General features: G+C 36.7%; 1 protein-coding gene across 1 annotated transcript; it reads right to left on the reverse strand.

Annotated features, from left to right (window-relative positions):
• Nucleotides 1-47,676: 47,676 nt before the first annotated feature.
• Nucleotides 47,677-48,135, reverse strand: LOC122810118 (myotrophin-like). The gene has a single exon (XM_044081594.1). It carries the CDS (start codon nucleotides 48,118-48,120, stop codon nucleotides 47,677-47,679), a length of 444 nt encoding a protein of 147 aa, XP_043937529.1. The 5' UTR covers nucleotides 48,121-48,135.
• Between the last annotated feature and the right edge of the window lie 23,954 nt (nucleotides 48,136-72,089).

Below are 72,089 nucleotides of genomic sequence, written 5' to 3' on the forward strand. Positions count from 1 at the left end.
GGGTTGCTTGCTTCTCCCAGGGTGAAGGTTAATGAGCATGTTCTGTGGTACAGATTTAGTGTTGTACTTATTGTACTGAGTTTATTACATCAGTAAACCTGATAGCAGAGATGATGTCTTATTAGGAGAGAGTTGTAAATGGCTAAAAGATAAGCAAGTGTTGCAGTTTCCTCATGACCCTGAATTGGATAAAGACTGTACTGTGAAGATATGAATAAATTCACCATTTCAGAGCTCCCACCTTTACACCTGATGTTACAGCTCAGTTGTTATAACAGCTCTTGATGTTGTTGTGTTGTGTCTTTCGGCTTTTCCCAGTTAGGGGTTGCCACAGCGGAACTCCGGTCCACTAATGATTGGTAGTTGATTTTTACGTGCCGTGTTACCAGCCCTGACGCACAGGTCACTTAGCAGACTGAATTTTTCAATGAAGGTACGCCCATTCACGCATGTCTCCACGCAGAAGACGCTCTAGCTGAGAATCGAACTGGACAGTGTCTTACTGTGAGGCGACAACGCTACTGCAGCACCACCACCGTAGCTCTTGATAATATCTTAAAACTGTTATGTGAAAAAATTCAGTCTGCTAAGTGACCTGCATGATACAGGTAACTGTTCTACAATAACTATATATTTCCATAGATAATGCAGTAATGGCTCAATAATCTGTGCTTAGCAAATCCAACCAGTTAACCGACATAGCCTGGCTTGACTGTGGCGTTTGCATCTTAAGCAGTGTAGTCAAAATCTCAGCGACAGCAGTCTGTAAGTGGAAAAGGTTAATGTTTTGGGGGATGTGGATTTGCTTGCTAGTCTTTGTTAACTTTTGGAAGTAAAACAGGCAGTAATATTTATGAACTAATCCTCACAGATCAAAGATCTTCAAAGAACATGAGTTTGGAATTATTGAAAAGTAAAGGTTCATGAGCAGTGAGAGAAAAAAATGATAGTGTTTTGACTTTTTTTTTAAGTTGACATGTTTTAAGAGATGAGAGTGACAATTTTATGTCTTTGCTTAATATGTTGGTAGAATACTATGAAAAAGTCTGGACAGACAAGAAATATGAAGGTGGGAACAAGAAAAGGCATTAAAACATACAATGATATATTCTGCAATAAATATTATTTTTTCTTTTCGTTTTATAAACACTAAATGAAACAAGTGGAAAAATGCTCAGTATATGATAAAATTCCTGTCTAAATGTGCTGCTTTTTTTATTAAAACAAATAATTGCATATACATTTCTTTTTGTACACATTTGAGAAATTGCAGCAGGTGAAACTGACTATAATATGGTATCCTCATGGCCTATAGAATCATAGGTTTGGTTAAGGAGAAAAATAAAATGCTTTAAAACATTTTACATATTAATTAAATATAGTTACAAAGTTGAGGTCTATAAGATGCAGGAAACACAGTTTGAGAGTAATATATTACTGATGTATATTATTCCTTTAGAGTAATAGTAGTAGTCTGGCTTAGAAAGAAATATGTAGGTTAAGAGAGAGAGGTCAAGCATCACTAACCTCTAAAGATCAATGCAGAAAGTAATGTGAAAAGAAGGCACATAATAGATTAAACAGACCTTGCTGATGTGTACCTTTTTTCCTTAGAGATGACATCAAACTGTGTAGTTCGCTGCTGAGATAGCAACTTCCTCTGTCATCCCCTCACTTTGAGAAATGAAAAAATGTCAGCTTTTTGAAATGTAGAATAAGCAGCACCATTTAATTAGTATGAATGCTGAACACAAAGAGATTTCTGAGGGTAAAGGAACACTTAAATTGCTATACTTTATTTCCCATACAGCTGTTAAAAGTCTGTGCACACAATAACAAGCACTCCCTTCAAGCTGATGTCAGGAAAAGTGCACATTTTCCTGTGCATTGCCAATGAGCTGTAAAAGGAATCTACTATCACTGGACAAGAACCGGAGCTTATGAAAACCTGACTTTCAGAGCTAAAATATGTCCAGAGCAAGTACCTGAAACAGATGTCTAACTTCAGATAATGAAACGTGTCAGCTTTTTAAAGGGAATACATAAAATTGCTTATATTTCTGCATTCTCACAAACCTTAAGTACAGCAATTTTGAGCAGCCCACTTGTCTCTGCAGAAACCACAAAATCTGAGTCTAAAGATGACTTTCTCCATTATGACAGCAGAATATGGAATAAAAAGAATCATGTAAATGAATTTCGGAAAAGTAGTAATAGATGTTGCTGAATAAAACTGGCTACTAGAATGCAAACAGAAAGAAGGCTAATTAATGTTTATGAAAATATGGAAATCAGGAAGGGCCTTGTAGCAATGTGATTGTCAAGAAGCAGTCTATAGTGAAGAATAATATCTAAGAAAAAGTATGTGATATTATAGCAATAACCCACGCTTGGGTGTGGGTAATGCTGGATTTACCCACGGTTGGTGTGGTTTGGTCACAAGGGCGAAGCCCGAGTACGCCAAACAAAGACAACCGTGGGTAAATCCAGCATTACTCACACCCAGAAGTGGGTTATTGCTATTATACAATGACATTATTTAAGAAAAAAAATAATTACTTTTCTTAAATAATGGCATTGTATAATGCCTCCTTGCTGCCCTTCTGCAGCTGTCTGGTATTCTGCAGCAGTTCTGATGTACTACGCATGCGTATGCTTACGCAGTACATCAGAGCTGTGGGCAAAAGCAATGGAGAAAGCGAGATCTCCGTTGCTTTTTACAAACTGTCTCACTGTGTTAAAGGAGTTTAAAATAGAGAGACAGCTTTAAAAAAAGCAATGGAGAATCTCCGTTGCTTTTTTTAAAGCTGTCTCGCTATGTTAAAACCATTTAACATACCGAGACAGTTTTGAAAAAAGCAACGGAGAAAGCAAGATCTCCGTTGGTTTTACAAAGTGTCTCACTATGTTAAAGGAGTTTAACATAGCGAGTCATCTTTAAAAAAAGCAACGGAGATAGGAAGATCTCAGTTACTTATTTTAAGCTGTCTCGAAACGAGTTTAACATAGCGATACAGGTTGTAAAAAGCAACGGAGATCTTGCGTTCTCTGTTGCTGTAAAAAAAAAAAGAGTTATACTAATGGAAAAGTCTGGGTGACCGGACCTTTTTCCATTACTATAACTCTGATTTACAATGTGCACGCTGACCAATCAGCATGCACATTTTGGAATATTAATGGTAGGTCATTGTATAATAAATCTTTAAAATCCTTCTAGCTTTCTGTGCATTCCACATGGAAGCTTCTACTGTAAGACATACTGTTTTACTTATTGCTATTTACAGTGCTACTAAGCACAGTCTCTCCGTGCAGAGTTAACTGTGCTTGCTAAAAGTTGCTTTATCTGTACAAGCTACTGCATTTTACTTCTAATAACTACATTACAGTTTAAGCAGAATTGTCTTCTGCTCTGCTTATAGGGCTCAGTTAACTGTGTGTGTTAAAAGTTGCTTTATCTGTACAAGCTATTGCATTTACTCCTAGTGCCTCATAAGTTTTTTTTAAGAATGGTTGTTTTCTGTTCTACTTACAGGGCTTAACCATGTTTGCTAATATTTGCTACTTCTGTACAACCTACTGCATTTACTTTTAGTGCTTTGCTTTCATGACTTAGTCAACTGGGAATACTGTTATTGCTACACTGGTTATTTCTTGCCTGTATTATACCTCACTTAAATCTCTGTTTTTCTAGGGTTTTGCTAGGTCTGGTCTCTCATGTGTCTTTTCTTAGTTTCCTGGTTAACCTTTTTTATGTGTTCCCCTTATGTCTTGCAGCTTCTCCCGATGGGTTAAACACTCTGTGGTCATCCCCTGCCCAACTGACTCTCCCAGAAAAATACCTTGTGAAAGAGTATAAATCTGCTTAAGTTACCTGCCTGAAGCAGCTCTAAAAACAAACTAAAAAGCACAGCTTTCTAAACTGTAGGTGTTCCTTCTATTGCAATTTGCAATTTATCCATACTCTGAATCTGTTTTTAAAACTATCTGCTTTTAAAAAAAGTAAACTGCTCCTTATTTAAAGTATTATTACAGGGCAGATGAGCATATACAAGGGTTAGTTTTTCTGGTTATAGTAACTTTGGCCACCAGCCAGCAACACAATACCAGATGTCTACCACATTCCTTGCTGTTTTAATTAACAGTACCAATAGCTTTTAGTTTAATGTTGTTTTAACTCTCAATAGTTTCAGTATATGTAGGTTTAATGATGCCAGCCACACTCTAGAGTGCTTAACCCCTAGTACATCATCTGGTCCCTTTGCCTCCTGTTTGTAAACTTATATCTGCAACATTTTCATCTCTGGCTTGCTCTCAATCCCTCTTCAGCTCTGATTTTCACAGCTGCTTCCTTTCTATTTGTTTCAGTGCTGTTTCACACTGCTGATCTGACCCTGTCAGTACTGGTTCCAACCAGCTAGGCCACTGTAATATCCATCTCCAGTCTCTATTCCAACCCCTCCCCCAGTTTCTTTCACTTTCTTTTCCCTCCAACCCCTCCCCCAGTCTCTTTAACTTTGCCTTCCTTCCTGTGGCACCGTGTTTTACCTCTCTGAACCACTCTAATCCTTTCCCTATACCACTGCTAGAATATCCCTTACCTTTTGCATACTTTCGTCTGAAATTACCTTATATTCCACTGATTGTTTTTTACTTCTGACTTTGATTCTTCCTTTCCTTGGCTCTGACAAAGTCTGGAAACGTTACCATAAAAATAAAACCACTATCACCCTAAACGAATATAAAACACTATGAAATAAAGTAAAAAAACTTATTACCTTAGACCGCAAAGCCTATTTTTCCAGTCTCCAAACCAACCACACCAACAATCCCAAACTATTTTGATAAAGAATCTCATCTCTCCTCAACCCGGGAAAAAAAGAAAACCCTTGCCCAACCTAGATGCCTCTGACATGGACATGGCCACGCAATTTAACTCTTTCTTCATAGAGTCTATAGGCAAACTACTATCATCCTTCACCAACACCTCTACAACCCCTCCTCAGCCTGCTCCCATCCCTTCCTCCCCTAGCATCCCTTGTCCCCAACCTCCACCTTTCTCTATCAATCCCATGTCTATATCTACCATAAAAAAACTTCTCCTAAAATTAAGACCTGGTTCCAATGCCCCTGATGAAATTCCCTCCTACTTCCTAAAAGTAGCCACAGAAGCCATTGCTCTCCCTATCAGCATACTAATTAATCGGTCTACCTCAGAAAGCCAGGTCCCCAGCTCTGGAAGAAGGCCTTTATTATTCCTCTCCATAAAAGTGGCAATAATAATGATATGCCAAAATTTCGCCCTATCGCCATCCTATCCCGTTTCTAAGCTACTTGAAAAGTGTGTACAACAACTTTTACCCTACCTCATCAATAATCAGCTTCTTACCCCCACACAACATGGCTTTAGACCAGGTCATAGTACCTCCACTGCCCTCCTCTCCTTCCTAGAAACAATCAACAAAGCCCGCGATTCTGGCCACTTTGTATCCACTCTTTTCCTCGTCCTCTCTAAGGCATTTGACACTATTTTCCACAACCTCCTTCTTACCAAACTCTCTAAACTTGACCTACCCCTTCCTCTACCCAGTGGTTCTCAAGCTATCTCACAAACAGACAACAAGCAGTTAAATGGAAAAAAGCTGCCTCGCCCTTCCTTAATACATCCACAGACACCCCCAAGGTTCCATTCTAGGCCCCCTGCTATTCAACATATTCATAAATGAGTTCTTCCATGCCATTCCTAACTCCAGTCTCATCCAATATGCCGATGATTCTACTATAATCTGTTCCTCCCCTTCCATCACAACTCTAAACAGGCTAACACAAGCCGCCTTCTCTTCCACTGAACAGTGGATGCTAGACAGCCATCTAGCCCTTAATGCAACCTAAACAAAACTTATGTTATTCAATAAATCCAAAACCTCTTCCCCAGACAAACAACCCTTCATAATTACCAGCAATAATAATACCTCCTATAACTAGTCACTGACACAAAATTACTAGGAATTATCTTTGACAATCAACTAAAATTTGATAAGCATCTACAAGCAAATATAAAAAAAAAACATAAAAATTAGGTATGCTTTAACGGCACAGTCGCTTTATCTCTGTCACCACCAGGGTTACATTAGCTAATACATACCTCATTCCAACCCTTTTATATGGTGCATCTATCCTAACCAGCCTAAAATCTTCCCTCAAAACAAAACTCTCATCTTGTTATAACAAAATATCCAAATTTTTGGCAGGTCATAGAGCTACTTCTCACTATTGTAATTCCCTTCACCAACTAAGTTGGCTAGAATTACCAAACTTCCTCACATATACCCAGCTCATCCAAACACACAAATTCATTCATGACCCGTGGGACATATTCGACCAATGACAAAATAATTACCTCATTGTAAAAAAAAATACTACTTACTGAAGTAACCTGATGTCATTTTCCTAATGAAAATCTTTTTTTTATTTCTGTATTATGTAACATCTATTTGAATTGTGCAATATGGGTTTGTACTATACAAAATATGTATTTAACATTTAATTGAAATGTATATTATGGATTTGTGCTCTTACTGTGCTATGTATTTGTATTTCTCTGGAGCTTTTCTCTCCAGGACTCCATTGAAAATGGGCTCCTTATAGCCCAATGGACTATCCTGGAAAACAAACTGCAAATACATAAATATTAAGGGCAGCCATTATACTATATGCATTCATAATAAAGAATAACCAAAAGCAGAAAATATATTTTCACATTGGTACTGAGTGATTGAGCAGATGCAATTTGCTCCAGTTCCTTACACAAGAGCAGAATACTACCTAAGACAAAGGCAGGTATTCATAGTCAACTACACAAACAAGCTTAGGCTATCCAAGCTGTTCAGACGGTTGCAGCTGAACTGCAATTTTAGAGGGCATTTACAGTAATACGAAATGCCTCAAATGTGCTTATGCAAATGTGCAAATAATGAGATGGAAATGAGGAATGATATACATCTTCATCAACTAATGAAGTATGTTGTATACCATTTGTGATTCACAGTCATATTTCCCCACTTTTCCACATTAGTCACATATGTGCTATATAAAAAAAGCCTCGCCAAATCTATTAGAGTTGCAATCAGTGAAAATGCTTTCACTTGCCATTAGCTTTACTATTTCCAGGTCTGAGATGCTTGTCTTGGCTGGGCCAAAACCACTTGCTCTCAGCAGTGCTCGCCAACCAAAAGGTGAAAATATAAGCAAAGGAGAACTCATTATAACTTTGACTATCAGGAAATCATTGATAAGTTCAGAGTGGATAGGAACATTATAAGGGTCTTAGTGGGTATGTTTGACCACCATAGCAGCACTGGAAGAATGCATGGACTTCATATCCCTGTGGATACCAAGGTATGTATAGCCCTCACTATACTTGCTATTGAGACTTTCCAGAGACAGACTAGGGAAATACTGGGGATCTGAAAGGCTTCTGCCTCGAGGATACTGCAGCAGTTTCTAGATGTAGTCTTGGCATGTGTGGATCAGTATATCTATTTCCCGGTGTCACCTCTGTACGAAACCAGCACCATATTTACCTTTTTATGGACTGGCACATTTCCCTTGAGGTAATTGGTGTGATAGATGGCACCTATGTTGCAATTAAGGCCCTTTCTGGTCCACAGGGGAGGAGTACCACAATAGGAAGGGCTACCATTCCATCAATTGCCAGGAAGTATGTGATGCATGGAAGTACATCACCAGCTTCTCTGCCCAGCATCCTGGCAGTGGACATGATTCCAATATCTGACACACTAGCTCACTCTACCACTTCTTCCTACATGGTAGGATGCCCAGTGGTTATCTTGGTAATTGGAAAAATATTGATTTATGTATTGTATTTAAGTAGTTATTCATGTTAAAATGTATTGCTGAATACTAAACTTTTTTGTTTTGTTTTGTCTCCCCCCTCTTTTTTTCAGGTGATGCTAGGTATCCACTGGGAGCCATGGCTCATGACACCAATGAGAAATTCAAATGGAGCTGCACAGGACACACATAACACATTCTTGTCCCAGGCCCATATTGTCATCGAGAGGAACTTTGGCCTCCTGAAGAGCTGTTTCATGTGCCTGGATGAGTTTAGGGATACTTTTCAGCATTACCCACCTACTTCATATTTCATTCTGCATAACATGGTCATGTCCTGGTCTGGTGGTGAAATTGTCCATGCTTTCACAGCAGCATCCAGTTCCAATCCTACCAATAGAGACTAGCCAGCAAGAGTAGGAAGGGAACCCATGTGGTAGGTTCATACATGGCATACAGCTGCACCGGTAAACAGGCGGCATCTAGTCCACAACTATTAACTATGACATTCAGCTCAATGTTTCTTTTATTATGAAAAACACATAGATCATAATTTATGCATGCAGTGATATCTGTGGTGTATGGTGTGTGGTGCATAGTTTGTTGTCACTGTTCATCTGATATTCTCATTTTAAAATATCTTTTATTATCTTTTAGAAAGTCACTCATATTATTGTTAAAGTCACACCTAAGTGTTCAAGGCATCATATAAAATATAAATCACATTTTGTCTGCTTTGATGAATACGTTTTGCTGTACTGTTTTCGTAAGTATGCAAGTACTGAAATTGTCAACAGTGAAATACTCCACAACTTAATGAATTGCAAATTCAATTGAAAGGTATTATACTGTTTATGCCATCTCTTCTTAGATAATTTTGTGGTATTACTGCGGTGGTGGTGCTGCGGTAGCGTTGTCGCCTCGCAGTAAGACGTTTTCCTGTTTGATTCTCAGCTAGAGCGTCTTCTGTGTGGAGACATGCGTGAATGGGCGTGCCTTTATTGAAGGTTGTGCATCAAAGCCAGCAACTCAGCATGTAAAAATCTACTGCCAATCATTAGAGGACCGGAGTTCCACTGTGGCGACCCCTAACTGGGAAAAGCCGAAAGACACAACAACACATCAAATTCATTTTATGCTGTAGTAGGAAAACCAGATGCAAGTAAAATGTATAAAAATATATAAACGTAAAAACAGCTTATAAAACCAACAGAGAACTTTTATTGGTAAAAATAAAAACAATACAAGTAAGTGCTTTCGTAGACAAATCTACTTCATCAGACCACATTCCACTTCATTCATAGAACAGTCATTTTAGATAAAAACAATACAAGTAAGCGCTTTCGTAGACAAATTTACTTCATCAGACCATATTCCACTTCATTCATAGAACAGTCATTTTAGATTAACCTCCAATTTCAACTACCAATACAAATTCAAAGACAAATCACATGATCACATATCATTATCTAATATATAAGGTCTTCTTCTCTTTAATATCAGTCTTAAAGAGACCTTGTCATTCAATCCACCTTCTTTATCAGCCTGTAAATTCAAAATCCAAAACAGCTCCCTGTCCTCTGTTTTATTAATGTCACCCATTCTTTCACCGTCTAATATTTTCTCTACTACGTGGAACTTGAACTTATGTTCATCTGATGTTTCCATTGCATGTTTAGCTACAGAATTAATTAAATCACACTGTTTTATATCCCTAGCATATTCCCTCATCCTTTCCATTAATATACGGTTTGTTTTTTCTATATAAAATTTTGCACATACAGAACATTGTGTTAAATATACCAAGTTCCTAGATCTACAGGTTGCTTCCACCACAAATGTATATTCCCTGCCCATTCTAGGATGTCTAAAAATATTAACAGTATTAATTAAATCACAAAAATTACAACCTCTATAAGGGAAGTTGCCTATCATAGCACCTAAATGCTAATTTTTCTTATTATAACATAACATCCTCTTTAGTAAGCTTCTATTCCTAAAACTAAAATATGGACATGAGCCTATAATACCATTAATGTGGTAGTCTGATGTTAAAATATGACAATTTCTTTTGATGACCTCACAAACTTCAGGTATATTATTTGAGTATGATAGGCAAATATTAGGTGCCTTCCTTATATACCTATTTTCATCTACCGTTTTGTGCTTGATGAATAGTATGGCGCTAAACCTTCCCTTAAACACTCAGCATCTCTTATTTGCCTTTCTATCTCATTATATTTGTAACCCCTCTGTAATAATTCCTTTCTTATAACCCCAACTGCTCTTTGAAACATATTTTTTGTATTATTCATCCTGGAGATCCTCATAGCCTGCAGTTTAATTATTTTCTTATATACATGTGGTGGGTGTAAACTATTACGATGTAAAATGTGGCTCTTATGACATTATTTCTTATACCTAGTTGTTATAATATCATGTCAATCATTCTTCTCCAATCTTATATCCAGATAATCAATATTAGTGTCTAAGAACTTGACAATGAACTTCAAAAAAGTATTCCATGTAGATACTTTATAAACCTATACAAATGGTCTACTTCACCTGACCAAAGAATAAAAACGTCATCAACAAATCTCTGATAAAATTTTATATTTGAAAGAAATTCATTGTTGGCTAATTCATATAGGGATTCCCACTGTGCTGAAACAGCATTAGCATAACTCTTTGCACAGAGGGGTCCCCATAGCCACACCCATTTTTTTGACGATAGTATTTCTTATTAAACATAAAGACATTATTCTCTAGTATAATCTCTACAAATAGACACAATAGGTCAATTCTCAGTGGACTATAATTACTATGTTTCATCAGAAAACCCTTAAGATACTCTAACCTTATGTTGTTTGATATTACAGTAAATAGCAAACAAATGTCCAGGGTTGCAAATAGACATTCTTGGCTGAGGTCAATTAAAAGACAATCACTATACAACTCTAATAGGAACTGTTTGGTGTCATTCAAAACAATCTCATATTGATTCAACATGGATCTTAAATGTTTCTCAGCATACATAGACAAAACCTAGGTATTACAGGAAACTCTGCTAAACAGAATCTATAAATTTCCTTTGTTTTATAATTACTGAGTAAACAATCATTTAAAACATTGTGAATATATTTAATCACATAATTAATCTCCTGTATTATTTTATGCTGTCATATGTAATACTTTCTGACCTCAGACAAAGATAAAATGGTGCAGAACACAATTTAAATCTGAAACACACCCAATGAACAATTACTGAAAACATTTATGCGTTACTACTATTATGTTGTAGGTAACTGCCTCCTGTAGGAATGGTAACCCGCCTATATTTTAAGGTGGGTTTAATAGGAACAACATCATTGAGCCCTGGATTCCTATGTGCCATAAACTCTAGGATCTTCCTTGACTCTGTTTCCCATCCACTTGTCAAAGTTTCTCTTGAAGAGGGTTAGTGAGGAGCTCTGCCTAATGTAGATTGGAATCTTGTTCCAGAGCATGGGAAGTCTCTGGGACAGGAATCTATCCCTCCAGCACATCCTATTTATTGTTGTGGTGAGGTTTAGATCCCTGGAGCGTGTGGCTTGAGGGGATATGGTTTTCTTTAGGTGGAGCATGTCCATCAATTCTAGGTTGGACATGGCCTTGTATGTCAGGCAGAGATCACCTCTGAGTAGGCGGTATGCAACAGAGTACAGCTGGAGTTTCTTCAGTCGAGCTGCATAGGGCATCTGCTTGAAGCCAGTGATCCTCTTGGTGATGTACTTCTGTGGTCTTTCCAGTTGTTGCAGGTGTCTTGTAAGGCACATCCCAAATGAGGCATTGTACTCTATGATGGGTCTGTCTGATGAGTGATGCATAGAGGGGCCCAATGACCTCTTTTGATCTGGATGCAAACTCTTTTGTGATTAGGTGGGCCACATAGAAGGATTTTCTAACCACTTTGGCAATGTGATTATCAAAGGAGAGGTTACTATCTACTTGAGTCCCCAGATCCCTTATTACATCTTCCATATTTAGGGGGCTACCACCTATGTGGTAGTTTGTGGGTACTTTGTTTTTTTCCCAAGGGGATGACTATGTACTTTTTGACATTTAGCTTGAGGCCATGGTTTTGACACCAGGTATTTGTCTCAGTGAGACCCTTTTGGAGGATGTCTGTGTCAGCCGGAGAGTCAATTATAGCCCCTAGTTTACAGTTGTCTGTGAACTTGGTCAGCCATAGTCCTCCTGTGCTTGTCTGTACCTCTGAGAAGTATATGCCGAACAGGAGGGGTCCTAAGACTGAACCCTGGGGAATGTCACTTATAACCGGTTTAGAGTCAGACCTAGCTCCTGCAACTCTTACCATGTGGGTCCTGTCCATGAGCCAGTTGGCAACCCATCTCGTGACATAGGGGTTTATGTTCAGGCTGGTGAGCTTGTCTATAATACCTGTGTGGGGAATGGTGTCGAAGGCCTTTGCAAGTTCTAGGTAGGCTGTGTGGACCACCATTCCCTTGTCTATAACCTTGGTAACTGTCTCAAAGAAGTCCACCAGGTTTAGGAGGCATGATCTGCCCTTAACAAAGCTGAACTGGGTAGGGTCCAGTGTTAGGAGTTTCCAATGTCTCTGTTAATGAGATCCATGATGATGCACTCCATAGCTTTGCAGACCAAGCTAGTCAGGCTTATAGGGCGATAGTTCCTGGGGTCCGTTGTGACTCCACCTTTATGGAGTGGAATAACTGTTGCTGTGTGCCACTCAGTGGGCATGTAGCCTGTGGAGAGGCTGAGTTTAAACAGTGTGTTTAGGTGAGGGGTTAGTTCATCTTTGAGCTCGTGTAGGACACAGCCTGGGACACCGTCCGGTCCCATTGATGCTGTGTTTTTGGCTTTGGATAAGTCTGTTTTAACCTGAGTGTCTGTGATTTCAGGGGCACTACATTCTTCTGGTATAGTTATAGGCCCTTTTGGGGGTGAGAGGTGGGTGAAATTTGCACTGAACCTGATTGCCAAGATGTTGGCTATATCGGTCGGTTCAGTGTATTTTTTGCCATTCTGCCCTAACTCCAAGCAATCTGAGAATTGCCACTTAGATTCTTGACATAGCTAAATAATGCCTTGTTGTTATCTTTGGAGTCCATGGCAATTTTTCTTTCAAAGCTAGCCTTGGATGATTTTATAAGGGAATGTAGTTTCTTGCTGATACTGATCAGGGATGTCTTCCCTTCTTGGGATTTTACTCTTTTCTGTACTAGTTTCCTCCTTCTATTGTATAGCTTGTTTATGGCAGGGGTCCACCAGACTGGTTTCCTTTTCTTGGAGGAGTGAGCCTTGGTTTTATTTGGGATAGCACGAATCATGCATTCTTGTAGGTGCCCATAGAGTGCATTAGTAAAGGATTTTGCATCTTGGACAGCGTTATCCTTTAGCATGGGGGCTTTAAAATTTCCCACCTCGGCCTTAAGTAACGTGAAGTTTGCTTTTGAAAAGTTTTTCACAGTGGTTTCTTTGACTGGGGGTGGTGACGGAATGTGGATATCCAGAGTGATTAGTTTATGGTCAGATCTAACCAGTGAGGGGTTGACCTCCGGTGTGGAACACCGGTCGCCCATTTGGTGATGACCAGGTTATGTATGCTGTCACCTCAGGTGGGGTGTTGACCAGTTGATCCAGGGCATTTGAGTTTATAAATTCTAGGAAATGTTGGGCAAGGGAGTTTGTACTTGAGTAGTTCTTCCAGTTAATGTTTGAGTAATTGAAATCACCCAATATCAGGGTGTTTGGTAGGACCTTTATGTTTCTCAGTGTTTCTAGGAATGCGGAGTGTGGGTCCTGGGACATGGTGGGTGATCTGTAGCAAGCTATAATTTGAATAGCAGTTTTGCCCATTGTTAGTTGCACATGGATGATCTCTGAAGCATCATGCTGTGCCACTAACCTGGAGGTGTGGGTATCCTTGGTGAATATGGATACTCCCCACCTTTTGTATATCGGTCCGAGTTTTGTGGCTGAAAAGTATGGTATGAATTGTAGCCTGGTAGCACTGGGGTGCTCTCTGGAGCCTTAAACCAGGTTTCTGTTACTGCACATATATCAATTTTCTCCATAGTGAGGAGTGCCTTGAGTGCGTGCATTTTGAGGCTTAGGCTTCTGACATTGAGTAGCATTACCCTCAGTTTTTTGTTACTTGTGCTATTTACAGTGGTGGGGTTGTCTTTTGAGCCTTGCCTAAAAAAGGCACTATGGGGGTGGCAAGAGCCTTGGCCAATATTCGAAAGCCTAAGGGTGACAGGTGCAAGCCATCTCTAGCAAAGCAGCGTGGCTTGTCGAGCATGTCATCCCAGGCTGACAGACACTGGATCCCCTCTGAATGACACCAGAAGCTTAGCCAATTTTTGAAATTAATAATTTTTTTCTCTATACCGTGGTATCATTCTTGGTGAGGGCAGGATGCTACTCAGGGTCAGGGTCATACCGGCCTGGGCTACATGATCAGAGAGCTCCTCTATGTCTGTTTGCATGTATACCAGGGATGTACGGCTCAGGTCATTCACACCAACATGGACAATGATGGAGTCATATTTGTACTTGTTCTGGTGTGACCTGAGTGCTTGTGTTATGTGGCGGATCCTGGCACCCGACAGGCAACTAAAAGTAACCTTCTCCTTGTTCAGCCTAGTGAGTGGGATGTCAGTGTGCCTGACTATAGAGTCACCTATTACTAGTGTGTTGGGTATGTTATTTTGTCTTAAGGGCTGTGATGGTATAACACACTGGTTTTGTGAGCATGGCTTGTGTTGGGGGTGGAGGTTGCTTGAATGTCTGGTTTGGAGGTCTATGTTGCTTCTGCAGATTTTTATTTAGAGGCTTTGAGTATGTTTTCAAGTATTTATGTGTGTTTTTTGCCGGTGCTGGTTTCATAGTGTTATGTGAGACTAGTGGTGTGATGCAAATAATTCCCTTCTTCTCTTGACTGCCTGGTCCAGTCTTGGGTTGAGAGAGCTTAGCCTCCAGTTTGGCTGTATAATTGCATCTCCCGCATGTATTAGTGTTTGGCGGAAGGAGGAGAGGGTTGTCTGTGTACATGAGGCAATTGTAACATATCCTCAAAATGCCCAGATTCACCAGTTGAACCAAAGAGTACACCTGAAACTGCCCTTTGGACATGCCTGGATAGGTACAGTGAACTGTTTTACTGATTGGCTGGTAAGGTCGCATAGAGAGCCTTGTCCTTCTCTACAGTATGGGTGAGGGGGGGTCTAGTGCTAAGGTTTATTAGTGCTTGCTATGAGTTATGAGCAAGTGCCAGTATGAAAAGTGAATGGTTTGAGTGCTTAAGCTGAAAGTTTGTCTAGTTCCAAGGGAAAAATTGAAGAGTAGACTTTGTGGACCCCGGAATAGTTATACCCTAGCTAACCTGTAACACAGCCCTGCATTCAGCATTAACTTGAAAACTGGACTATACTAGCTTAGAAAGGTGGGAAAACAAGTTTTTTTTTTTGTTTTTTTCAGAGCATATTAATTTTACAGGGATGAAATTCATACATTTACAAACTTGGTTTCTCCCACAACCACCCATTCTACTTAAACACACATCTGTGTCTTTGAAGCTGATTCACAGTAGCTTAAGATCAAGTGAGTCATACAGATCTTTTTTAATTTCTCTAAATCTTTTGGGTTTCTAATACGATGATGGGAATGGACCCTATTCCTAAGTAAAAGTATGACTAAAGTTCATTAAATTAGTATTGTTTCAATCTTTGATGTTAGCCAAATGTGCTCTTCGCAGCATCCGCAATGTGCCCAGTAATGACTCCTTCTGCAATTCATACAGGGTTACATGGATTGGTGACATATCTAAACATGATTGTAGATTCTTTTTTATAAGCTCTGTTGCTACTACTACTATTGGAACTGTCTGGTTATCTTTCTTCCACATTGTTCTCATTTCTTCCTGCATTTCCTGATATTTTATGGCTTTGTGTCTCTCTCTATGCAACACACTGTAGTCAGTGAGTGTGGCAATTTCAATAATTAGTGCTACTTTTGTCTTCTCTTCATGGACCACTATATCCAGTTTTCTAGCATCTATCATTTGAACTGTTGGTAATGGGTGATCCCATGTGATATAAACCATCATTTTCTATGATATTTTGTGGTTCATGTTTCCAGTCACTTCAATACCATAATGTTTGCACAATCCCCAGTGCAACAGTCTTGCCACATTATTATGCCTTTCAGTATACAGTCCTTCTGCCATTAGTATGTCACAGCTAGCAACAAGGTGTGCAACTGTTTCTAATTCGGTTTTACAAAACCTACATTTGTCTGTTTCTCCCACATGTTCAATGGACTTTGTAAACCAGCATGTACATATCCCACTATAATGGGCTGTGTTTCATCTCTTGGTTTGAATTCACCTCTCCCTAACCATTCCTGCATTCATTCCTTCCTTCCTTAACCATTCCTGATCAACTTGAGGTTCTTCCAGAAGTTTTCTATACTTGCAACTATATTTATGCATTTTCCATATTTCTTGCCTTCTCATCTGGTCCTTCACCTTGTATTCTTTCTTTTGTTTTTTTTTTTTGGCACATTCAGTTGCTGTCTGATTTATATCTACTTCTGGTTTGATTTGCATTCCTGCTTGACACCAATATGCTTCTGCTAGATTAAGCAGAAAAGTCATCTTAGATTTATTCTCCTCATGTTTCAAAACTTTCACTATGTTTGGGTCTTGTGAGGTCAGCAGATATGTGTGGAGTCCTGCAATTGAAGAGCTGTACATGTAATCAATTTCAAAGAGGCTCATCCCTCCTTTGGAATGGAGACTATATACTCTTGATACACACTGATTTTTATAAATCATCTGGTGAGCATGAAGCATCCTTCTTGGTTTCCTATCTAATCTGTCCAACACATTTTGGGACCAGTCAATCACTCCAAAACTGTAAGTTAGAACAGGAAGAGCAAATTGGTTTATAGCTTGGATTTTGTTCCTAGATGCCAACGCTGTTTTCAGGATTAATTTAAGTATTCTGAAGTATTCCTTACTAAGTTTTATTCACATTTGTTCATGTTTTATTGTTGATCCTTCATCAATTCCAAAATATTTTATATCACATTCTTGTCCCAAATTGATGTTTTCCTGCTTTAAGGGTTGCATTTGCACATTTATCAAGGCCAAATGACATTCTTATATCATCTGAAAAAGTTTTGACAACCTGTAGTTGTGCTTTCAGTTCCTCATCTGATGAGCTATACAGTTTTAAATCATCAAAAAGAGAAGATGAGAAGTCCTTACACTTTGTTGTTTTCTAGGAACAAAATTATAGCCATGGCCTAAGCTGTTAAGTAAACAGCTTAATGGGTTAAGGGCAAGGCAAAATAGCAGTGGTGACACAGAGTCACCCTGGAATATCCCCTTTTGAATTTTTATCCCTGGGATAATAATTAGTCCTTTATCATGGCTTAATTGCAAAGTGGTCTGCCACTGTTTCATGGTCACTCTAATGTAGTCGATCAGTGTAGGGTGTATCTTATACATTTTAAGTACTCTTTTATCCATGAATGTGGGATACTATCAAATGCTTTTTTGTAGTCAGTACATGCCATACTTAGATTTTTCACCTTTTTACAGTTCTCCACTATGACTTTATTAAACAACAAATAATTGTTTGTTCCAGATGATTTTCTTTTATTGCTATTTTGTTCTATTGCCATAATTGAGTTTTCTTCTAAATAACTATAAACTCTGTCAGCCTCAATTACCATGTATAGTTTATACATCATTGGAAGGCAAATTATTGGCCTATAATTTTTAGGGTAGCTTGTAGGTTCACTCTTAAGTAGGAGCATTGTTTTTTCCTGTTGTTAACCAGGTTGGTGTCTGTTTGGAGTTCTTACTCATGGCTAAATCTTTGTGCAAAGATGTTAATACTTTTAACTAAAAGTTAAGTACTGCATCTGGGCCTGGGGTTTTCCAATTAGAGGCTTTTCTATACTTTGTTTCAATCACTCTGGCTGTTACTTCATCTCATTTCATGTCCTGTACCTTTAAACTTCTTATTCTTTCTTTTACTTCTTCTATCCATTTAGCATCTTTATTATGTTCCACAAGATCTTCATAGATAATTCTCAGAAATGTATTTCTTCTTTTTTGGCGGTCTTTCAATTCCTTTTACTTTATTTCCCAGTTGTCTATAAAACCTTCTTGGGTCATCAATAAATTGCTTATTTTGTACTTTTCCTTTATATTTATCTGCATATCGTTTAAGTTTTTCCATCTGTGCTGAAAGTTTTAGTTTGTTGTTTGTGATAGTGTGTGATAGATCTTGGTCTGTTCTAATACTGTGCATTGCTTTTATCACATCTATCTTTCTTAGTATTTTTGTTGCTCTAGTCCTTCTTCTATAGTCTTCTAATAGTGACACTTCTTGTCTTAATTGCTTTATAGTTTTCTTTATTAGATATTTCTATGATGGTATTTGATTTCTCCCCTTCCTTTCCCTTACTACCCTGTGTTCTTGTGGTAGAATCTTATCTGTTTATAATTTAGCTGCACAGTAATATATCCTGTTTACTTCTGTTGTATTGCATGGATCTCTATGAATAGTCCTAATTACTGTATTCATTTGTTTTATCAGACTTCTGATTTTTGGCTTTATTGACCTTCTGCAGTCTATTTCTTTCATTGATCTTAAAATAGCTATCTATGTCAATTAAATCAAGCAACTCTTCTCTTAGCTCATTTTCTTCCAAACTGAGGGCACATCCCTTGTTTTTCCATTTCCTGTTGCCATTCTATAGATCTCCTATAGATAAGCCAGGTGATGGTGACAGTGATTTTGTAGAGGGGCTGCCATGAGAACTGTAAGCTGATTTGGTCTGATGTTGTGACCTACTTGATGCAGGTGATCCATACAACACAGATCTGACAGTGCTGCATGACCATGATTGTAATTTTGAATGTGAGTTTCTGTTAGGTGTAGATAAATGCATGGCCTGCATGAAATATGCTATGCTTGTTTACCTTGATTAATTACACATTACTTTCCTGAAAAGCAAAGATATTATCATATGATCTCCCCTCACATGTCTGGACAGTACCCCTTCCTCTGCCCCTTGCAAGACTGACTCCAGCTTGACTCTGGTATGTCCTAACTTGCATATGAATGGAGGTGGTCACTGATGCTTGGTGTGCCAAATACTTTGCATATGTGTGATTGTGGCCTTATCCCTACTCTCTGCCATTTCGAAGTAGTGCTGGAAATTATCATGCATACTGTGGAGGACTCTGTCCATTTCCAGATGACTGTGACACTCATCTGAGCCCTAACAGTGTCATGGCACATTTGCTGTTAGGCACCTAATGCTTTACATATTTGCTTAGATAGCTGTAAGAAATTCCTGTACTAGGCTCCCCTCAGTAAAGGTGGTACTATGGACACTGCTCCTTCTGAATGCCTGTTATCATCTTCTGAGAGTCCCTCTGGGTTTATATACTGGTATAGAGGTGCAGGGGTGTTCCTCCTATGCAAGCATGAGTGGCATGTCACCTTATGCTTGATTTTGTGATGCACTGTCACTTTCGTCAGAGTTGTGGGACAAGAGGTTCTGCCATTAAACTTGGGGACTATCTGCCACTTTCCTCAGGCTGCCTTATAAATGTAAGTATGTTGTCAGCAGCAGCAGCAACACCAACACCCATTTTGCTGACGACATCATCCACATTTATTGGTATAGTTGAACTGCCTGTTTCTGATGCTGACCGTGTAAAATGTTATTTGAAAACAATAATAATGGAATAGCGTACTTTAATATATGCTTACACGAGTATGAGGTGGACACTTACCGCACATGCTGTAGTCATTTCCACTCTGTACTGATGTACAAGGTTCTCTAATAATAATTAATTGTAACATGATTAAAGAGATTATTCCTTATCAGCATTTCATCTCTGTATATATAAAAGTTACTGATTTTAAACCAACATTCATAAGCAGATGAGTTTTGCTGCTGCTGTAAATATTAGTAATATGCAGCAGTGACCCCACTTCTTCTAATTATTCCTGTTCCAGCATCTGTGTGATAGCCATTCACACAGGTGGATAGAAGGTTAATTGAATATGAATGGGAGCACCCCCCCTCATAGTGATATGGGAAATTATATTCTGCCGAACCTTGCATCTAGCATTTGATCTTTTCTTGTACAGTGCCAGTGCTCAAGTTCTGCCACCCACTCCATTAATGTCAACAACTACGTGATTCTAGGACTTGTTTCTCTTAGCTTGTCTGGGCTTCCCTTTACCAAAAAGAACTTTCCCATTTATCCTAAGTGCTGCCATTGAAGACTTGATGTTTCTCATGGCTGATGTTATCCTTTCTTGCTTTGATCCCTTATTTTCCATCATTACTACATGTGCAAAAAAAAAAAAAAAACAGTCAGAAGGTGCGATGTTTGCATGTAATCATCTTCTAAAGTGCAAAACACAGGCCAAGGCTTCCTACCACCAAAGTTAAATAAAAATGTTGCTTAAAAGAAAACACATAATTGCATGCAGAAATATCAATATAGCCCCATAAAATTGCAATATATTACTTATGGTTCATTCAAGTCATGAATGCAATCACTGTTGTCAGAAAATGCATCCTTGACCCACCCTCTCCCATTGTCATGTACTTATAATACAGCCGTGTTTTATTCATTGTTGTAATTCCAAAAATCTTCTGTTCATCACACACGCCTGTTGATACCCTTAGCACTGCAGAACTTCAGTAGTAAATTGCTACATTTGTACGGATGTATGTTTGTTTGTGTCTTTCAGCTTTTCCTGGTTAGGGGTCGCAACAGTGGAACTCCGGTCCGCTAATAATTGGCAGTAGATATTTACATGCTGGCTTGCCGGGCCTAATGCACAACCTTCAATGAAGGAACGCCCATTCATGCATGTCGACACACAGAAGACGCTCTAACTGAGAATCGAACGGGCAACGTCTAACTGTGAGGCGACAACGCTACCGCAGCACCACCACTGCAGCCAGTACAATCAGTAAATTATAACATAGTAAAATCATTTTCTGCCACTAATCATTTCCACTACTACTGTCATGCAATCCAACTTCCAAATGACACAAATCCAGCAATCGGTTATTATTAACATAACATGCACATCACATATTTAAATTCATTAAATATAACACTTAATTCATTAATGAAATATTTTTAAGGTGTTTCTTATTAAATTATAATATATTTTTTAAATATTTCCTTACTTTAGTAAGCCTGCAGTATCCTAATGCATTTGCCGCCTAAATCAAATATTGGCAAATTATTATAGTGATTACATTCATCTCTATGAATCATAGTAGCAAGCAAACTTGTCTGGAGATGTATCTATGAATTTCATTTTTTCGCTGAGCATGAAAGCATGGCCAAAGTAACATGAACACACATCAGACTGCCATGGAGGTACTGTGAACAGCTCCATAGTAATCCTCAGCTGTTGCAAGGTAGCCATGGAAATGCATGACTGGCCCTAAACTAACCAAAATCCGAATGAGTTAAAAATGGAGTCATCTGGATGTCAAGTTTGCAAAAATCTGAAGTGTAATTCCTGACCATCCAATGTTATGTTTCACACCACAGCACCTCATACAAATCATAAGTTCTTAACAGTTACAAATAAAACACGTAATTAATTTAGCCCATCCTAGCCTGTAAATGGTCATCTCTCAGGCCCCTGCTTACACTTATCAAGGGTATCAGAACTTGTCAGAGATTTGGGATGCATGGCTAGGCTTAAAAAGACCCTTGTGGTCATTAGTCTAGTAAGCACCTATGAACCACCAAAAAAAAAAAAAAACTTCAAAGAAAAATTCTGCTGCACTACATGAGACATACTGGTGCTATGGTATAAAAATACCAATGAGCATTAGCAATAGCAATTATTAATCATATATTTCTATGTTAATCAGGCATAGAAGGGGAAGGTAACTAGTTTCCTTTAAGAAACAACATTGTATCTGACAAAGCAGTTTTGTTTAAACCATACTTGCTAATAATATCAATAGCTATTCCAATGCCCCTGCTAGTAAACAGAGTTTGGTTAGGCTGATGTCACACCCCACAGGGAGTGGTTCTAACCCTGATTAATTGTTCTGATACTTTGAATGATGGCATCAGCTGTAAACACATCCCTCCAAGCTCATTATGCTATACCTTTTCAATGATTCTTATCAGGAAAAGATTGAGGCATGCACTCGTCATACTACAAGGAAAAAGATAGATACTTGGCAGGAGCTGACTGTCTGCCAACAGTGATATTTATAACCTTCTCTTGCAGTGGTGTTATCACCAGTTTGATGATTTGCAGAAGCATAGGGTTGACCAGCTTACTGAGTGGGTAGACCAGATAGTGTTCAGAAGGCCAGAGTTTTATAGTAGGTAAAAAAGGTGTGTTTCTTCATGTTCACTTTTTCATTGAGTCATATAAAAGATCAAAACTGTTTAACTAGTTTGCATAACCATAGTTATTTTCTGAGAAAGATATGTGTGTCTTGAAAATATTACTTGTAATGCTGTTATGAAATGCACAGGAGATCATGAGCATTTTTGCAATCAAGCATGTATGTTTTTAAAAAAGATGGATATGAGTAATGTGTTAACAGATTTTCATGATATACACAAATGTGCTGCGGTAGCGTTGTTGCCTCACAGTTAGACGTTGCCCGTTCGATTCTCAGTTAGAGCATCTTCTGTGTAGAGACATGCGTGAATGGGCGTGCCTTTGTTGAAGGCCCGGCAAGCCAGTACGTAAAAATCTACTGCCAATCATTAGCGGACCAGAGTTCCGCTGTGGCGACCCCTAACCAGGAAAAGCCGAAAGACAGAAACAAACACAAATGTGATATAGGTTTATTAAAATAATCTGTATATGTAGCTCTATAAATTAGGTATTGGGTTGCAAGAATAATTTATTTGTTAAAGAATTTATAAATAATGAAGAATAAAATTAAAATTATACATTACAATGTATTACTGTTTCATAAAATGAATTTATAGTTACATTACATGAAACCAGTTTTGTGTAGGCCAGAGAACTAGAACTAAACATTTGCTTAACATAGTTGTTTATTCAAAAGTATTTCTACCTGCATGTACATCATGGATAAAGTTTCAGACTTGCACCCTCGTTAGAGTGGAGTTTGGGGGAGGGGTGGTTGCTGTGCCAAGTGAAATACTGAGAACTGTTATTTTACTTCTATATCACCTATCAAATAAGACACATTTGTATAGCAAAGGAAATACAAACTTAATTGAATTGCTGTATTTCTGTGTTTGTGAATAAGTCACACCTGAAATACATTGTTACATACACAGTATAGTATCTTGAAAACAACATCAACACTTTACATACATTTATTTTCTCTTCCATGACAGGGAATATTGTCACAGTATTATATAAATTCATACAACTATGCATATGTAAGAGAAAAAAAAAAAGAAAAAAATAAGTTATTGTCTTGACAGGAATATAAGATTGAGAAAAATTGCCAGCAACAGCAAAGAGTAGAAAGGCTGGTTGAATCTTCTGGTAAGTATAACTGAAGTCCAAGAGAATTCTGTCTTACTAGTTTGTAATATGTATAGGAAACACAAAAAATGATTTAAAGTCATTGTATTACATTAACAAAGGAAAATATGTCTATGCATAACTGATGAATTATTTTTACAACTGTTTTCTTTACTGGTCATAATAAAAATATTTTTATAGCTATGCAAATGAAAGAAGTGCAATTAAAACCATTACAGTTCAAGCAAGTGTTACAAATATGTAAACATAAATGGCATTACTGTTTGATTACTTCTAATAATTACAAAGGGTATTTTAGTACTGTATTGAACATATTGTATGTACAGAACTTGAAAGATACGCTCCGCCCTTCAAGACATCATAAGCACGTATCACATGACTTCATCTGAAGTATGCATAAGCACTACTCATGTCATTCTTCCCAATACAGAAGCACTTCCCAAATGACTGCTTCCACTGTACACTTTATTGTAGCATTTCAATAATATACAAAAGAGCATGTAAACAAGATGTGTGGATTTATTGTGTGTTTTCTCTTGTCTCTTCCCGCTCCTTTATTCACTCTTTGTCTTATTTTCATTATGCGTTTCTTTATCCTTTATTGCTTTGTTTCTCTCCCATTAATTTTCCTTTTCTTACAGACTCAAATCCCTCCAAAGCAGGCCAGGCACGTACCTCCCAAGCCAGGGAATTTTCACCCTCTGTCCATCTGGGATTCTCATAGGGTCAGGGTAGAGGCACCTGTCCTTCAGGCTCCCCGACACATGGCAGCCTGGCAAGGCTGACTGAAATGGGACTTCAGAGCTTGGTAGAAGATATACTGGTGGAGATAGTAGACAGTAAAATTCAGCCAGTTGAAGCATCTCTTCAGTGTGTTGAAGACATGCTCTCCCAATTGCTGCTGATCACTGAACCAACACAGGCCCCTACCACCTCAACATCAGGGTGCTCCACTACAACACCATCTGGCAGTGGATATGTTTGAGGCTCTGTGGACTAGGAATCCTGCTGGCACTTCCTCAGCCCTTTTTCCCTTTTACTTTCTCCAGCACCCTCTTACCTATTTTCCATCCACACTACCCTCTCAAATAAAAAAAAAATTGAAAAATGGGCAGTCTATCCTCCAGAAAAAACATAATACCCATCCTCTCCCACCACCTCAAGTGCAAATTCTCTTGATGTTTTGCTTGTGTGTTCCCCTCTGTTTGTCTCCCCCTTTTCAATCTTTCCTGTCTCCCTGTTTCCATTATTTAATGAAACCATCAGGGATTCCACAAAAGGATACCCTTATATAAAAACTTCTTAAAAAAAATCAGTTTTAATCACTGAGCTGTTCACAGTTTTCCTTAAATGTTTTAAGTGCAACTGCACTTAGCCATGCTTGTCCACATTATTCAAAAAAAAAACAATGTAACACAAACCCTCAGGCTTTCACGAAACCTTACCTTAAATAACCTTATTTGCATATCTTTGTAGCGCAGCAATACACCAATAACTTTAAGTCATTTGTAAAGCCTCAGTCTATGAATACTCACCTAACATCCTTCAAAAACACTGATATTTGATAGTCAATATGCAAGTCATTTCATCTGAAAAAAGACAATAAACTGTCAAACTTTGTTTTTGAAAGGTACAGTTAAGGTCTCCAAATTAGCATGTTGCCCAGGGCTTCTCCAAACCATTGTCAAGTACAAACTGGATGATGCTCCATCTAGTTGTGATAATGTTGATGTCGATATACATGTACAAAATGTAGATAACGGTGAAATGAGTTAGATGAAACTTTAACTTTGTCATTGTTATACCGTATATAGTTAGAAGGTGCAAATGTGAACATTTTAGAGACAGAAGAAGGAGATAATAGTGTTAATTAGTAAAAGAGGAAGACGAAGAAACAACAGGAAAAAGAGTACAAAAAAGAAAAAGAAACATAATTTAGGGAAAAAGAAGGTACAAACGGATGACATTAATGTTACTGCATTAAATGTGAAAAGTTTAAAAAGTTGTATGTATATTGCTATTAGATTAATGTAGAAAATGTAAGCAGGTTATGACTTGTTATTACATCTTAAGATTTATACAATGCAATGAATCATTGAGGAAACGACTTGTAGTGTGATGTATGGGACATGATGTAACAAAAAAAATAATGTATATTATAATACACAGATCAGGAAGAATTATAGCTGCAGATACAAGGCGTCCAAGGGAGTCAATCACAACTATTGCAGTCTATGCATATACAAGCTATTGAAACAGCTGACATTTTTTTTAGGAAACAGTACTTTGTATGGAAATGGTATTACTAGGTTCTCTATATGTACTTTATTTTAAAAGGGAAAATGGGACAAAATGTTAAAACATATAAGTTGCTGACAAGACATGACAAAATAAAATAGGAAAGGAGGGTCTATATTATAAGCTCAAAAGCTTAAAAGAGAGAATGCTCTTTTATCAAACTGTAAACATGAAAACCACTAAATAACGAAGACACAGAACAGCAATTTGTTTCCCATGGAAAAAAAAAATCACTGGGCCATTTTCGGGACTTTGCCATTTCTTCCACTGTGGTGCAATCTCAGAGTTGGTATATTTAAGTAGCGGGGTGTGGGGGGCACAGACCCCCACATTGGGGTTATTTTGTGTTTGCAATTTTTTTTTTTTTTTTTTTTTTTTTTTTGTGGAGAAGTGATTTTTTTCCCCCTGGTAAAAAAATCGCTGTTCCGTGTCTTCGCTATTTAGTGGTTTTGATGTTTACAGCTCGATAAAATAGTGTTCACTCTTTTAAGCTTTTCAGCTTATAATATATACCCGGAAAGGAGATTTACATATCATAAGGGAAAAGTATTAACATAAATACATTATTTTATAGATTTATATGACTTAAAAGAAATCAGAGAAAGTGTGTATGAATCATCATGCCATTTGAGGATAATTAATGAAAAGAAGAAGAATACAATTACAGTTCATTACGTTTTATAATGGTTAATGGACAAATATGCAGAAAGTAATGAAATGTGAGAACATCTATGGTGGTTATGGTTAGCACAAAGGAAATTAGGGATATTGGGGAGTCTCTTGGGGTTCAGTGTTGAGACCTCTCCTGTTTGACATCTACTTCTCTGAAGTAAAAGCCAATACCAAAGGGCTCTAGCTGATTATGTTTACAGTTGACTACAAGCTAGAAGCAGCTATTGGATCCCCAAATGAGTTGGCCATTCTACAGGAAGGGTTGTCTCAAACAAATAACTGGTGCCAGAATCATACAGTGAAACTAAATACCAACAATGCATTATTGTATCCTTTTGGATGTCATCTAGCCTGAGGAGCTACCATATTTACAATATGCCCCGGTTGTTCAGGATTTGGGAACATATGTGGACAGTGACCTAACTTTCAACCAATATGAATCCACTGTCATAAGAAAGATATTCTCTATTGCACAGCTTATAAACAAAGGGATTGCATCTAGATCTCATATGCCATTCATTGCTCCCTCAGCCCTCATTATGCAGTCATTGAGTATAATGCCCCTATCCAAACACACAAACACATGCAACAACTGGAATGCCCATAGAGATACCTTACAAATACGTTACTAAAAGGCTACAAAGCCTAAACAGCATGTCCTGCATGGACCAACTCAAAGCCCAGTCACTGTACTCTGTATCCTGTAGACTACTAAGAGGTGACCTGTGTCTAAGATATAAAACATCCTCCAACCCAATTCTGATGGACCTTCTGAACATCAACAAGTCAAATGGCATTAAAAATACTTGGTCTAGGGATCTAAACCTCTTCTGCAGCATCAACAGAAAAGTCTGGAAGGACAGATATATATGCATAGGATACAGCTGCCATGGAACATATTCCCTGTCCACATAAATCAAAGCTCATCCTTGTCCATAATTAGGAGCAAATTGGATCTATGGATGGTATTAGAAAATTTACCTCAGGACGTCTACCTTTATTGTTAATGAACAGAATTAGCTTTTTAATGCTATGGCATGATCCCAGATATTCTCACTAGGGGTAATATAAAATTATTGATCATGAGATGAAAAATGCCAAGCTAACACCAAACTGAATAAGTTAATTCAAGGACCAAAAGGGAAATTGGCTAGCCTTAAAATGGCCCACAGGGACGGCTACCTAGTGCTTACCTATGGACCTAAGAACCTAATTACAAAGGTTGGTCACACTTGTGGTTGTCTGTTAAAGAAAAAATGTAAGCAGGATTATGAAACAGTAGTTCAGAACAGAATCAGGAGAAGCTGAAACTTGAGATAGAAGGAAATATTTTGGAACAGGTTAACAGCTTTAAGTCGAGTGGTGGTTGAGAAGGGAAGTCTGAATGAAGAGGTCAAAGCTAGAATCAGAGTGGCAGTAGACAACTGGCACAGAGTGCCAGGGGTTGTATATGACAGTACAATGCCAAAGAAGCCAAAAACTAAGGTGTACAAAATAGTGGTGCAAGCAGTACTACTGTATGGTACAGAAACCTGGACAATAAAGGCAGGGAGGGTGGCCTAATGGTTAAGGTGTTTGCTTTACAAACACAAGGTACAGGGTTTGAGTCTCACAAGGGATAATTGGCTAGGCTTACAATGGCTCGCAAGGCCAGCTAACCTAGTACCAACCAATGAAGTACAGTTGAGGAAACTGAGGTGATTGAGATGAAGTGCTGAGATGCACACTGTGGGACAGATGAAGAAATAAGGACATACGAGCAGAAGCCAAAGTAGCTCCAAATGCAGAAAAGGGCAAAGAGAACAGATTACAGTGGTTCAGGCACATGTGCAGAAAAGCAGAAGACAATCAGGTGAAGAAGAGTTGGGACAGACAGGAAGAAGGCAAGAGGAAATGAGAAGATCCAGCAAAGAGATGGATGGATTGTGTGACAGAAGACCTGTGACAATTAGGAATGAGTGTCAAAGAAGGTAGGAGATTGTCATTGAATGGATAGATGGATTCAAGGGACATGACACCCTGATGCCATGTATGTAATGGGAAAAGGGGGCTTGAAGATGATGATGATTATGAAGCAGAAACAGATATGATAAAGGTACAAAGGAATGCATCTAGGGTTGCCAACATCTATAATTTTTCTGGGCAGTCCGGCATTAAGGGACACTCTCACTAACATTGAAAAACACAAGAATATGTTTGCACACTTCTATGTTGCATGCATTTTGATTCCATGTACATGTCCAGAATTTTTGACATGAAAAGTTGTCAACCCTAAATGTATCTAGGAAGCTAAACAATAATTTTGAAACATTATTTAAAGGTAAGAATAGTGTATTTTCCAAGAAACAAAGAAAATTATATGAAAAAAATGAAGGACTGAAAGTATTTATATAAAAGACAAAGAACAAAAGCAATTTTAAAGGAGACATATATGGACAGTGCTGAGCTGTTCACTGTACTCCAATATGCAATCCAGAGAAGTCAACAGGAGTCTACACTACAAACACGTTTCCATCTGGATTCTGACTGTTTCAATGTACTGCAAGGACTAACTTCCAGTGAGAGTAGAAGCTTCCACAGGCCAGATGCCTCAGCTTTTGGTCAGTTTAAGGGTCAGAGTGCTTGATTATGGAAAGCTTCTACAGGTGTAGAGCCCCTCCGTGTTTAAATAATCAGAGTTGTTCTGTTTAGTGCTTCCCATTTGTCCATGTAGCTACTTTGTGTAGTGTCAATCCTGTTGGGTGAGCATCACAGGAACCTCTATTATGACAGATAACACAGCCTTCACATCCTTACTGTAAATTATATACATTCACTGCCTTTCCTCTGTCTCAACTCCAGCTTAGTTCTTCTTACTGATTTTGTTACACTTGAGTTAATTTCATTTCTGATGCATACTCAGTCTCTGACTGCTGCCTTAGTAAATGAGCCAGATTTGTGTATTTACAGTTTATTGCTTTATTAACTGCTCTCCATTTTAGCACTTTGTCACTGCTTACTCATTCACTGGTCTGGTTTCACTCTACACATGCTGTTTCATGTTCAGTATATGTTTATTGATTATTTCTTTATTACAAAACCCCATATTAGCTCTTGCTGCTGCTACTATCTGTTTGTTGGTGGTCTCCTTTGTCCAGAGGACCCACTGCAGTTGCTCACGCATAGGTGATGGTGCCTAATCATTGCCTGCTTTACTGATATTGCATTACTCGGTGTGACATTTACCTTCCTGCAGTCATAATTTTTGTTTGTGCAAGTGCAGTGGACTGTCCACAATAGGTAAGGATGGGAATCCTGAGCTGACGTCCATCAGTTGTTCCCGTTTACCAAAGCCATTACACCAGTGTTTTGTAGAGAGGTGGGAAAAGCCTCACTGTTGACTGGTATGTTGGGTGGGTGTTGGTGGCTGTGTGTTTGTGGGAAGTGGAGGTGTCCCTTTGTAAGTGTGGTGTGAATGTTATACATTGTGAAATGGAGAGATTAAGAGAAAAACTGTGCGGTCCCTAGCAATTTCATCATTGCTTGATTAAGGCATATACATTGCTCTGTGTTTGTCAGTACATTGTTTGAGTGCCCTGTTTAGACTGTGGTATCACTGCTACAGCTGCTGGCGCTGTGTCGATACATGTGTGTGTCATGAAGTATGTGCATGCTTGTGTGACTTGGGGTAGGTGCAGATGAGCATGAGTGATGGATCTCTTATCAATGTACTCCACAAATGTACATAATTTTGTCTTAGACTTTTGCTCTGACATACTAAAGTCCACAATGCCTTTTGAAAAAAATGTGTTGGATTCTCAGGAACAAATAATGACATTCATTGTAATTAAAGACACCGTTTTCCAGAAAATGAATTCTAATTCTAATTCATGCTGTCTTATTTTGTGAGCTTACGAAATCAGTAGTATTGCTATTTTCAAAAGTATCTGATTTAGAAGCTTTCTCCATGAGTCTGTTGCTGAAAGGATAAGAGATATGCTACAAGTATGCAACCAAGACAAACTACATAAAGCAATAGTAACAGAGAGCACTGGGTCTCATCTGAGGGTTGGGACATCATTGTTAAGAGGAAAACAAAAAAAAAATGTTTCATTGTTGTATAAAGCTTGTACTGTAGATTTGAATAATATGTAGTAGGGAAAGGGTTAGGGATGAGGTAAGAGGTGTCAAATAAGGATAAGGCTAGAAAGTTTCAATTGGCTGAGATAGACAGAAAGAGGAGGAGTTAATGGAAGAAGGGATGGAGTTCAGAGGGTATAAATGTTTAGTAGGTGTTGGTGGGTGGGAAGGTTGAAATTAGGAGTAGGGTATGGAGAGCAAAGTGAAGCCCAATAATAGTGAGGGCTGAATGGAGCAGTGCCTCACTGTCACTTCTGCAAAGTACTAAAGAAAAAAAAAAACAGTGAAGAGAAGAAAGTGTACAGGCTAAAGGTAAGGAATCAAAGAGAGATTTGAAACTGTTGAAGAGGGCACAGAAAAGGATATAGAACCTGTTCATTACAAATTAAGATTCAGTTTGTAGGAAAGAGGTTAAGATAGACGCTAGGGAAAACTAGATAGAAGAACTGGAAGGGGTAAAGTAAGGAATGAAGAGAATTGAGAGTAACGTTATATAATAGACAGAATGAGTTTCTACTGGGGACTTAATCAGGGTTCTTATGCAGGGAGAAATGTGCTACTCATCTTAGGAAATGAAATCTTAATGTTAAGCAGTATTTCACAGCACGCAGTGAGTGCAAGAGATTTTATTCAGTTAATATGAAGGGGCTAAGGGAAAAGTAGTTATAATTTATCCCTTAGCAGTCTGCACACATAAGATATAAGCAGTTTAGAATGTAATATCACAGGTAGGCTGTAAGAAAATTTTCAGGTGTACTTTAACTATGTTCAGCACAGGAGTCCTGGAAGTCTAGTGGCTGGATGGGTGCAATCTTTCAGACTGTGTTGATGTAACTCCATCAGCCTGCATTGGATAGTGGTCTAGAAGGAAAAAAAAAGAGAAAGTAAAGTTACATTAGATATATGGCATAGATAGGGATAAAAGGACTGCAAGTAGAACAGACTATTAGAAATTACCACAGTCATTTTTAGATACTAAAAATAATGGCAACCTGTAAAAATCAATGTAGGGGTTCCATACATATTAACAGATGTGGTGAACTATTACACAGACAGTAATAATTCATGTAATGACATTTTTTAACTAAGCCTCTACATCACCAGTCACATATGGAGATTTGTAAGATCCTAGAAGGACCTGTACTGTTCATTAATAAGACTGTGCAGAGGGTAGCAGTTATAAGGATGGCAAAGTCCTGTGCATATAACTATTTAAACACAGTTCAATTGATGCACTTTTAAAGGCAGCATAGTGAAAAGCTAATTTCATGTGTTTCTGAAATTAAAAATAAATTCTATTGTGACCATCGGTTACTACCAAATAACTGATCTGTGGCTCACAGAGGACCAGTCAGTAGAACTAAAAAGAGGACTGAGGACTGGTTGATTTGTTTTTTTTTTATTGCCTTCTTTTGCAAACAGAAACATTCCTTTAGATGTCACTCTCTTATTATTTATTGATTTCCTCATTTGTTTTGTATTATTTGTTATATATATATATATATATATATATATATATATATATATATATATATATATATATATATATATATATATATATATATAGTTTGGCTTATTTTACAGAACATTATTGGTTAAAACATTCCATAAGTGCTTTTAACTAACAGTGGTTTGATAGCTGTCAAATTTTAACTGCCAGCCCAAATTATTACCAAACCAGAAATCCTATCCTTTACAGTGAATATCAGAACAATTGTTTGCCAAAGTACTCATGTTATTCCTAAGACAGAGCTGAATAATTACCATAAACCGTCTTTAAACTGGTACATGTCTGAATGTGTGGTTACTTGTCTATGTGTATGAGGAAGTGGATGAGATATGTTAAAGCACATTACCATACCACAAGGGGAAGGGAAAGTGAATCAAAGTTTATGACTATGGCTGGGACTTACGAAAAAAAAAAACATGCAGCAGTGCTGAACTTCAATGCTGCACCATTTTATGACTCATAGTTGTGAGCATTCATTTCCATAAGGGTAACACCTCCTTAACAGGGAATTTGCAAGACTATGAATAGCTCAAATGAGCATCTTTTTACTGTTCAGTTTAGCACCTTACTGACCTGTAGTAGTGAAGATCCTAGCAGACCACACACAGGCATAGACCACCTGGCCACACTGTGAAAGATGCACACAGACACATGTACTGAACCATTCTAAGGAGCTGACAGACAAGAAAAAGTGGATCAGAGCCTCATTACTGAACATTTCTCTGCACAGCTCTACCTAACCACCCTATACAATCACCTTGACCATACACATGTACAAAGGCATACCTTCTGCATGGACATGTTGACATTCTCATACAATCATAAAGAGGCACACACAGTAATACACAAACACCAATACACACAGACTCACATATAGATATCCAGTAACTGCACACTCTTCAATCATGATGTCCTCATTCATTCAAGCAATGGGTCACATCAAGCAGTGGGCTCACAAATGCACACAAAATGGCACTCACTTTCCCATGCACATATTCATGCCTACTTACCTGGTGCAGCAACTTGTGCAGGTCCCACTTCCTCTATACAGATTCCACCCTTTGAAATGCACCACTGCTATCCACTACTTAGCTAAATACATTTATAAGTTCTCTACTTTTTTTCGGATAATTTGGATAGAACACAGTGTGCAACTTTTGGGGTCTATATTAAAAGTTCGAAGTCTGAAAATGTTGAATCTCATATGATCGACATCATATGAGCGACGTTTTCAAACATTGAATGTTTCAACGGAGATCGCCATAGGGAATTCTTCACTTCACTTCAATGTAGTATGTTCTCGGAGTTGGTATATTTAAGTAGCGGGGGGTGTAATTCAGGTAGGTTTTTTTGTTTTAACTGTGTTTACATTTTCAGTTCGATGTTTGAAAACTTTGCTCATATGGAGTCGACCATATGAGATTCGAAGTTTTCAGACTTTGAACTTTTAATATAGACCCAACTTTTGTATTATGCACCATAAATGAGTACTGCACCAGGATTCTTTACCATAGACCCTGCCCCATCTGCCACATGTAAATACAGCACCTAAACTCTATGAGACTATTCTTCCAGACATTGTCAGTGCTGTGAATCATATAAGCTTGCCTAGTATGGAAACTGCAACATGCAAATTTACATATTAAACAACTTGCCTTTGAATCCCACACTGTGTGAATACGTAAATTATGCCATATCAGGTGAAGCAAATAAAGACTTCAAATATACTTTCCTTAAAATTTCCATTTGTATTGCTTTCACTTAAGTACTGTACCATTTTGCAGACTGTGGGCAGACCAAGAACTCGATGCTGAAATGTTAGTCACAGTACTGAACTACTTTAAATGCATTTGTAGAGTGTTTCAAGTTATTTCTGTATTTCATTTTATCAGAATTTCACCTACATACTGCTGTTTATCCAGTGTAATCTTCATTTTGTATGAAGAGGTACAAAGCACAGCACTCTAACAAGAGTTGTTATCGTTTTTTGAAAGAATATGGATGCAGTAGCGACTAATTTTATGCCTGTATAAGGTCATATACATAATGTGGATCCATGGGATAAAGACAGACCAGATGTCAAGATACTGTTGTTGCTCCAAGGCAAAAGATTAAATGCTGTTACCATCTGCCTAAGAACAATTAGTCAATACCTAGCAATCTATATCTAGAATAAATTATTTTAGAGTTCTACCTGGGGCTTACTTGTGCATGTACACATACTTATTTGACAAGCATTTTTAATCAAATTAACTTCACAGACAAATCATTTTGGTATTTTATTAAAGTAACCTCAATTTAAATGACAATAAAACTTTTTCATTCTGTATTTATCAAATCTACCTTTATGGATGCATCAAACTGATATTTGATACAGTATTATATGTTTCTTGTGAAACTACCATGAGGATTTTTTTGAATTTCACAGATATTACATTTTATGTAGACATGCTATAGTTAATACTTTAAAGCATGTTTTCTTTGCCTAGTCCATTAACTCAATTAACCATCTGTCAGTACAGCGGAAACAATCTTTTGTATGTGGAATGTGTGAATTAGGAGTAGTCTTTAATCTCTCCGTAACAAAATAAATAAAATATTATAACCCACACCTTTTAGAAATGCAGTTGCCAACCTACCTTTTCAAAGTAGAAAGTATCTGCTCACATTCTAAAAATCAGTGCTTGCAGTTATGTATTCACAGGAAACAGTCCATCTCATCGGTTTACCTGCCTAATGTACAAATTAACATCCCCCTTTGTTAATACATTGTTATCTTCTAAACTCATTGAAATGACCTTAAAACAGTCATACTCCCTGTTAATTATCTCAGTGTTACTTATTCCATGACTGGTTAGAAAAAATTGCCAAATACATCCGTAACCCTATTTCAAAAATGTTTACTCCTGTTCCATTTTTCTGCTTTGATCTTGTACATCATGAAAGCTGCTGTCCTTGCAAGTGTTCTGTAATGTCCATTTCTCAAGGGTATATATCTTGGTTTCCTTTAATAGCAATTCATGTTTATTCTGGCAAGTTCTGCATCATTTGAGATACAGTCCTTGATATCATGCCTTACTTTACTAAGTCTTCACTCATAGTGGTGCCCTAGACTGTAAATAACACTCCAGATGTACTTTAATTAACTCTCCATACACAAGAATAGCTAATGTTTTTCTGCTCATTTTAGTTAACTGCATATGTACAAAAATAAATTATTTTCTTCTGGTTTTGTATTCTCCTCAGCCCTCTCTTCTTGCTGTCCTTTCACACTTAGTGGCTCATTTAAGTTAACTGATTTAGTTAGTGGCATGACTGTCATTCTTGAGGCAAAGTGTAATTACTAGAGGTTTGGTATGACAAGGTGATGAGTAGAAGAACAAACCAAAAGAGATAGAGTGAGAACTGAAGAAACAATGAAATGCACACAGTAGGGGCCAACTTTAAAATGCAAGATTTTTTTTTTAGAATTACTAAATGATATATGCAAAGTTATGGTTAAAACTGAAGAATATTGTGTATTGTATAAACAGCAACACTCCTGTGTGACCGTAACAAAGGGTAAACAGCCATGCTTCTAAAAATAAAAACTCTTTTAAAACTTGTTCTGAATTCTACCACACAATTCAAAATCAGGAAATACACTAATGGTTATGCTGTAATAAAGATCAGACATTATTTCTTTACCTTTCCTGAAACTCTATACATCTAGTATGACCCAAATGAAGCTCAGGCTCAACACATCTGACCATGCAAAATATAAGATAAAATACAGTGCAACAGACAAGACTTGCAGAGGAAGGAGTGCAATGTCCACTGAAAAGCAACAGCATTTCTATAGTGGCCTTGAGAAAAGTGGCATGTTAGTGCCATCCATGCCACTGCACTGTAAGGTTACAGAATCTGTCATCTTAGTATGGAAATTCAACACGTTGCCACATCTCTGGGGGTTAAATATGAGCCAGTTGGTTATAAGTTATCACACTGTCCTTTTTCCACCACACAGAAAAATAACACATCTATAGCAAAGTACATTACTATTATAATTCAACCTATTCCTTTGTGAACAATGCTAAGCTCTTCAGCAGTACTACTAAAAGCAGTGCTTGTGGAAATTTATGAATTAATAGTATTTATAACTTTCTGTTTGTTTTTAGTTAACTCCAAATAATATTGCTTTGTAACCATGGTAAGCTGAGTTTAGGTATTTAGAAATATTTTATGTCGAATACTGCATTTCAAACTTTCAGTTAACTATGGATGTACACCTTTATTTACCATTAACTGTAGTTTTATTGTATATGCATGTGTGTATGTGTATATATATATATATATATATATATATATATATATATATATATATATATATATATATATATATATATATATATATTTATATATAGTTTAATATCAAAATGTAGAATTGAGGTTCGGCGAATATGGGAATGTGTGTTGGCTGATTCCAGTATTGTCGAACTACAATTCTTCAAGTATTCTATGCAGCACTGCAGCACATGGCACTGTGCATTTGCTCATATGTTGTCAATGTTAAGACTATAGATTACCATATAGTGCGGATCGGGAAATTTATTCTTTTCCTCACTGTAGAGCGATCTCGGAGTTGGAATATACAATTTGCAGGGGGTGCACCTCCACAGGTGGGGTGCAGAGAGGCTTGTCCTCCCTGCAAAAACATGTATGTCAGAGATTCATACTGCTGGAAAGCAGGTAGGTGTAAGGGGCTGCAGGTATAACTTACAATGATATTGAAAATGGCAAATTCGATATCGTTGGTATTTTTATTTCGACATTGTCATCTAATTAATATTCCACATGTTCACATTACGGCAAGATATTTTAAATAAATATTTTGTGATGTTTGGGATTTTGATAGCAAACCAGATATGTATGTGTATATATATATATATATATATATATATATATATATATATATATATATATAAACTACTAGAACCACTTGTTGTAGGCAGGGTACCTAGCAGATCAAGTTGGACTACTGCACATGGTAGTCCAAGACAAACCGCCAAAGTCTTCCAAGGATGATACCCCTGTTTAAACAGCCCTTTGGTTTCTATATATATGCACAATTTGACTTGATTCTTATTTCAAACATTCCTGTAAGAGGACGAAAATGTTATATTATTTTTGTAGACACACAGTATTTATCTTTGAAGGTTTATTAACTACCTCCTTTGAAATCCTGAGAATCAGCATTTCATAGTCAGAATGATACAGAGCCATTTAACTGCTGCTTGGTCTTAACAAGGTATTACAGAGTCAATAGTCAAAGGCTGTAATTTCATTACAGTAATGAACAGTTTCCTGTCAAGGAGTTTCTGGCCTTTCTACCATCTACCAAGGGGGGTTTCATGTCTTAAATAGGATATGTCACAGTGCTGAAAAGAGATAAATGCCTGCTTTATCTCGGACTTATTAGAAAATAATTTTCCTATAGAGAAGGTGAACACTCTGGCATGTGTATTAAAATCAGCATGTTTCTTCATCTTCAATTTCTGATTCAAGTCTTTTTCACAACAGCTCCTCTGAAACAACACTTGGCTCATTCACACATGATATTTTATTTAATATTTCATGTCTACACATCAGGTTATATGATACTGCACCCATGGTTGGTTGTTTTGGAATTTTGCACAATGTCAACATGCTATTTAGGTCTTGTCTTTATGGTACATTTTTCAAGTATGCAGCTATTATTGTTTTTCCTAGGTTTGCTAAAAAGTCTCTGAGTAATGAGTTATTTGAGTATTTAAAAAAATAGAACTATTAAAGATGTCGTCATTATCCATTTTGATAATATTTGTTATTCAGAGGATCGTAATGCTTTTATTTAGAATTGCTGTAACAGCATGAGTTGACGTGGATATAATAGTCTTCACTCCTGGAAAAACTAACAATTATTCATTACAAGTGGCTATTTTATATCAGACTATATACACCACTATAAGGCATATTCTTTTGGAGGCATTTAGCTTTATGAATGAGATAAGAATTTCTGCACTGGACAATTTTTGGATGGCATCTGAAAAGGTAGTTACTATAAAAGTATTTGGAAAGAGTAGGGCTATTCCACCTCCTTCTTCTATGCTCCATCTAGCTTAATAGTTTTATAGCCTGGTAGTAGAATTTTGGTGTCTTTTATGTTGAGATTTAGCCAGGTCTCTGTTGCAGTTATGATATCTGGTTTATATTGATTTATCCAGGCATGAAAGCTGGAGATTTTGTAACATATGCTCCTAAGGTTTAAAGTAATTATATTTAGCATTTTGGGGTGAGCTTCGTTGCTTAGTGTCTGGTTTGGACCTGGGTGGGGTGGATGTCTCCACATTGATCAGTGACTGAGAATGACAGGTCATTTATAATCAGAGATATGTTTTTAGTGGGTAATATTTTTAATTTAATGTTAGTATAGAATCTTCTAGCTATTTAGGCTTTGGAAAGTAGATGAAACCAGTGAGAAGTAAGCTGGGGAGATGTTAGAGAAACTGGTAGGAAATACATAGTTTAGTGATGAGGTAGTATCCTTTGCATATTAGAATGTAATGATATGGCCCTTCAGGTAAAGCAGCTTTGCTGCTTTCATTGTCTCTAAGGAAAATGTTTACTAAGGTTTTACTAAGGAGGTGTTGGATAAAGTTAAGTAACTAATTTTGTCCTGTTATTTCCTTTGTCTATGGCTTTTGGTGTTTGATGTACTAGCCTGTTTCTTGACCAAAAAGTGACCTTTGTATCCTCTCATCTATCCAGATAGACAAAAACATATAAATAAATAAGCAAACCTGTATATCAATAAATGCACTGAAAACAGGCTGTTCACACAGATGTCTACATAGAAATACACACACTTGATGCTCCATGTTAGTGTCCCTTTACATAGCATTATTTTATGAAGATAAACAATACCATCATGCATGTACAGTACTGCCACACTGTTACCCCCACAGTATCATCATACATGCACAGTGTTGCCACATTGTCAGTTTAACCCACACAGTACCATCCTACATATACAGTGTTGACACATTGTCTCTCTCACCCTCATGGTACCATTATGCATGTATACTGTTGCCCACACATTTGCATCATATATTTACAATGTTGCCACACTGTCACCCACAAAGTACCATCATACATGTACAGTGTTGCCACACTATCACCGACACAGCACTACCATACACACCGTGTTACCACACTTTCACCCACACAGTATCATCATACATGTATATTATTGCCCACACATTTCCATTAAACATGTACAGTGTTGCCACACAATCAACCACACAGTACCATTGTACATGTACTGTGTTACCACACTTTCACTCAAACAATACCATCATGCACACTTTTGCCACATTGTCACTGTCACTCTCACAGTACCATCATAGATGTATACTGTTGCCAGTCTGTCACAAACAGAGTACCATAATACACATTACAGTGTTGCCACACTGTCACTAACATAGTACCATCATACACATACAGTATTGCCATACTGTCACCAACACTGTATTATCATGCATGTATATTGTTACCCACACATTTCCATCATAATTATCTACAGTGTTGCCATACTGTCACTCACATAGTATCATGGTGCAGATAAAGTGTTACCACACTGTATGTGCACATACAGTGCTACCACACTGTCACTCTCTCTCTCTCACACACACACACACACACACACACACACACACACACACACACACACACTACTTTTATACACACAAACATACATAGCTCTTAAAAAGTGCACTACACATCAACACAATGACTTCCTAAAAACATATTCTTGTGTAACTTTGAATACTATACTTATAATATGTAATGGCATAATATTTAGGAAGAAGATCTATCTGAGCTTGGTAAAGACAGTATGTTACAGAAATAATAAAACAACTGTGTTGAACCATTATATTACAAATAACCTTTGAAGTATTTTTTTGTGATTAGCTAGTTTAAGTGTTTGTCATTCTAAAGAGAGTGGCATTGTTATGGTGAGACAACAGTATAATTTATTTATTTATTTTACATTTGTTAACCAGAAATGTCTGACTGGACACATATCCTTTTCCAGCAGAATCCCAGGGGGAAGCCCCAAGTAAACAGTAAAATATTACATTAGACAGTTGATATACAGTTAGATTAAATGCAATCATACATAGTATACGTGCACTTTTGTATTAAAAAAGCTGTTGAAAAAAGAATTAGACATTAAATACTTCAGAGAAGAATGGGATATAAATACATTATAAAATAGCTAGTAGGAAGAATGATAGATTGGATTGGAAGGGTACTGAGTTAAGGGGAGAGAGAGGAGTTTAGATAGGAAATAATGAGTAGAAAGAGGAGGGGTTAACAGAGCGTAGAAGGTGGCAAGGTCAAAGGTATGACAAGTAGGAAGGATGCAGATATATATATATATATATATATATATATATATATATATATATATATACATACAGAGGGATAATACAGAAGTGTAAAATAAGATGGATATAGAAAAGGAAAAGGACATTTAGAGAAGTACAGAGATATAACAGAAGAATGATACTGGGAAGTAAAGCAAGGAGGGAGAAGGAGTGGGTGGGAAATGAATAGAGAGAGAGAGATGTATAAATAGATTGAAAGTACTAGTAGGAGATTAGTCTGAGTTGTTGCAGTTACATAACCAGAGATGCTGAAGATGAGATTTTAAAGCTTTTTTAAAGGGGGTGAGGGTAGTTATAGTTGTAATGTTGAGGGGGAGGCTGTTCCATTGCTTAGTAACTGAGTTGCTGTAGAGAGAAGTGCCAGTGGAGTTATTGGTTTTTGTTTCCTCTAGTAGGAGTTTCTGATTTGATCATAGAAATCTAGCTTCAGTGCTTGGGTGAAGCAGGTTTTGTAAAGCAGGGATGTTGTCAGGGCAGTGAAGAAGTGTGTGGGTTGTTATAAGTTGGTTATAAAGAATGCGATTGGAAAGTTCCAGCCAATCAAGGCCTTTTAGAGGAATGCAGTGATGTGTCTGATGGGGCATATTTGTTGCAAATTTGGCAATTTTATGATAGCAGGTTTGAAGAATGACAAGGTCTGATTTTCTAAGATTGTTGAATATTGGTGATGCATATAAGAGTGTAGAAATAAAGTGGATACTTGCAATGGTGGCTCTGGTGGAGTTGGTTAGGAACTATTTGTTCCTATATAGAATGGCAAGTTTTTTATACACTTTTTTGTGGTGGTGTATATATATATATATATATATATATATATATATATATATATATATATATATATATATATATATATGTATCAAATTTCAGTTCGTGGTCTACGATAATCCCAAGTAGTTTTGTGTGAGTGGCTGGTGATATGATTGTGTTGTTGCTGGAGGTAATGTTAAAGTTAGTAGTATGGGAGGAGTGTTGTGTGGGTGGAAAAATAATAAGCTGAGTCTTATTAGGGTTTAGTATAAGATGTGAATCTGAGAGTCAATGCTCAACAGCAAGAAAGCAGGATTGTGTTTGGTGGTGGTGGGTCTCCGGGGAGGGAGAGGTGCAGATGAGTGTGGAGTCATCTGCGTATTGTATGATGGAGGCATGGAGAGTGGCTGTGTGTAGTTTGTTGGTAAAGATAGAAAACAGTAGTGGACCAAAGACTGAACCTTGTGGAACCCCCAGTGACACTGGTAGTAAAGAGGAGAGTTCCTGTTGCCATCTTACCACCTGTCTGCCTGTTAGATAATTTCTGAACCAGGAAGTGGTAGATGGGCTCAGATTTAAATCCGCAAGTGTATCGATGAGTTTGTTATGGTTTACCATATCAAAGGCCTTGGAGAGGTCTAAGAATATATCTGAGAAGTAGCTACCATTGCTTCAATGCTTATTTACTGTGTGTGCAATGGACTTAAGAGCTGTAGTGGTGCTGTATGAAGGCCTGAAGTCATGTTGTGTTTTAGTTAGTAGATTATGAGAGTTTAGGAAAGTTAAGATTTGTGTGTGAACACATCTTTCAAGGATTTTAGACAATGGAGAAAGTATGCCAATTGGTCGATAGTTAGATAGCTCTTTGGAGTTACGTCCTTTGTGGAGTGGGGTAATATAGGCACTTTTCCAGAGGTGATAAACTAAGCTTTCAGTTATAGAGCGATTAATGAGTATTGTTATGGGATATGCAATAGCATTAGCAGCAATCTTTAGGAACTCAGCTTGTATATTGTCTGCAGAGAGGGCTGTAGGCTTAAGTTTTGTAAGCATCTTTTTAATAGTGGAGATTGGAACAGGTTGCAGTGAGAAGCCCAGGTCAGTGGTATTGAGGTTGGCTGGTTTGATGGTAGTTGGGGAAGAATATGATTTAGATAGGGTTAGAATGGAGTTGGTGAAAAATTTGTTGAACTGGGTTGCTATGTTTGTTGAGTTGTCTGAGTTAACAGGAGAAGGTGTGCCAACTTTACCTGGATGGAGTAGATTGTTTATGGCTGTCCAAAATTTTTTAAGATTATTCTAATATCTGTTTTGAGTTCTGTGGTAATAGTTGGTTTTATCAGTCTTGATTAGTTTCTTAGCTTTATTCTTGAGCTTGAGATATTTTTGTTTGTCAGTATTGGTACATGTCTTTTTCCAATTTGCCCAAGCTTTGTCTCTGTTATATAGTAGTGATCTAGTCTCTTTGGATAACCAGGGGGCATAGTTAGATTTGATTCAAATGGTTCTGGGGGTGCGTGGTAGTCTAATATTGAGAGGCAAGTTGAGTTAAAGTATGATATAGCATCATCCAAGGTAAGTGTTCTTAAGGGGTGCCAGTTACAACTTGACAGAGCAGTAGTAACACTATTGGGATTGAAGTACTTTTTACTTCTTATTTGTTGGCAGATGGTAGATTTTACTATGTGGGATTGGCTTCTGATTAGACAGGTTGGGAGGTGGTCACCAAGGCTGTCAAGGACACAGCTGGTTTTACTAATGTTGTTTGGTCTGTTTGGTAAGATCCAATCAAGTGTTGATTCCCTTTTAGTGGTTTTATCGACTATATAATGACCTTTATTGTGAAGGATTACTAACAAAATGTTTCCAAAGTATTATTTTTAAATGAGATTCCTGTTCATTTCTGTTGACTTCTGAAATACTACTTGTACAATTCAGTACTTCCATCAGTTATTGTAAGGAGTACGTTTAAGTTGAGTTGAGCAGCAACTGTTTTATATGTGTAGCCTTTTAGTATGAAACAGTCCAGTATAATCTTTGCACTTTACTTTAAAATATAATGTTGCATTGATCAAATGTTCTATTCATCTATTATCTTTAATGTATGATCCCCATGTGCATGCAATCTGAATATGTGTGTGCCATCTCAAGAGAGAGCTACTGTTCATAGGTGATTGCTAAGCTAATGACCCAGGGGGCCATTATAAGCCCAGCCATGATTCCCAAATGTATCTGATAAGTTTTGATTACCTTGAGTTATTTTAAGGAGTATCTATTGGACTGTTCATGGGTGGTCAAGAAATATGTCTACTAGAGACATAGGTGCAAGACCAGGGGTAAATTTATAATGATTTATGAAAGATTTTGTAGTATATTCTTGCACCTGTAAATATGTATATATGTTTTTTAGAATATCCTTACATGTGTAAATATGTCTTTTTTTTCATTTCTATGTGATCCTATTTACCCGGGCTATGCTGCAAATGGTCCATTGAGATCAGAGCACTATCCCGGTAAACAAATATAAATGAATAGATAGATAAATACCATTCACTGGTTCAAGTTATACTTGAAGTGAGTTATGGAAGAGCTCTGCTTCACATGGCTAGGAAGCCTGTTCCAGAGAAGGGGGTGATTATGTTGCAGATGAGATTTAGGTCACTAGATCAGGTAATTCTTGTGCTACTTGTTTTGCGAATGTACAACAGCTCTATCAGAGCAGGATCAGAGGGTGCATTGTTGGTCAGGCATAGATCACCTCTCAGCAATCTGTAGGAGTCCAGAATCTGTTTTGGTGTCCAAAACTAGTACATTCTATAAGCAGTGGCGGCTGGTGACTTCAAATTAAAGGGGGGCTGCAGGAGACAACTGAATGGATGATGTCAATGGGAAGGGGTGTGACCAACTAGAAAGTGGTGGAGCTATGCCCAAAACCATAACAACTAGAACTTTAATTAAATATGCTGCCCTGGGTGCCAAACTGTCATTGCGAGAGTCCATTCAAGACAAAATGAAGTGTAGAAGAAAAACTTCATATTCTTCCTTTCCTTGACACTACCTTTTGTGATATAGCCTCACCATAAAAACATTCATTTCATCTGCAGTATCTTATGACTGATTTTCCACTTTTCCACAGATTAAGAGAAAACACAAACTTCTGTTAAAATTGTCCTTTCATAGTAACTTTTAGATACATAAAATTTTATACCTGCAGGTGATTACGTTTTACTTTGTGTAAATCAATGTGATATTGTTTATGGACCTCATTATAATATGGAAATTCTAATTATGACCATTTAAAAGGTACGGTATGGGACATTTTGTTTCTATAACCAAGTCAATGTAAACTGTATTGTGTGAAATATATTCAGTTGTGTGTATGGGTTTGTGTGCGAGTGCGTGCACGTGTGTGTTCATGTTCATGCATGTGTGAGTATGAGTCTCTGTATGTAGATAAATCAACACCTGCAATCATCATCACATCACTCCCGGAAACAGACATTTTAATGTAAAGCTTTCTAAATAAATCACACAACACTTGTATGCATACAAAACAAAGCACAGAGCAATGCAGAGGTCTTGCAAAGAACAAGACATTAGACTACAAAAGCTGACTTACTTTTCCATCCTGATTTTTAGTCATAATTTACAAAAGACTTAACCCTCTGCTTTCTATACTATTCCTATAAATATATTGTTTCCCCATCAGATCATACACATTTATTTTAAAGATGTGAAAATGCTCACTGCCACTGACTTGCTCCTACCTATGCAGGTCTAAGGCAGTGGTTGGACCCAAATTCAGCAGAGCCATACCTCTCAAGTGTACCTCATTACGAGGAACGTACCTCATTTGGGGTCTTAAAAAGTTCATGTTCCTCAAAGTTCCTCAAAGTTCCACATTGAAAGATGCTGTCACACATTCAGTGTTAGGAATTTTTTAAGTGAAATCCATTGTAAATAAAAATTAATCATATTAATTCATTAAAGGATCTTCTTTATAAGTAAAACCAGCATATTTTAACCATCCTATGACTTTCATAGTTGAAGTTGTTAGTAAGCCATCAGTATGTGTTCCACATTTTGCCCATTTGTTCCACATTATGAGAGCTAGTGTTCCTCATTTTGGAGATGGAAGGTTGAGAGCTATGAGCAGAGCTCTGGGAAAGCAGTACAGATTCAACTTCCAACCTGACTGACTATGAAGGCATTTCTTTTTTTATATAATAAACAAAATAAGATAAATAATATGTACTGAAAATTATTAGCATTTTTAATTTACATCTGTGTGTACAAAAGGATTATGTGTACAAAGATGTTGAACTACATACTCAGTTTTCCCTTGAAAAGTAGATACATCCAACCAACAATCTGGACATCAAATTAGCATACAATTTGAATACTAAATAGCACAAAACTTTTCCCGCTTCTAGGGGGCAGTGTAAAGTCTGTAGACTTTAATGAACTGTCTTCCAAAATTCTACTACACAAGGTCATTTATTTTTGATTCAGAGAAATGGAGATGTAAGATGTGTGTCGTCTTTCTTTAACTTATCTGTACCAGTAGTATGTTGGTCAGAGAGTGTGGTTTTCTGTATAGTAGACAGCTTCAAAAATGACACATGAAGAGGAGGATTCAGAAAATTATGAAAAGGGGTAACTCAAGTCATAAATTAGAGACATCCCTCCAGAAATACATACATCATGTGCAGGAGTAAATAACATCTGAAAATCAGACTCTTCCTCCAAAATAGGCACAAGTAACAGGTATGGCTGCTTGAATGGCAATTTTGGTGCATTAGTGGTTTTAACTTGCTCAAATGTCTCATTTGTGTTGCTATTTATGTCATCTCCACCTTTCACTGCCACTCATCTGCTCTAGGTGTACCTTCCATTTCATGAAGATGTGAAAATGATACGCAAGCCTCTTTGTTGTGAAAAAGTTGCATTTGTTGTTTTTAATGGCTTTCAAATCATAAATAAGTGAAAATGTGAATGCCTATTAAGTATCTTTTTCCACTTGCTGCCACATCCCAGCATTATCATGCCTTGTACCATACAACAGACTAGCATCTGTTGTAGGATTTTCAAATCCCTCCTTCATTGGGCTTGAACATTTTCTGAACCACAGGTATAATAGCTTGTGAATTACTGTCAAAAGAGGATAGTCGTAAAATAAGACTACTAAAATTGCCATTGTACAGATCTTAGAGGTTTGAAACTGTCATATTAACAGCAGACTAGTTTAGAAAAATACTTGATTATCAAATAAAAGGGGAACATCAATACTTTATGCATAAATCAAACTCCTATCAAACAAAGAACAACATTAAAAGCTGTCTGACACATTGCTTTGTCACACTTTTGTTGTGTAGCAGTGTGAAGTCTGTTACAAATTTCAAACCCTTCTCTAGGTTTCCAATGCAGTTTTGTAATGCTGCCATCTGTGTGGCAGGACAAATCTCACTAATAAAAGACTCTTCCAAAGAATCTTACTATAATGGGGTCATTCTTAAATAGCAAGACAATATATATTTTATATTTCGAAAATGGTAACAGACATTTCAAACACCTGCATGAAAATTTGCAAGTAAGACCCTGCATCTTAAATACATTCAAGGAAACATTCTTAGAAAAAAAATGAGTTAAGTAACTACTTGAAACTAATATGGAGTGCAGTATTTTTTGTATTCAGAGTAATCAAAAATACAAACATGTCTGTTGTACTGGTCAAATATATTCTTTTCATTCCTCCATAAGTAATAGCTTTACTATATTCAGGGAGTGCTTTATACACTACATGTTTAACAATATACTCTTGATTTATACTAAGTCACTCTTGTCATGATGAAATCTTACTTTAAGAAATTCTTCTGAATTATATTGGGTGCTTTAAAACATACCCCAGTACAGTTCACAGATTTCATAAAAATGTTTCCAACTGTAATTATAAAACTGAATGAAACTATGGAAACCTACATAACATGCCCAAAAAGTAGGACTTCAACAGCAACTTTAATTTCTCTCAAGTACGTGTTTCCAGAAAAGTTACTGCCAATATGGAAAACAAAGCTCAAGTCATTAAACAATGAAAACACAAACTGGCAAATGCTCTTGGACCATGACTTTTTGTCACACAGATGATGGGGAGAAGACAGACAGTTATTTCTCACTAGAATTTTTGTGCTCCAAAACATGATTTTTGGTTAACAGTTCTTAAAACCTCCACAATTATTTTAAAACTGCATTATGCAGGGCAGCTGTAGCCTCAGAAAATGCTATGGACCCTCCCACCCCCACCCACAACTAGTTTAAGTTTTGAGCAAAAAACTAATGTGCAAATCTGTATACAAGCAGAAAATTGGACAAGTTATGCAACTGTGTAGATTTCCATATCTCCAAAACTGATGTTAAAGTGCACGGTTTAAGTGCTAGCAACTATTAGCTGAAGCTTACAGACAAAGAGGCAGCAGTGTGAGGCCACAGGAGAGTAGTTCATTAATCCAAATCCTTGTAACTTCAGAAGATCCTTTATGTCCTGCCTTTCAGTAGCATCAATGATTTTCGTTCCTCCACATACCACAGTTTTATCAGCACCCTTTGACAAGAGCAATGAAACACAGGACTTATGACCCTCCGAGGCGGCTGAAAATATTGGTGTGATACCATACCTATCTTGAGCATTAATATCTGCTCCTTTGGATAACAGGAACTCTAACACCTCCCGCTGTCCATTGTCTGCAGCATAATGTAGAGCCTTCCTTCCTCCTTGAAGTGTTTTATTTACATCTTCACCCTTGGCTACAAACTCTAGGACCACATCCAAGTCTCCATTCTTCAAGACCCACTTATATTCTGTGTCACCCATTTCTACCTTTAAACTACAGACAGAATCAAGTTGGCAATATAAATGTATTGCACTATCCCTAAACCTTTGCCTTACACAGTACTTTCAACTTAAAGACAGAAAAATGTAACCGCCCATACACTTCAGCAGCCAAAGTACAGCAAGAATTTACAAACGGTACGAGCACTTCCTCTCTGAGAAAATCTCACCATTCTTAAATATACACACACACACACACACACACACACACACACACACACACACACACACACACACACACACACACACACACACACACACACACACACACACACACACACACACACACACACACACACACACACACACACCTTACCTGTAAATGGGTCTGGAAAGCACTCCATTCTCTCAGCAAACCCGTGCTCGACGTAATCCAACTCCATTCTCTCAGCAAAGGGTCCGGAAAGCAGTAATCCATCTCGCAGCAATATCCAACTCCATTCTCACAGCAAGCCTGCGCTCGATGTAACGCTTCCCTGCAGGAGAACTTACGTCACTCCTGATTGGTCCTGCGCTCGAATCCCTGCTTGCCTCTCTCCTGATTGGTCCTGTCTGCGGCTCAAGCAGTTCGGAGCTCCTCTCTTCTGTGCAGTCATCTACCGCATGGCATCTTGGGCATCTGCGGGGCAGAAAATACCTTCTCTGCATCTGGACTGCCTGAGTGGCAGTCAGAGTTCGCAAAGATTCCTGGGCATCTGCGGGGCAGGGCAGTGTGTCCGCGCATGCGTGGCAGTTCCGGTACTCTGTGAAAATAGAAAATATTTTTATTTTAAAGTTTATGTTTAATGTTTTTTATTTCTTTTATTTCTAGGTGGGAGGGCTGCAGTCCTGCAGACAGATAGCACGAGCCGCCCCTATCTATAAGGAGCAAAGAATACACATCCTACAACATTCAAAACTACTGCTCTGTATTGAAATAAACATCTGTATTATCGTATTGTAACTTTCCTCTGAGCAGTAGCGGACCACATGATACATAAACCATGTACATTTATCTACATTAGAACAGTGACATATACATTGCATGCTTTACTTGGTATATTTATTTGAAATATGATTGTGCATATCGTACCTCCAATTTGTTATGGGTTTTCTACTGGTGCCTTGGCAGAGTGTACTGTATAATACATCAGCTTTAGACATGGATATTACAGTGGTGCAGGGGTTAGTATTATCACCTAACAGCAAAAGGTTCTTGTGTTCGATTCTCAGCTGGGGTACCTTCTGTGTGGAGTCTGCATGTCCTCTCTGCATGGGTTTCCTCTGGGTGCTCAGTTTTCCTCCCACATTCCAAGGACATGCATCTGGAGCATTTCTCCCCAGGCCTCCTCTGAAAATGGGCTCTGTCCCAGTAAGACATTCTCAGTAAACAAATGTTAAATAAAAATTAAAAATGATAAAATGCTATAATTAAATGTGGCATGTTGGTGTTGTGGTATAGTATGGTCTGTATACTGGACTTAGATAATGTAGGCCATTCATGTAAAGCAGTACAGTTTGGAGACTAGACAGATACAGTGTGGGTGACAATACATGAAAGCAGGAAAGGATAGCACAAGTATCATATTTCTGTACTTCATCTACATTCATGTTTGGTAATAAAAATTAATACAGATGATGATGAAAATAAACTACAGCTGGTTAAACGTGCACACACACACACACACACACACACACACACACACACACACACACACACACAGACTTGAACATTCTCCAATGGAAAAATAAAAACTATATCAATGTGGCATTCTATCTAAAAATTCCTTAGGCATGAAGTGAAAATTAGGCATATACAGTGAAGAAAATATAGCATGTATGCTCTGTAGCAGAAGTGGAAAAAAAATAATCAATGTGCCTGTATTGACAAAAGAAAGATGAAAATTGAAAACAGATACAGGCAACTGATGCATAACAGGAATAATGCCCCTCAGTTGGTGGGCTGTGTAGGTTTCAACCAGTTTTGGCAGTCATTTTATCTATTTTACTTTTATCTGCATGGTTAAACCATGTCAGCTGTGAGTAAAACCTTACAACCTACACCGAAATTTTAATTTCTGCTGTTCCCAACTGTATTCACATGAGAGAGCGCGCACACAAACACACACACACACACACACACACACACACACACACACACACACACACACACACAGGTGCAGAAACATATCATAAGAACAAGATTTATCATCTCTAACTCTGTCAAAGATGATTTACAAAAGAAAATCTTCTTGCCTGAAGACTGTGTATGTGTGTCTGTCTATACACACACACACACACACACACACACACACACACACACACACACACACACACGACAGAAAAAAGGGAAAGAAGGGAACTTTCCTCCTTTTCCAAGGTGCGGTGATCTTAGAGTAGATTATATAAATTGGTAAAGAGGTTTTCCCTCAAAGGAAATAGTGTTTTTTAGTTTTACACTGTGAAAACTACCATATCCAGATCAGTTTAGTTAGCATAATCCATAATTTAATAAAATGACCTGCAGCATAGTAAATCAGTATATTTACTATTCTCTGCAGTTGCATGCCTCTCAACAGTCCCTGATTTTAGCTCTGTATCCCCTAATTCCTCCTAAAATTGGTGATTTTTGGAGTAAAGGAGATGAATTGCACTTAATAAATAATGACAATAATTAGAGTTATAATCTTCTTTAACCTCAGCAAATGTATATTAATTAAGCAATAACTGACGATGTTGGTGTGGTTTAATCACAAGGGAAAAGTTTGAGTTATTAAATAAAGCTAACCATGGGTAAATCTTCAATATATCACACCGCAGAGTCGGTTATAGCTATTATACAGTGACATTATTTAAGAAAAATAATACTTTTCTTAAATAATGTCTTTGTATAATGCCTCCATGGTGCCCTTCCACGTTTTTCCTGTATCACGGGACTTTGTCGAATGTACTGCTCATGCATATGGAACTTGTGCTCCCATGCTTATGCAAAGGAAGCAACAGAGAAAAGAAGATCTCTTACCTTTTTTTTTTTTTTGATTCAAAAGAAAAAATTTAACGGGGAGACTTTTAACATTTGGGAGAGCCAGGACGGACAAAATAAAATAATCAGGTAGGTTTCTTAGGTTTTGCAGAACATACCTGCTTATCCTCTTATTTTTCTCTCCACTGTCTCCCTCATTTTTTTGAGGTCTTCAGTTTTTTTTTTTTTATTTGATGAAAAAAAAAGAAAAAGAAATTATGAGATATAGTAAAGGAAAAAAGTCTGTGTGACTGGACCTTTTTCCATTGGTATATTCTCAGATTTACAACGGGCACGCTGGTTGGGATGACCAATCAGCATGCTTATTTTTGAATATTAATGGCCAGTCATTGTATAATTTACATTCTCTTATTCTGTCAATGTCTCTACTTAATAGTACTAATATTTTAAACATGTCCTTGATTGTCCCTGATTATTTGTAGATTTGTTCCCAATTCTGTTTAGATTTGTCCCTGATTGGTTGAGAACTATGCATGCCTGTATCAGTTTACTGATTCTTCTAGAAGCCCTTCATTGTGCAAGAGCAACTATGATGTTGTGGTACTGAAGTTTGTATGGGTTCTTCTTTCAGTAGAATTCAAATGATAAGGTGTTCTAACCTAACTGACACTAATCTATAAAACACCTAAAGGTATTCTTTGGAAAATTCATCCCAGGTTAATATTTCCCAGAGGTTTTAAATGGTAATTTACTGTTGCTGTTGTGCAAGTTTAATAATCCAGGTCATTCTATTTGTACATTGGAATTTACTCATTAAAATGTTTTATTTGTTTATCCCTGGTAACTGAATAAGCCAGCCATCATTTACAAACTGAGTTACCAATTAGATGTTTTGCCAAACACTTGCAAACCCAGTTTTTATCAATTTTAACTCAAATAATTCAGCAGGATACAAATTTTTATTCTCTTTTTATTATTGTTTCTTAAGTCTAGTATATGAAAAGAGAGAAATGTACTGATCTGAAAGGCATTTAAAAATAAGTAATTTTAGCAAAATATACCATTCTGGTATTATTTCAACAGGATGTGGTAGTGGGTTTATGGTTTGTTTTGTGTAGCTATCTGTCAGGGAGGGAATATGCTTGTCCATACAGATTGTGTTTTATGTAGAATGATAGCAGAGCGGGATCCTCCTGTTATGTTCAGAGGTAAGGTGACTTTGGGGGGCCTGGAAATATGCCCTCTTCCCCCAGTGCTGTACAGTTTCAGAGTTAGTACACTTAGAGAAGTAGGAGGGTGACGGGTGCCTTCCCTGCAAACACGCTTTGCATACAAATGGTTCTTGCAGTTTGATGGCCGGGAGTTTGATTGTTTTTGCTCACCATATTGAATCTTTTTTTTTTGTTCAAATAATTTTATTCAGAAAAAAAAAACTTTTTTTTTAAAAACAATATATAGTAAATATAACAGATCAAATAAAAGTGAATTGAATAAACTATTTACAGAATATACAATGGCCTCAGGTCAGACAAAGTCAAAAGGAATACAATCATAGATACACAGACAAATAATAAATGTTATTGTACAAGCGTTAACAAATTATAACTTGCATTCTTGCTTCCTCTTTTCTTATGAAGATAAAATTGTGTCCATTTTGAATGTCTCTATTAGGGAGAGAACTTTCTCCCAAGGATTGTTAGTCCATTTCTTTGGAAAGATCCTCATTTCCTTGACTTTAATTTCCAACAGTGTTATTTCTTTCAATAGAGTGAGAAAATCATCAATTGCTGACATGATAGACGAGTTCCATTTCCTAGTAATGCATTTTTTTGAGATAGCCATTATAGACCAAAGAAGATAAAGTTCCTTCTTTTTCATAGTAGTGGTTTCAATTTTATTCAGAAGAATTAATGACTTTGACAAAATGAAAGAGTCAGTAAAAATGGCTTGCAGTAATTCACCAATATCCTACCAAAATTTTTTAATAGGTTCATAGGTTGATACTAGGCTATCTGCCCTAGGGCATTTATAAGCCTAGCCAGAGTATGTTTGGCTTTCGCCACCCTTTTAGATTAGTTGACTGTGCCTCTGTGTAGTAGGTCACAGAAGGTAGCCCTTTTAAGGTTAGTTTACTGTACCTCTGTCAAACAGGGACACAGAAGAGATCCCAGGGGTAAACTTACGATCTCCCATCCACTCGTCAATATTTATCTTGAAGAGGGTCAGTGAGGGGCTCTGCCTAACATGGATTGGGATTTTCTTCCAGAGTGAGGGGAGCCTCTGGAATATGAATCTGTCCCTTCAGCATGTCCTATTTATTTCTGTGCAGAGGTTCAAGTCCCTGCAGCGTCTAGCTCTAAGGGATTTGGATTTCCTGAGGTGAAGCATGTCCATTAATTCTTGTTTGGACATGGCTTTATAGGTCAGACACAGATCACCTCTGAGTAGGCGGTACGCAACTGAGTAGAGCTGGAGTTTCTTTAGCCAAACTGCATAGGGCATCTGTTTGAGCCCCTTGATCCTCTTGGTGAAATACTTTTGGGGTCTTTCCAGTTGCTGAAGGTGTCGGATAAGGTACATCCCAAATGGGGCATTGTACTCAATTATGGGCCTGATAAGTGATGAGTAGAGGGGCACAATGACCTCTCTTAATCTAGATGTGAACCCTTTCGTGATAAGGTGGGCTATAGAGAAGGTCTTTCTAACCACTTTGGCAATGTGATTGTCAAATGAAAGATTGCTATCTACTTGGGTCGCCAAGTCCCTAATTACGTCTTCCATACTTAATGGATTACCACCTATGTGGTAATTTGTCAGTTATCCATCTCTGTGAGACCCTTTTTTGAGGATGCTTTGTGTCAGCTGGAGAGGTCAGCCATGGTCCCAGGACTAATTGGGTAGGATCCAGTGTCTGGAGGCTCCCAATGTCTTTGTTTATGATTTCCATGATGATACGCTCCATAGCTTTGCAGACCAGGCTAGTCAGGCTTATAGGGCGATAGTTTCCAGGGTCTGTTGTGGCACCACCTTTGTGGAGTGGGACCACTGTTGCTGTACACCATTCCTTGGGTACATATCCTGTAGTAAGGCTGAGATTGAACAGTGACTTTATATGAGGGTTTAGTTCTTCTTGGAGCTCGTGTAAGATGCAGCCAGGGACACCGTCTGGTCTACTGATGCTGTGTTTTTTGCTTTGGAGAGGGCAGCTCTCACCTTTGCATCTGTGATCTCAGGAAGGCTACACTCTGTTGGGATAGACATTTGCTCTTTTGGGGGGGGGGAGAAGTTTGCACTGAACCTTTCTGCCAGGATGTTGGCAATGTCTGTGGGTTCAGTGTATTTTTTGTCATTTTGCACTAACTCAGAGCATATCTGGGAGTTGCCTCCCAGGTTTCTGACATAACTAAAGAAGGCCTTGTGATTATCTTTAGTGTCTTGTGCAATTTTTCTTTCAAAGCTGGCCTTAGATGGTTTTATGAGGGATCGTAGTTTCTTGCTAGTACTGATCAGTGATGCTTTCCCTTTTTGGGATTTTGCTCTGTCATGTAGTAGCTTTCTCCTTCTGTTGTATAGCTTATTTATGACTGGGGTCCATCAGACAGGTCTCCTGCCTTTGGTGGAGTGAGTCTTGGTTTTATCTGGGATAGTTTGCTCCATGCATTCCTGTAGGTGTCCATAGAATGCTTTTGTAAAGGATTCTGCATTTTGGGCCGTATTTTCCACTGGCCCAGGGGCTTTGAAGGATTCCACCTCAGTTTTGAGAAGTGTGAAGTTTGCTTTTGAGAAGTTCTTCACTGTGGTTTCCTTGGCTAGGGGTGGGGACGGAATATGTTTGTCCAGTGAGATTTGTTTATGGTCTGATCTTACCAATATGAATACAGTCATATATAATCTATGACCAATCAGCATTACATTTTAGATTACATCTCCAGCATATTGCCTCATTAGTATTTTTAAATCTAGCTATTTTATTAGGGGTGTAAAAGGCTCTATGCAAGAATTTCCATGCAAAGATTTTCCAACTTTGCATATTTGAAATTAACTTAATAGAATATAGTATGTTTATTTTTGATTCCTTAGATAACAACAATGAACAATCTTTATTGATAAAATTCCAAAATTTCTGGTTAGAATTTGCTTTGTAACTAATAATAATTTTATATAACTTTTAAGTTAAATTTGTCCAATTAAAGTCTCAGTATAATACTTCATGTAGATAAAATATAAATTTAGCTATGGAATTAAATGAAGAATGTTCTATTGTTCTACACATATCTTGCACATATGATACCAGACTATTAAGAACTAACCAGTCACTACTTGATAGATTGAATGTATTATCTGATTGACATTCATGACTGTTAGATTTTCTATACATTGATACCAACATGAGAAATCCTTTCCTTTCCATGAGTTGAGTATTTATGGAAATGTTATTAACAAAGTTTTTTGTAATATTAAAAGGAGTTAATAACTGAAACCATAATTTAATTTCAGTATTATTATTTATGAAGTTCTGGAAAGTGTTATAAATGTAATTTATATAATTTAGGTTAGTAGGCTTGGTGAAATTGTATTGTAAGTTGATGAGATGATATTCCAGAGTACATTGTTCTGTCCAAGCAGTTGTATATTTTTTGCTAATTTATTTTCTTCCTGGAAAATAGCAGTATGTAATATTTTCCAAGTGGAAGAACTTTTTGGATCTTTCCAATTTATAACTGTTTTAAGAATAGATGCTTTAATGTAAGCTTCTAAATCAGGAAAGTGTATGCCCCCCATTTCCCAGGGTCTAATATGGTTTAGGAAAGCAACCCTATTTTTTTGGGATACCAAAGGAATCTTAAAAAGATTCTATTTAATTCTTTTAAAACTTTTTTATTAGGCATAATAGGTATTGCCAAAGCGATGTAGTTTACCTTTGGGAGAAGTACCATCTTTATTAACTGCAATCTGTCTTCAAATGTTAGGAACAATTTATTCCATTTCACTATTAATGATTTAAGTGTACCCAGAATATTATTATGAATTTTTTTGATAGAGTTAATTTTAATGTTACACATAAAACAATTCCTAAGTAATCTAGAGAAGAAACCTGTTTCCCAACAATTGGATTTATGTTAGAAATTGAATTATTTTATTATTTAATAAAATGTGTTTTGATTTGGAAGCATTAATCTTTAAATCTGAGATGTGATAAAAATGTTCAGCTAATAAGTTTAGTTGACATAGTGACTCTTCTGAATTTAATAAAGTGAGTAGAATATCATCAGCAAAGAGTTTAATTTTGGAATGAATCTGATTATTAATTTCAATACCTTTAATTTTAGGGTTAAGACGAATAGTGGAAGAAAAAAATTCAATTGCTAATGCAAACAACAGTGGTGACATAGGGCATCCTTGTCTGGTACCCTTAGTAAATTTAATCGCATCTGATGTGAAAGGGCCTAATTTTACATATGCTAGATTACCCTTATAAATGTTTTTTATTAAATTAACGAATCTTGAGGGGAAATTATAAATTTGTAGTATTTTGAAAAGATAATCCCAATTTAGTGAGTCAAATGCCTTTCCAATGTCTAATTTTACTATTAAAGCTTCAGCTTTGTCTCTATTTAAGAGATCTACAATGGTTAAAATTCTGTGTATGTTGTCTTGAGTGTCTATTGTGAATAAACCACGTTTGATCCTCATTAATGACTTGAGTTAGAGATTTTTTAATCCTGTTAACCAGAATAGACATAACAATTTTATAATCATTATTTAGAAGTGAAATAGGCCTGTATGAACTACACAAGTTGGGATTTTTATTTTCTTTTAAAATAGGTGTAATCAATGTGTATCTCCATAAAGGTGGAATAATGCCTTGTAGATAAATTTCATTTAATGCCCTCTGAAGTACTGTTATGACTGATGATGGAAACAATTTATAAATTTCTATAAAGATTCCGTCTATGCCTGGAGCTTTGTTATTTTTGCCTTCCTTAATTTTCTCTTTAATTTCTTTAAATGTTATTTGTTTCTGAATATTTATGTTTAAACTCTCTGGTATTTTATTTAAATTTGTATAATCTAGTCCTATATCTATTTTGTTATGAGGAGAATCATTAATATTATAATGCTTTGTGAAATAGAATTTGAAGGCATCTAATATATCACCTATATCTGATACATTTTTCTTGTTTTCCCCTTCATGAATTATATTTGTAATATTGTTTGTATTGGAATACCTTTCTAATCTCATCACTAGGCTATGCATATATTTTGGTGAAACAGCGTATGAATTTAATTTTAATTTTTCCAATGCCAGATTGGTTTTATGCATTATAATGTCATTGTATTTTTTATTCAATTCTCTAATTTCTTTTTTTTTTCCAACCAGGTTCTCTACATCCTTGAGGTTAATTTCTATAATGCATTTTTGAATATTAACTAATTCAGACTCCCATTCTTTAACTTTATTGTTACACCAGGAAATGATTTTACCGTAAAGATATGCTTTTAGTGAATCCCATAAAATAGCTACATTTACATCACCAGTATTATTTGCATCTAAATAATATTTTATTTCCAAATCTAACCAAGTCTTAAACTCATTTAATTTAGCAAAATATGCAGGAATTCTTTTAGTAAGTGTTAGTTTCTTAAAGTTCATTTGAATTCTAAGAGTAAGTGAATTGTAATCAGATATGGGGCAGGGAATTATGAAACAATGTGATATTTTCATTTTTAGATCTTGGGATACATATAATTTATCAAATCTTGTTTGGGTATTGAAGCTATAATCACTATGAGAAAATTGTAATTAACTTTCATTTTTAAGACTAAAGGAATCTAATAACTGCATGTTATCTAACCATTTCTTAAGAGTTCTTCCTGTAGATGTTAAATTAAATGGCCGTCTACTTGTAGTCTCTTGACTATCTAAGATACAATTAAAATCCCCTCCTACAATTAGACTACCTTTTGAAGTCTTATTAATAGGTTCTATGTGCTTCTTAATTGTTCCTACTCCTATACTTGGAAACCAATAAAGATTCATCAATGTCCAAATTCTATTACTATATCTTATTATTACTATTGATAAAAGGCCATCCTTGTCTTCATAATTATATATTACTTGAGGATTAGTAACACTTTTCCTCCACAATGTTAATACTCCTCTGTTTTTTTTTACTGTATGAAGAGCTAGACAGCTTTAAGAAATTATTTGGATTCCAAATGAAATTATCATTAGCTTTAAAGTGAGTTTCTTGTAGAAATATTTATTGTGCTTTATTTACTTTTAGATATTTAAGTAGGCTAGATCTTTTCCTTGGAATATTTAAACCATTCACATTTAGTGAGAGAAGTTCTATACTCATCCAGTTAATTTATTTATTGAAGAGTTCTGATAGGAAACAATAGCAGGTTATTTTGTTACTTATTTGCTGCATATCCTCCATACATATATTAATAATGTAGTAAACCTTCTTATTTCCTTTTGAGTTGTATAATATGTATATTAGAAGAGGCCAAAAGGTAAGACTAACAAGAGTACAATAGTTAATTTTATACACATGTATAGACAAATATTTAAAATTATCTTTTAACAAACATGGAATGAATATCATTCCTAATCTGAAAGAACTAAAATGTTCAGTCAGATTAACCCTCATTACTAACAATGAATCAAATAACAATGAGAAATTAGATGCTCCATTATATGTTATTCTGGAGATAATAAATAATCAACTCCATCATATACTTCTAGTTTGATCCATGCACATAAGTATGTATTTATTATAAAATTAACTTAATACAAAGTTTAGGCAATAACTGGAACAAATTTACTTTATGCATAGTAAATCAAATATGCATTTCAATCAAAATCAAATATTCATAAAATGTAGGTAAAAATTTCAAGAGATATTTACTACACCAGTTATCTTTCAACTTTCATTAGTTTCTGTAAAGTGACTCATTCATTTAGTAATTATCTTATATAACATACTATGATCAACATTGTAAGACTTAACTACAATAGTATCAACAATCAATCTAGTGAGCCATTGTAAATCCACAAACCACTTTTTCTCTGATGCATTGGTTGAAGAGTTCAAATTGAATTGTTCTAGACATGTAGTATTTCCATACATATATAAATACTGCTCCAAACAGTACTATACATAGAAATTTAATGTAATAGAGCTCAATATCGTACTCGTACATTACTCCAAACTTCAGTAAAGAGCTCCTTTGCTACTCTTGATGTAGAGCATTAAAATAGAGTAGATCATAAGTGATTGTTCGCAGTTATACCTCAATATTAAACACACAATACCATTCTAGGCATTATAAATTTAATTGAACAGCTACCATAAATGCTAAATAAATGATACCAAATCTTAAAAACATACGTAAGATAATCAATCTGTCAGGTTTTTGAAATAACAACTTCACAACCCCAAGCCTTTTTAGCAGTAAATTCCTTTTGAATGAATTTAATGATTAGAATGATTACCTAGATGAATGAGAATGCACAAATTGATCTTTGTTTGTATTCTGTCATTATTATATCAATTGAGAAATAGTGTTACAGATATGGAGTTTCCGATAATATATACCTTCGCAAAAAGCAGGTATCAGATAAGACCTCACACTTTCTTTTCCTTTTCTTATTGTGGAGTCAATTCCCAATTTTAAACTATCTTCTCTCAAAACCACCACAAAATATGCAATATACAGGTGCCTTAAAGTCTTGTTATTATTTATTCATTCAATAAAGAATGCAAGTTCATGAATAATTTGAAAAACCAAAGGTAGTAAAATGAGTCGACTGAAAAATGCATCAACTACCCTCTCTATGTTTTAATGGTTCCATATGTATATATCTTGTCTTTATATTTCATTTACCTCCCTTTTTTCAAATCTTGAGCAATATTTAACAATCACTGTTCCCTTCTTTTTTCATATGTGTCATTATAGACCTGTACACAATCCTTCGTGTTAACAGGTTTCAAGAGTAGAATTAGAATTAATTTGTACAAGTCCCAATTTAATACTGTAAGTGCATGTCAACTAATATATTGCATGTATTGTCACCTGTTTAAAGTTCTTCTAATCCAGGAATTTTAGGCCTCATCAGCATATATTCAGTGAACTTGCAGAATATGTTCTATTAGTGTACTTTTCCCATTATTACAGTTGCAAGACCAGAATTCACTTCCTTGTGTCCCATACTATAATGCTAATATGAAACTTTAAATAACCATCCAACTTGCATCTATTGAATATAAACATTATGCAACTTACATATTCCTGCAGCTCACCCGTAAGTAGTTAACCTGCTATATTCAATAGACAAATACCCCACATTTTGTTCATCTTTAAATAATTGTAAATGTGGCTCAGAATCAGTGTAAACTGATATTAGTACTAATTTCAACCATCATTGTTCTTAGCCTTCTTTATTTGGATGAGCCCTGTCCACAAATATTCCATTATAGGTGTAAACATTATGGATGTACCTAAAATTATTCTTATGACATCAGTGCAGTATAGAAATAAATAAATCAGGGACAACCTTTGCATAGATAAATGAACATGCACAAATTGCTCTTTGTTTGTATTCTGTCACTACTGTATCAAATGAGAAGCAGTGTTACAGGTTTGGAGTTTCTGATAATATATAGCTTTGTAAAGATCAAGTATCAGATAAGACCTTATACTTTCTCTTCCTCTTCTAATTGTGAAGTCAATATCACACTATTCCTCCGTTTAAAAATGGATCTCTCATGCTTGTTGTTTATGAATGCCAAGTTTGTTTGCCATCTGTTGTTGTTGTTTTGAAAAGAAAGCATGAGCCCACATCACGCTATACAATTACTATACATTAGTATTGTTTTTGAGTTAATTGTCCCTAGAGTGTTTGTAGTAGGAACTTGTATGGTCAATGGGGCATACGTAATTCAATTTGCGTACTCTAGGGCCACTTGCAAGTTAATGTGTTCTGCAAACCTGGGTGTCTCACTGCTGTATCCATTTAAGAAATTGTATTTGCTGCCATTTACATGTTACATACTCCCCAAAGTGCCTCCCATGTAGAAAAACAACCATGACCATGACCAAACATCATTTGATGTCTGCACTTGTGTCCCTGCTCCTCCGCTGATACACTGCCCAAAGTCCCCTCTATACTTACTATTGGTGAGAAACACCCAGCCCTGAGTTTGTTAGTCAGGGATAATTAAATTCAAGAATATTTTCTTTCTACCCAGATGCATATCTTAAAGAATGCGTTTTTTACAATAATAATCTGGTGTAATGTCCCCTGCTAACACATTTTACTTTTGTGGTTTCTTAAGATGTAATATTGGCTTTCTGGAGAGGATTTGACCTGTACCAGCAGAAGCTGAAGTGAGTAAGTTTGCTTTGCTGAATTTACAAGGCTTGTATATCTTTTGGGAAGAGGTAAGGTAGTCAAACACATGTCTCAAAACTTTTTAAGCTTATGTATCTTGAGCATTACGACTTATACCCCCCCCCCAACACAATGACTGGCAATAGCTATATTATAATAAGCTCTTCAAACCCACAATGACAGTTTCCTCAAATTAGGAGGATCTTCCTTTGGTCTGATTGTGTGCGATAACCTCTCCTTCTGTAGACAAACTGCATGAGCACAGAAACCATTACATATGATGATGTTACAAAGAATATGGCCGCTGTTCTAATACATAATAAAACTATCCCCACAGTTTCATACCATTATTTAATATACATTATGCTGCAGTCATCTATTAAGTGAAAATAACTTATAGAGATAGATGTTTATTCTATATTTACAGCCTTTCTTGTTAGCAGTGTGTGTTGTCGTAGGCTGTGTAGGTACAGTGGTTTGGGTCATCTTTGAAATTGAATACCTGGTGTCATGTATATTGTTTGAAATTTGTAAAATGAAATCCCTTTTATAGAACATCTGTTGACTAGCCAGCCACACAAACACACACACACAGTAGCTCACATGCACCATTCCCAAGTGTAATCAAAAAATCTACTCAACTGCACAACTAGGCTAGAATGGGAAAACCCACCTATTAGACCGTAAATGGCTGGGGGACAATGAAGAGAGCCCCGCACTGAGCTATCACCACACACCAAAACACAGTTGTCGAATACGGGAGAGCTGACAGGAAACCAAATATGTTCTAACGGATGACAGACTGTTTCTCCACAGCATTCTTAATGTCAACAATAAAGAAAAGAACTGATCTTTACAGACATTACTGGGTGTTTTGGGAATAGGTTTTGCTCATAACTAGAGGATTTTATGTTCTTTGTCTGTGGGGAACAGGAATATCTTTTCAAAAACCTATGCAAGTCATCATTGGCCACAAGACACATACGCTTCATATAAGCATCAGCAACAATGTTCCGTGCCAACTCTGACCCAAGCAAAGACAAAGCAGGCTACTTTTAATATTCCTCCACTTTATACAATGGTGTTCGATAAGGAGACAAAATGAGATTCCAATTAGTGTAACGCTAAGCATTCAAGACATTTTAACTCCTCAAACAAAAAAAAATAAAAAAGGAGGAGAAACATCCAAATAAACATTTAAATGTATCTGAAATACATTCTATGTGATTAAACTAACTAGAAGGGCAAAGAGATATTTATTTAATGTGTAGGGTTTATAGTTAGAAGTTAAATATCAAAAGGACTCTCTACATTCATGACAGTTCGCAAATGCACTGACAGGCTCGCATAAAGGGAACTGAAGATTTCCCTACAAGTCTCGTGCATTTAAAAAGCTTCACTTCTTCATTTTAAAAATAAACATTCAACTGAAATCATGAACTTATTAACTATAATAAGCTCCAGTGAATATGCACAGACTTTGTATAAATTAATCCTAAAACCATATCATTGACTGAAATTAGTCATAAAATATAATTAAACCCCACCCATTAACTAGTGACTAATATTAAGAAAATTAAATTAACTAAAGCATAGCTGTTATTGTACTAAAAAGTACAATGTATATTTAACATTTCCTACTCAGCAAATCATTTCTTCTCCCCTGTAAAATACTGTCATGAACAAAAGTAAACTAATAGAGTCAATTAAATTATTGATGTAATGTCACTTATGAACTAAACTTTGACTCTAAAGTATGCAATAGGTGTATTATAAGTTTGTAACATAGAATTTACTACATGTTTAAAGAAAGAACAAACAATATTAAATTGTTACCTTTAGCATATATTTTTAGTTTTAGTTGATACTTTGAGAGAGGTAGTGGAAGGGATACTTTTTGAGTCAGTTCTTTGCTTCTTTTTTTTTTTACATCAATCCAATTATTTTTTTCCGGAGATCTTTTCAGTGATGTAGTTAAAGCCCAGTCCATTTCCTCCAGGACTGTAACTATATTATTGTTTTTGACAAAGGTTACTGCTTCTTCAATGTCATTAAAAGTTTTTATTTCATTTGAAGTAAAAATCCTTATTTTTGCAGGGTATGCCAGTTGTGCCTTTATTTTATTCTGTTTAAGTAATTTTACAAGTGGCCAGGCATTCTTTCTCATTTCCAAAACTCTAGAGGAAAAGTCATTGTCAAATCTAATTATATTTTGCTTGTATTTCAGTGGGGATCTTCTCCAAGAACATTTAAGGACAAGTTCTTTATCAAGATAAGAGAGAAATTTAACCACTACTGACCTCAGAGTGGATGATGGTGATAAAGGAATATGCTTCCCAATGGCTCTATGAGCTCTTTCTATACCATAAGAGAATCCTTCTTTTAGATCTAGGATTTCGGGTTACCATGAATTAAGAAAGGAAATAATATCATCTCCTTCAGATTTTTTCTGGTAAACCAAAAATTCACACATTAGTCCTCCTTTCTCTATTTTCCATGTCATCCAACTGGTGATAAGCCATTTATTTTGCTGCTGAAGGACATCTCCCTGGTTTTCTTCCTCCTTGAGCCTTCCATCTATGTCAGATAAAGACTCTTCAATGCTTAATATTCTAGTTTCATGCTATTGAAGTAACTCTTTAAAGGATTCAGTTTGTTTATGACAGCTTTCTCTCAAGTTGTCTAAGTTGTTATTGAAGCTGTCCATTTTAATAGATAGTTCTTGTAAAGTAGAAGACATCAACTGAATTTCTTTCTTCAAAGTAAATTCTGCATGTGAGTTCTTTGAACTACTCATCTTCAGAGAGCAGTTCTAAACTCCAGATATTTCTGACAGGAAGTTTTTGAAGAATATAGTCCAAACTTGATATAATGATAGCATAAATGTTAAAGAACAATAGTTAACTGTGTTTTCTGTGAAAAAAATGATTATTTCCTGTTATTTGAAGTATTTTTGAGGAGCTCTAAGAAAGTGCTGCTTTCAGAGTGCCATCCAGGCTCCACCCCCCCCACCACCATATTGAATCTTGATGTAAATTTATCATTATGACTCAATATAGACTGTCTGAAATTGTGAAGTCTTCTGTTTTCAAAATTCTCATCTGATACTAAACTGATTGGACTGGCTTCACTACAGAATCAGTTTGAGCATGTGTGGTTCTACCAATTTGATGGGCAGGAGTTTGACAGTTTTTATTCACTATATTGAATCTCAGTGTAAATTCACACTTAGGATTGATTCAGTATGCATTATATGAGCTCATCTGCTTTGAAAATTCCCGTCTAATACTAAATAGTGCATCCTTCAAATAAAGCAATCCTAAATGAGTCTTAATTTCTCTTTTCAGTAACCTGTTGTTACATTATACTTACTCATACTTACAAACACAGAATGTGATTTGTTTTTTCTTAAGAGCTTCTTACCTTTGTAACAGTCACAGCAGTGTCTGAAAGGAGAAATGACAGCATTAGTATTAACAGTAAACTGCTCAAACCTTGTGTGTACTGAAATTAAATTTAAGAGAAATGTTGCCTTATCATTTGAAGCACAAAAACTGTAATCTTCATTGACTCCATCTTTGTATATTTAGTAGCATTTCCCGAATAAGATCATTTTGCCAATAGAAGTAAAGCAGTTTTTTAATAAATATGGGTTGCATATATCCTAGCTATGGATATATTGAAGCCTTCTGCTAAATCTGAATTCTGCTTGCAGTCATAACTTTACATTAATAAGAATTGAATTATTTATTTGCATTTGTTTATCCAGAAAGTCAGCTGGATATTGTTGAACCCCTTTTCAGTGGAGGCCAGCTGAGAAAAGTTATATTAACATTACATTTCTTTAAAAACACACAACAAGGGCATTTAGGTATTAGATCAGGTAGCTACATGCAAGCCTTACACAACAGGCATTAAAATTTATGTAGTAAATGTGGTAATTATGTACAAGTCTTATATGGCAAACATATAGATATTTTGGGGTATTTATGTACAAGTATTAAACTATTAGACATTGTTTGTGTTTCGGCTTTTCCCAGTTAGGGGTCGCCACAGCGGAACTCCTGTCCGCTAATGATTGGCAGTTGGCTTTTATGGTGTCGAGTTGCTAGTCCGACGCCCAACCTTCAACGAAGGCATGCCCATTCAACGCATGTCTTTCAAACGCCCACTCGACTGCGGGGAGGACATGCAGACTCCACACAGAAGGCACTTCCAACCCAAGCCGAGAATCGAACGGGAGAACCTCTTGCTGTGAGGCAACAACGCTACCGCTGCACAACGGCCTTATATACTTAGATATGCATTCAAATTACTCACACTTCAAGGCAGACTCTGCTGGTAGTTTGAAGTATTGCAAGTAGAGTGGACACAGTATATTTCAGAACTCGGTATAATTTGTTGTACCAAATAACATAATGGTACCTTGGAAATAATGTCAATAGAATGTTACTAATTAGTAATTAGTACAGTAGTATTATACCATGAATCAAACATCAGATCAGAGACAGGGTTGGTATAATGGTTAAGGTCTTTACCTCACAGTTACAACTTACTGGGTTAGATTGCAGTAGTCTGTATACTGATAACCTAGTTTAACCTATTAATAAGAATGTTATAGTCCTGCATTCTTGACTATGACTATACTGCCTTTCATTCTAGTTTGGAGGGCTGGCAGAATTGTTAAGGTATTTACCTCACAGACACGACTTACAGGGTTTGATTTTCATGAAAGGGAAATTGGCTAGGTTTAAAATGGTCCACAAATGCAGCCAGCCTGGAGCTTACCTACGAACATATTTTTAATTGTGCACTGTGACTAATGAATATAGAGTTATCTGTTACTTATAAGTGGAGATATTTAGAGAGAAACATTTTACTCGGTCAAAGGCACAATGTGGATTAAGCAATAATTCAGACATAAATCAGTCATTACTATAAAATAACTCTAGATAAGCTGGGTAAATATGTAAAAATTGTCTTTGCCCTTAACTGATATTACAAGCCTTGCATTTGTCTTGCTATCTGACTTGTAACCTGTTTCATCACCTTCAGTTAACATCTAACAATCCTGTTCCTTGTGGTTAACAAACTCCTTTCTTGATAGAAACAGTTGTAATTAGATATTTCCATATACTAATACAAATGAAGTTAACAACAAATATATCCTAACAAATCTAGACCTATGCTGGTCAAACATTTATTCTACCATCCCTGCTATATGCTACTCCCATACTTACTAACCTCCAAAATAATCTCTTAACCAAACTAGAAACTACCTATAACAAGACAGCAAGATTTGCAGTCAGTAATCACTACAAATCCCATCATTGTATATCTCTGAAAAGCTTAAGATGGCCTGAGCTCCCCCACATGCTTCAAATATCACAACTACAAATTGTACACAGCATCCTATTGTACAAATTGTACACAGCATCCTAAATAGCCTCAACTCCTACCCTGCCTTTACATCCATAATTACACCCTACACACCCAAGCATGACCTCAGAAGTACACAACAAAACCTTCTGCAGGTGAACAAGCCAAACAAAAATATTGGAAAAATCTATTACAGTCATTCAATTGCATACTCATTGAACAAACTTTCATTGTCCCAAAAGTGATGAATTCAAAAAGCATCTAAAAATTCATTTCCAACATGCATGGATATGTACTTGTCAGGAAATTACCTAATGATTTTTTTTCTTCTGAATTAATATATCTGCCTGGTATCTACCTAAACTGTCTACATATATTACTCTCTCTGCTTAGTACCTCTGTTGTTCAATGCATCTTTGTTGTACTATGCCATGATGTTACTCTGAATTTGTTTTTTTATTGTACACATTGCTACATTCCTTGTAAATAACTTAATGTTAACCAAATTTATCAAACATATTGTTACTGCATTCTCAAAATACTGTACTGTTGCCTTGTATATATTTGTATTCTATATTTCTCACTGTTTTTGTACTGTTAAGTATCTTACAACTTGAATAGTTAGGTTTTTCTTATTTTTTTAATTACTTTTGTGGAGCTTTTCTCCTGGGTCTCCGCTGAAAAGAGCTCTCCGGGCCCAGTCAAACTAACCCAGTTAACAAATGTAAAAATAAATAAATAAAACAGAATGTTTAATTGCCCCTAGGAATAATTCTCAGATATGTATATAATCCATCAATGAATGCAGTTTCACTTTTATCACAACTGTCTTGCTTGTGTGTTGTGCATTTTAAGGAATACTTTTCATTAGCCACTATTAGAGATTTTTTTTCTGAAATTAGATAATATTTTGCATTGAAAATGTTAGTGAATGGCATAGTTGATATTCCAAACAATTTAATATCATATAAGTCCCATCTAACTACAGCCACATAGTCCATATGTAAATATCTACCTTCGATTCATTAAGGTATAGTTCTGTGAGGATAGCGGTTTACAATGACAGGGTAATTGATCATAAAACAGATTTTGGCATCACCATTTCAATGGTTTTTAACACCGAATTTAGATAGTTTGAGATTTGTGACCCTAAATCAGAAGAGCCAATTCTATTAGACATTTCATTACTGTTACTTTTTAAACTGCACTAAACTTCAGATGGATGTTGTTAATAACAAAATTTATTTATTTGTACATATTGTGGTCGATATCTGTGAGAACAGATATAGACTTATTTACTGCCCACAAAATAATGATTAAGAAATTCAGGAATATTCTGCATATTTCGTCATCTGGACAGTAATAATTTGACATAGACATTGTTCTCAAACTAATATGGTAGCTTGTTGATGGGCAACTCATAATCTGGATTAGAGACCTACACATTAAATTCAGGATTTGGTCTTTAAGATGTCTGTTATCATTTCTACTCATAGCAGAGTTTGTTACTTGCATTTAACATTAACCATGAATATTTTTGACTGAGTTGTGATTGTGTGATACATTCTTTAAGTCAGCCAGAACACTGTATTGACTGGTTCATGTTTACCTCTCTTTTTATAGTGTCGCTCCCTACTGAGCTCTGAATTAGTCTACTATTCCACCATTTAAGAAGATTGGAGCCTGAGAATCCATTGCTAATGATGGGCATTTTTTTCTTCAATAATAAAACAGGTGATTCAAATGCCTGTGTTGCTTTGTATAACAACATTGTAACAGAGGCACCAGACAACTAGCTGAGAGTGTGTGTGATTCTTCTATTGTCACACAGAGGTCATTCTTGTTTTGATAGCTCAGTTGTTGCAAAATGCATGTAATGGAGTTAGGCATGAGAAGAGGTGATATAAATTAGTCACAGATGAAGAAATACTTCTATACTAGACACTTTTTCGAACTAGCTCTGGTACAAAATGCTCCATGTCATACCTTTTCTGAAAGGCACTTTGAAAAAGCCAGTAATAAACTTTTGTCCTTGATTTCCTGCCCCAAGATATAATCACAAAAATTTGCATTGCAACCAAGTTTACTCGTGAGAACAAAATGACAACAGTCAGCAGCAAATCAGATACTGAAATCAGTGTGCATTCATAACTAGCAGGTACGTTATGTAACTGCTCACCTGCCTGAAGACAAAAACAGCTGTGTGAATTACAAACTACTCTCTCTTCATACTATAACTCTTCAGAGCAGCATCTAATACCGCTCACTCCTAAAACTTAGAAAAGAAAAAAGAGGGGGACTGCTTTCCCCTCACAAGTCCTTTGCCCAAATTCTATTTTAAATTAAACTGAGATAGATGGCTGGATTTCTCAGTTGCCTACACCAAGTGACTGGAGAAATCTAAACTCATATAAATTCTGTCTCATTATATGCCCCCTTACTAAAATTACACCCCATCCAGAATACCCAGGCACACTGTCTAACACTCACTTCTTGTTACCAAACTTTCAACAATACCTTTCAACTGTTCAAATTTTCCTAGCATGGCAAGATTTTTGCCTAACATTTTTGTTCTGTTTCTCATAAAATTTGTGATTTTCTGGTAAATCATTGAGGATTGAAGTCACTAAATAATGACACACATTTGAGTTTGCAACTTCATAGCCTTCTGAAAATGCATGTTAACATAAATACTGTTATTCTAGCAATTTTATATATTTACAAGAGCAATATTGCCCCTATTTTTGGGACTTTGCCCCCCATTATTTGAGGTTTTGTCCATATTTTTTGCATTAAGAATTTCCTCCTCTCATCCTTTCTATACGAGCCTATGACTCGCTCCCCTGACAAATCACTTACCCCCTTCCCAAATCCTAAATCCACAAACTCCAACTACCTTTAAACTGAGTGAATCATAAGGTTTATCAACTTTTGCCACTCACACAGAGTTGTAGTCTTCCGTCCCTGATTATGTAGCGACCTTTACAAAAATGACAATACATGTTCTATTGCTTCTGGATTTAAGCTTAGTTTGCATTTGCTATAATTACATTTTTTCAGGTGGAAAGTGGGATCATTCACTGGGTAAATGACTTGCTCAGAAGTATTCAGTAGTCAAATGGAAACAAAATTAATAAAACCCAGGACTAGAGGATGAAGCACCTTTGTAGCTCATAGTTTCAGTCCTCTTGGATAAAGTCTGGAATAACCTTTTCATCCTTAAGTGAAATGTGTGGTATCTTTTCAGTATGTTTCTTCTGGGATAGTTTAAGCATACTATGGCAACTTTTTGACTATTCTTATTTGAGTAAAAGCTGTCTGAACGATGGCCATTGTGCCTGACAATATAGACTCTGAAATTGTGCCTGACAATTGAATTGAAACTCCTGAAAAGAAGGTAGAATATCAAATGCCCCCAGTCTTAATTCTCCTACATCTTCCTTCTGTGTGGGTGGTTTGTGGCAGAAATGAAATTATCCTGTCTTACAGTATATATAGCGGATATAAAAAGTTTACACACCCCTGGTAAAATGCCAGGTTTTTGTGATATAAAAAAATGAGACCACAATAAATCATTTCAAAACATTTCCCACCTTTAATGTGACCTATAACCTGTACAATTCAATTGAAAAACAAACAAATCTGTTAGGGAAAAAAATATAAAAAATAAAAAAATGTACAATATGCTGGTTGCATAAGTGTGCACATCCTTAAACTAATACTTTGATGTGTGTGCACACCCTTAAACTAATACTTTGTTGAAGAACCTTTTGATTTAATTACAGCATTCAGTCTTCTTGGGTAGGAGTCTATCAGCATGGCACATCTTCACTTGGCAATATTTGTCCACTCTTCTTTGCAAAAGCGCTCCAAATCTGTCAGATTGTGAGGGCATCTCTTGTGCACAGCCCTCTTCAGGTGACCTCACAGATTTTCTATTGATTTTAGGTCTGGGCTCTGGCTGGGCCATTCCAAAACTTTAAGTTTCTTCTGGTGAGGCCATTCTTTTGTTGATTTGGATGCATGCTTGGGGTCATTGTCATGCTGAATGTGAAATTCGTCTTTATCTTCAGCTTTCGAGCAGATGCCTGAAGGTTTTGGGCCAAAAGTGACTGGTATTTGACTAAAGCCCCAGTTCCAGCTGAAGAAAAGCAACCCCAAAGCATGATACTGCCACCACAATGCTTCACCATGGGAATGGTGTTCTTTTGGTGATGCAAAGTGTTGTTTTTGCACCAAAAGTACCTTTTGGAATTGTGACCAAAACATTCACCCTTAACCATAACATATTTTCCCACATGCTTTTGGGAGACTTGATGTATAGTTTTGCAAATTGTAACCAGGCCTGGATGTTTTTTCTGTGTAAGAAAAGCCTTCTATCTTGCAACCCTATGCCATAGTCCAGACATATGGAGAATAATGAAGATTGTTGTCACATATAGTAGTATAGGGTGGCCACGGTGGTGCAGCGGTTAGCATTGCCACCTCACAGCAAGAGGTTCTCTGGTTCAATTCTCGGCTAGGGTGCCTTCTGTGTGGAGTCTGCATGTCCTCCCTATGGTCACCTGGGTTTCCTTCGGGTGCTCCGGTTTCCTCCCACATCCCAAAGACATGCTGTAGGTGGATTGGACACTCTAAATTGGCCCTAGGTGTGAGTGTTTGTGCCTTTTGTGGAAGGTTGGGCACCAGGCTGAACTCAACACTGTAAAACTTCACTGCTAATCATGAGCGGACAGGTGTTCCACTGTGGCGACCCCTAACTGGGAAAAAGCCAAAAGAAGAAGAAGTTGTCACATGTACACAACCAGTACTTGCCAGAAATTCCTGCAGCTCCTTCAGTGTTGCTATAGGTCTCTTGGCAGCCTCCCCGACCAGTTTTTAGCTTGTCATTTCATCAATTTTGGACGGACATCCAGTTCTTTGCAACATCACTGTTGCCCCATATTTTCTCCACTTTTTGATGACTGTCTTCACTGTGTTCCATGGTATATCCACTGCTGTGGAATTTTTTTGTACCCTCCTCCTGACTGATACCTTTCAACAATGAGATCCCTTTGATGCATTGTAAGGTCTCTGCGAACCATGGCTTTTGCTGTAGGAGGCAACTGAGTAAATGTCAGGAAAATCCTACTAGGACAGCTGAACTTTATTTGGGATTAATTCTCTTTAATTGATGGCAGGTGTGTACCCAAGCAGAATGAATGGGGT

The sequence above is a fragment of the Protopterus annectens genome, chromosome 8.part1 (genome assembly GCF_019279795.1).
Source record: "Protopterus annectens isolate FY-2018-M chromosome 8.part1, PAN1.0, whole genome shotgun sequence".
NCBI lineage: Eukaryota > Metazoa > Chordata > Ceratodontiformes > Protopteridae > Protopterus > Protopterus annectens.

What these genes read in the sequence shown, in the direction of transcription:
- LOC122810118 (XM_044081594.1), bottom strand. Translation starts at nt 48,120, where the DNA reads ATGGGTGACACAGAATATAAGTGGGTCTTGAAGAATGGAGACTTGGAT.